At 36.5% G+C, this 72,089-nt stretch overlaps 1 protein-coding gene across 3 annotated transcripts; it reads left to right on the top strand.

Annotated features, from left to right (window-relative positions):
• The first annotated feature begins 30,712 nt into the window (after positions 1-30,712).
• Positions 30,713-70,395, top strand: LOC131151733 (ATPase family AAA domain-containing protein At1g05910). Of its 3 annotated transcripts, none has more exons than XM_058103128.1 (11): positions 30,713-30,907; positions 40,317-40,600; positions 47,537-47,638; positions 47,763-49,586; positions 49,674-49,862; positions 49,987-50,129; positions 50,497-50,742; positions 53,804-53,990; positions 55,258-55,323; positions 55,501-55,750; positions 69,895-70,395. In XM_058103128.1, exons 2-11 carry the CDS (start codon positions 40,376-40,378, stop codon positions 70,296-70,298), a joined length of 3,636 nt encoding a protein of 1,211 aa, XP_057959111.1. In that variant the 5' UTR covers positions 30,713-30,907; positions 40,317-40,375; the 3' UTR covers positions 70,299-70,395. The 3 variants fall into 3 exon arrangements, with proteins under 3 accessions (XP_057959111.1, XP_057959112.1, XP_057959113.1); XM_058103129.1 differs by having other exon boundaries at positions 30,726-30,907; positions 40,321-40,600; XM_058103130.1 differs by having other exon boundaries at positions 30,736-30,907; positions 69,907-70,395.
• The last annotated feature ends 1,694 nt before the right edge of the window (positions 70,396-72,089 follow it).

Here is a 72,089-nt window from a genome sequence, read left to right as displayed (position 1 = left end):
CCTCAACCTTAACCAGGTCAAATTAACACAAGGCTGACCTCAACCTTAACCAGGTCAATTAGCGGGGCTGACCTCAACCTACACGCCTTAACAGGACGACGCACCTAGCTTTCCTAACCGGGTCTAAGCCAATCCGGGACTATTCCAGGGCTAGTCTCCCTCTTCAGGCCCGTGCCTGGAAATACAATCAAAGTGTATTACAATGAACTGGTACAGTGATTGTGCTTTTAAGTAAAGCAGATATGTACCCAAATTCGCACAATAATATACACCACAAATATGAAATAATTTGTAAGCTCAATGTGGTCAATATGGTTCAACTCTCAAAGTATATTCTATCAGTGTAATGTGTACGTGAGAGTGTCGAACTAACAGTCTTTGTATCACAAGATATGTTCAATAAATAGGTTCACACAAAGATGTCAAGTCTTGTATATTTCGATCATTTAGATATTTCAAGCATGTAAGTATTAAACGATGTATATGCTTGATTTGCAAAAGACGTGTAATCTTTGTATTCAGCAAATGATATATGAGTGAAAGAATGTTGCAACAAAGATCACAATCACACAAGCAAATATCTCTTCAAAGTATTTTGCAACATAAAAGTACAATAGATATTTGAAAGTGTTTTGAAAAGTTTTTGCAGACAAAAGCAAATACACTCTTCTCAGGATCTTGCAATGAAGGTGCAAGCTTAGAAGATCTAACAAGGTCTTCTTAGGAAATGCTTTATTAGCAAAAGCCTCCTAAGAATCCTAAGGTTTGGCTCTCAAGAAAATCAAACGAGTAACACAAGGAGAGCAAACCTATTAAGCAAAACACTCAATCAACTTACAAAATATGTAGGCAATGCTAGAAGGCAAGTATGAGTGGTTTGAGTAATAAAATGAGTATTATAGGGTTTTGGTTTTTCAAAGAATTTTTCCCTAATCAAGGTGGCTAATCCCTTTAATCTTTTGTAAATGAAGACATATATATAGGCAAGGGAGAAAATATGACCGTTGGGGACCTATAGGGTATTATTAGAAAAGTTTAATGGAGTTTAATGCATTTTAACCCTGTTTAGAAAAATATTAACCACGGTAAAAATGGGAACAACCTGAGAGGTCCGGTCGACCAAAAGTGGTTCGGTCGACCAAGACTCAAGTAGCTCGGTCGACCAGGAGCATTTTGAACTGAGTGGTCGGTCGACCGGAAAAAGGCGATTTTCAAAAATACCGCGGTTCGGTCGACCGAGGCCTTTTTGAACTGCTCGGCTCGGTCGACCGGGTTGTTGGGAATTTTCCCAAGACCCTTCGGTCGACCAAGTAGTTGGAGTACAATTTTGGTCGGTCGACCGGGAGGTCAAAATGTTGACTCTCAGGGTGTTCGGTCGACCGAGGTCAAATGACCTATAAGGGGTCGGTTGACCGGGACCGGGTCAAATAGTTGACCCGGACCGGTTTTGGTCGACCGGGCCAATTTGAACTGAGTTGGCCGGTCGACCGAAGGTGCACCAAGTGTGCATTTCGGTCCCTTCTTGCAACATAAAAACCTTATTCAAGTGCCTATTACATACAAGTGCAAAGGTGAGTGTCCTAAGGTCACTTGGGGTCCAATTTTGAAGACACCGAAGAAGTCCGGTGTCTGTCGACCGAAGGTCGACCGAAGGTACACCCTAAGGTCTTTCTATGGTTCGGTTTGAACTTACAAAGTAAATCATTCATGTGATGTGTGTGAGCTTATTACAAACCGAAAAACCCTAATTACTATTACAGACAATTTCACTGGAAAATATTATAATTAAGAGTTTATGAAATTGTCTTCAAGCCTTTCTTGCTTTGTGCACATCTTGATCTTATCATTCTTGATTCCTGCACAAAAACTCAACTACTCATTAGATACAATGAGTATTTGTCATAATCAAAACCGGGCGTGACCAATAAGGTCAACAATTTGTTTCGATAAACTTGGAGAGAACTTCGTCAGAAGCGTCGTGGTGGCCTCAGATAATCGATTTGGCGACTAACGAGGCTGAAATCGAAGAGAGATGGAGGAGCGGTTGTAGGATAGAGAGAGCGAGAGAGAGAGAGAGAGAGAGAGAGAGAGAGAGAGAGAGAGAGAGAGAAAGAGCAAGTTGCATTGAATTTTTTGTGATTAAACTGAGTTTAGGGCTATTTATACTGTGAGATTCATCGATGAACCACATTACCTCTTCGACGAGTCCTGTAGAAAGTTCGTCGACGAATCTGCACCCTCGTCAATGAATTTCAGACTTCCCAAAAATCCTCTCTCAGTATCTTCTCATTGACGAGACGAGACCTCGTCGACGAAATCCCTGTGTTCGTCGACGAGACCTCGTCGACGAAATCCCTGTGTTCGTCGACGAGGCCTAGAAAAATATCTCGGGTTATTATATCCCAAAATGCGATGTCGTCGATGAATGCTCTTTCTGTTCCTATTCCCATTTCCCTTTCTCTTTATTATTTTAAATAATGTCATTGTTCGGGTCGTTACATTCTCCCCTCCTTATAAAATTTCGTCCTAAAAATTTATTATTCATATGATTCCTCCTTCTTAGAAGGCAAAACTGTGATAACCCAAAAATATATATACGATTAAAGCACAATAATAATAAAATAATAAAAATGGTCATTAAGTCAATATCAATACAAAAGTGTTTTTCTGTAGGATCCTTGATTCCATGTTTGATGCTTAAGAAAAACCTTGTCTAAGTGAGTGCTTAGAGACCATTGCGGCTCAGTCGCTCCCTAGAGGTCGGTCTGGTCAAAATGGAATTTCATAAGATAAAACAGGGTAGACACTGTTTATATACATAAATAAGTACATAAAATAATGTTTTGACTGACATAATTTGTTGAAATATATGATAAAATAATAATAATATAGGTATCCTATGCGGAGCACACAAGACTGTGTGGGGCCCACATGAGTCCCAAAGCTGTATGGAGGTTTACACGAGTCTCGAAACTGTGTAGGGCTCATAAAATCATATGAGGATTATTGGAGTTACGTAGGATCCATTTGGGTCTCGAAGTTGTGTGGGGCCCACAAGACCATGTGGACATAAGTTTTCAAAATTTAAAATTCAAAATTAATTCTTGTTCAAAAATAAATAATAAAATAAATAAATACTAAAAATAGTTTAAAAGTAATAACAATGATAATAATGATTAAGAAAAATAATAAAATAATAAAATAATAAAATAATTAATTAATAATTAGGTAAGTAAATAATTAAAAATTTATTCAATGGGAGTAATCGCAAGCATTCCCACTTGGCCTCCATCCCCATCTCATACTCAACCCATACCTTACCCATCCCTTACCCATTCTTTAATTTAAAAAAAAAAAATTATAATTTCACCCATCTCCCCACACTTTTATAAATTCCATTTCTTCCCCAAAATTTTCCTATAAATAGGAAGCTCTCAACCTTCATTTTTCACAACAATTTTTCCAAGGAAGAGAAGGATTAGTGAGTGAAAGAATTTGTAGTGGAGAGAGAATTTTTAAGTAAGTTATTACTCACTCACTCTTTCCGATCTCATTTCTTAAAGATAGTTATTGTGTTCGTGGCACAAGGTAAAAAAAGAAGGTAAGTAAATTTGATTATGTAAGTTTTATTTTATTTAAAATTCATGTTCGAGTTATTTTGTAAGTAAATTTCAATTATGTTAGTTAGTTCCATAAAATTTTCATGAGTTTATTTTTATGCATATTTAATTATACCAGTTTTAATTTTTGGGTTAAGAAATGTTCTAATCCACTCGAGTAATTTTCAACATTTCTTTCTATTCAAAAATAAATAAATAAATATTTTTAACACAAAAATTGTGTGACATGAGTTTATTTTTACGTTGCATGTTTTATGAAAATATAAGTAAAGATGATATTTTCACGCTATTATTTTTAAATTGCATAAATTATAATAAGATGATTTTAAAACCCCTTATGGTAACGAAAGTTCAAAGTTAGAGATGCTCGGTACTGCAACTTAAAGTTTATACGGATTAGAGTGCACTCACACTGTTTACAGAGTGATTATTTATGTTTGTGGATTTCTCCTGAGTGCACACCTGGTTTTGGACCAGGACTTAATAAGAAAAATCTCACTTAATGTTTACATACGTTGATTTAGTTTGGTTGGCCAGCCAGCTAAGTCCAATTTTCAGACCGCACAACCCAGTCATGGGGGTAAACATTACTTACGACAAATAGGCCTAAGGGTGGTTTTTTTACTATATATGTTTATACATATTTAATTACGTGTACAAAGTTATTGATGATATGAAGGAAAAGCGTAAGTTTACATGAAAATGATCATTCTTGTACTTAAATGACGATTTAAAGAAAACGTATAAGGAAAAGTATATGTATGTCTATTATTAAATATCTTTACAGTTTTAAAATTAAAAGTTTAAATTAACAGTTATTGTATATGATTATAAAATTTTACTGATGTAATTGATGATAAAAGTTTTATGCAGAAATTTTTAAATTTATATTTATTCTAGAAGCAGTTTTGAAGTTATAGTATTAAATATTGTTTTACGAAATTTTTAAAAAGCTCATTTTAGCCACACACTAATAATAATCTTATTTACTTACTGAGTGTCATCTCACTCCAATCATATTTTTATTTCAGATAACTCTGAAGGGCATGTTAGAAATCAAGCTTAGCAAGCATGTGGGTGGGAATAGAAAAATAAAGATTGATTAAAAATATTAGTATGATGCCAGATATTTATGCTTGTGTAATTTTTTTATTTTTTGAAATAAATGATTGTAATATGGATAATTAGCACTCTGGTTTAATAATAATTAAGTTTATTTACTTCCGGTGTAAATCAATAGTAAAAAGTAAATATATTAGACCCTTTGGGGTTGGGGTGTTACAAAAATAGTCTACTTGTTTTATTACTTGCCCTTTCTTATGACGGAGGAATATCGTGATTACATGGGTAGTTTTGGGAGATTACAACTATAAAAAGAAAATTCTCCCAAAACCAAAACACTACCTATCCTATACTCCATAATACAATTACATTGTACAAGCAAAAATAAAATTACAACTACTCGAACCTATACATCACCGCTGAGTTCACTAAATAAGTGGGGATATTTTTGTGTGATCTCATCTTCAAGCTCCCACGAGGCTTCTTCTACCGCATGATTCATCCACAAGACTTTTACCAATGGTATCCTCTTGCTACGCAATACCTATTCTTTTCTATCTAGGATTCGCACCGGAGCTTCTTCATACACTAGCTCACCACTGAGTTCCAATTCTGCATAGCTAATGATATGGGAAGGATCTGAGATGTATTTCCTTAACATAGAGACATGAAACACGTTGTGAACCCTAAATAAAGATGGTGGTAGAGCTAGCTGGTAAGTCACTGACCCAATCCTCTCCAATATCTCAAATGGGCCAATGAACCTAGGGCTCAACTTATCCTTCTTCCCAAATCTCATGATTACCTTCAATGGTGCGATTTTCAGAAATACATAATCACCTACTCCAAATTCTAGTTCCCGGCAGCAAGTATCTGAGTAGCTTTTCTGCTGACTTTGTGCTGCACTGATCTTATCTCGAATAAGTCGGACTTTATCACACACTTGCTAAATTATCTCTGGTCCTAAAACTCGTCTTTCACCTACTTCATCCTAGAAAAGAGGAGATCGGCATCTCCTACCATATAATGCCTCGTAGGGTACAATGCCGATGCTAGTCTGATAACTGTTATTATAAGAAAATTCAACTAGCGGCAAGAACTGAATCCAGCTACCTCCAAAGTCTAGCACACAGGCACGAAGCATATCTTCTAATACCTAGATTGTTCTCTCAGTCTGACCATTGATCTGAGGGTGGAAAGCGGTGCTAAATGGTAGCTAAGTCCCCAATGCCTCCTATAAACTCCTCCAGAACCGTGATGTGAAACGTGGATCACGATCCGAGACTATGGATACCGGCACTCCATGGGGTCGAACAATCTCCTGTGCGTAAATCTCTGCTAACCTATTCATAGGGTAGCTAACCTTAATAGGCAGAAAGTGCGCTATCTTCGTCAATCTATCAACTATTACCCAGATGGCATTCTGACCATGCGACGCCGGCAGTAGCCCCGTAACAAAATTCATGGATACGTGGTCCCACTTCCATTCAGGAATGAAAAGTGGCTGTAACTGACCAGCCGAACTCTGGTACTCAGCCTTAACCTGCTGGCATGTCAAACACTACTGCACAAATTCTGCTATTTCCCTCTTCATGCCACTGCACCAGAAATACTCCCGCAGATCCCTATACATCTTCGTACTTCCAGGATGAACAGTGTATAGAGATCTGTGTGCCTCTTCTAAAATCGTCCTCCTGATACTGTCATCTGTAGGCACACATAATCTGGTACGAAATCTCAGAGCTCCATCATCAGAAATGCTGAATTCTTCTCCCTGACTATCTTGAACTCTGGCTAGCACCTCCACTAATTCGGGATCATTTCTTTGAGCAACTTTAATTCTTTCATAAAGTGTAGGTTGTACAACTAAACTGGCCATGAACGCCTGAGGATCATCTACTACTAACTCCACACCGAGTCTTTCCAAATCCATCTGAATCAGGTGCTGAACTGTTACTGCTAACTGCGTTCTATCCTCTGACTTACGGCTCAAAGCATAAGCTACCATATTTGCTTTACCTGGGTAGTAACTGATAGTACAGTCATAATCCTTGATGAGTTCTAACCATCTCCTCCGGCACATATTCAACTCTTTCTGTGTAAGGAAGTACTTTAGGCTCTTGTGATCCGAAAATATTTTACATTTCTCATCATATAAGTAATGTCTCCGGATCTTCAGTGCATGTACAACTGTAGCCAATTCCATATCGTGAGTAGGGTAATTCTTTTCATATTCTTTCAGCTGTCTAGATGCACACATCACCACCCTACCATGCTGCATCAGTACACAACCAAGCCCTTTCAAAGACGCATCACTGTAAATAACATAACCATCACCTCCCAATGGAATCGTCAGTACTGATGCAGTAACGAGTCACTTCTTTAATTCCTAGAAGCTTTGCTCACATTCTTCATCTTACACAAATCTAGCATTCTTCTTGGTCAATCGTATGAGAGGTCCTGACAAAGCTGAAAGCCCCTCAACAAACCGACGGTAATAACCAGCCAATCCCAAAAAACTTCTAACTTCCTCTACATTCCTCAACTTGGCCTAATTCACTACCTAGAATCCACTGATACAGTATCTCCTGAGATCACATGGCCTAGAAATGCAACCTTCTCAAGCCATAACTCACACTTGCTAAACTTGGCGAAAACTTCTCCTCCCTGAGTGTTTGTAGCACTTGCCTCAAATGCACCTCATGATCCTCAAAACTCCTAAATTACACCAGTATATCATCAAGGAAAACTACTACAAACTGATCTAGATACTAGTGAAAAACTCTATTCATCAAATCCATGAACACGGCTGGGGCATTCGTCAAACCAAATGGCATAACGAGGAATTCGTAATGCCCATACCTGGTCCTAAAAGCTATCTTTGCAACATCCTCTACTTTTACTTTCACTTGATGATACCCAGATCTGAGGTCGATCTTGGAATATACCCGTATACCTTGGAGCTTATCAAACAAATCGTTAATATGGGGTAGAGGATATTTATTCTTAATAGTAACCTTGTTGATTTCTCTGTAATCAATACACATCCTCAGAGACCCATCTTTCTTCTTTACAAACAATACTGGAGCTCCCCATGGCGATACACTGGGTTATATAAATCCCCTATTCAACAGGTCTTGCAACTGATTCTTCAATTCTTCCAACTCAGCTGGAGCCATACGATAAGGAACCTTAGAAATCGGCACTGTCCCTGGGGGCAAATCTATTGAAAAATCCACCTCTCGTTCGGGAGGTAATCCTGGTAGTTCTTAAGGAAAAACATTTGGAAATTCCTGCACAACTAGGGTACTATCAAGCTTCAATTCATTTTCTAAGGCTTCCTTTATAAAATCCATGAATCTCTGACTTCCGTACCAGAGTAATATGCTTGCCTATATAGCTGACACCAGCTGCGGTGGAGTACGTACCCGTGAACTAACGAATCTAAATTCCTGCTCTCTAGGAGGTCTGAAAATTACTTCTTTTTGACAACAATCAATGCTGGCGTGATTAGTAGCCAACCAGTCCATACCCAGTATTACATCAAACCCACACATATCAAATACAATCAGATCTGCTGGTAGCACTCTCCCCTAAATTTCTATTGGATGACTTCTAAGTACCTTTTGACATCTCATCGCTTACCATGATGGTGTAGCTACTGACAATGCTATATCTAACAATTGGGTCTCACTTTCAAATAATTTGATGTAAGATGCAGAGACAAAAGAATGAGTGACACCTGAGTCAAATAGAACAATAACCGGATATGATAAAATAGTAAATGTACCTATCACCACATCTATAGCAGCCTCAGCATCACCCGGCGTTAGAGAGTAAACTCGCGCTGGGGCTGCATTCCTTTGCTGGCCTCCACGAGGCGTGTAATAACCTGAATAATAATGGGATTTAAATAATAAAGAGGAAAGGAAATGGAGACAGTGGCGGAAGGAGGAAGTCGAAGTGTTCTTCGACGACATTGCACTTTAGAAGGAATAACCAAGGGGATCATCAGGGCTTCATCGACGAATACAGAGGATTTGTCAAAGAAGGTATAAGAAAATTCGTTGACGAATACAGGGGAAACGTCGACGAAGAAATACCGAGAGAGGTTTGAGCCGACTGAATTTCGTCGACAAGGACTTAATTTTTTCGACGAATTTATTAAAGGATTCGTCGACGAATAACGTGGCTCGTCGACGAATCCCCTGCTCTATAAATATCAAAATCCAGATTTTTAACTTACTAATGAAGCTAACTCTCTCCTCTCTCTCTCTCTCTCTCTCTCTCTCTCTCTCTCTCTCTCCCCTTCGGTTTTCTCTCTCTCTCCCTCTCTCTTCGATTTTGGGCTAAATTTACGCCGGATCGACAGTTTGAAGCCACGACGACGCTCCTAGGGAAGTTCTCTCCAAATCTGCCGGAGCGGATCATTGGTGAAAGCAAGTTGGAAATCATCCCTGAGTTGAGGTAAGGCTTTATAAACCAAATTTGGTCTTGCGATAGTTATAGGAAATGATATACACGTGGAAATACTGAAATTTAATACTGAGAGTTTTCATTTTCAGGGTATTGGTCAGGAAATCCTACGAGTGTTAGACTAGAATATTTTGGGGGCTTTTTCAGGAATCAAGTAAGGGGATAAACTAAGCTAGTTCTTTTTGGAGAAATTATATGTACATACATATATGTATAGCATTTGATTTCAGGAAAATAAATATATTTATATATGATTTATATTTGGGAAACTACTGTTAAAATGATGGTACATTGAATATGTGAAAAGTCTGTTCAGTGTGGCATGAGTATAAAATGTTATGAAATACTATTTTCTGGAATGAGATTATGATATGATTTGCAAACATATAGGCTGTGCTATGATATGTTTGTCGGCGTACAAGCCGTGCTATGATGTGATTTGCCAGCGTACGGGCTGGGCTATGATGTGATTTGCCAGCGTACGGACTGTGCTATAGTATGATTTGCCAGCATACGGGCTGTGCTATGATATGTTTTCCGGCGTACGGGCCGTGCTATGGATGTGATTTGCTAACGTACGGGTTGTGCTATGATTTTCCAGCGTACGGGCCGAGCTATGATAAAATGTGTAATACCGGCGTACGGGCCGATGATTTTCATGATATACATATATATGCAAAATGATATGATTGATCTAATAATTAATGATATGAGATATTCATGTATCACAATTTTAGTATATTTTATATGATATCAGAACCTGGTTTGCTTGGTCTAGGCTAGTACTTGCACGGTACCGTTGCTATGTGACCATGGTCTTCATGATCATGATATCTATGTCAACGCCGCTGTACGAAGTGGTGTGAGATTGGATGGTCGATGTGGTTATTAAGAGGTGTTTGATCGCCCTTAGTGTATGGACCAGGTCAGGCAGACCCATCAGACTTACAGACTGTATGTTTGACTTGGCAGTGGTCAGCCAACCATTGTCAGGTCCCACCTTCGAGCCACACAACCCAATCATATGGGGGTAATACATGACAACAGCCAGCTAACCTACCAGGACTGTTTTGTATTATCTTTATATAAGATGAAATATGTTTATGAAAATGCAGTATGTTCTGCCATGATGATATGATATATATGTTTTTCCCAGATACATAACAGTTACTGAATATGTTTTATATGATTTATGTATGACACAGAATCCTCATGTTGCCACACACTGGTATTAGTTTATTTCTCTTACTGAGAGGTGTCTTACCCCTAAATTTTATAAACTTTTCAGGAGCCCAGATAGAAGAGTGGGAAAAGCCCCGCTGATCTAGTGCTGTTTATCTATCCTTTTTGAAGGGTAAGTTTTGTAGGGACAGTTAGATTTTGTGGGAAATGTCCCTATATCTTATTTTTTGGATGTATATATGGAAATACTGTGGATATAGTGACTCTGGTATTTATGTAATGAGAAGGATGTTTTGTGTTTATAATACTGTGATTATATGTTTCCTGCTACTTAGGCTTCCGTTTGGTGTTCTGATGTATTCCTTGTAACACCCCGACCCCGAGGGGCTTGGGATGTTAACTTTTTACTACTAATTTACAGCGGAAGCAAATAAACTCAATTTTTATTAAACCAGAGTGCTAATTATCCATATTACAATCACTTATTTTAAAAGAAGAAAATTACATAAGCATAAATATCTGGCATCATATTAATATTTCTAATAAATCTTTATTTTTCTAATCCCCACCCGCATGCCTGTTAAGCTTGATTTCCGACATGCCCTTCAAAGTTATCTAGAAATAGAAATATGATTAGAGTGAGACGACGCTCAGTAAGTAAATAAGATTATTATTAGTATGTGGCCAAAATGAGTTTTTTAAAAAATTTCGTAAAACATATTTAATACTATAACTTCAAATTTTCTTTTACAATAAATATAAATTTAAAAATTTCTGCACAAAACTTTTGTCATTAATTACAACAATAAAATTTTATAATTATATACTATAACTGTTAAATTAAACTTTTAACTTTAAAACTGTAAAAATATTTAATGATAAATATACATATACTTTTCCTTATACATTTTCCTTAGATCGTCATTTAAACACTAAAATGATTCTTTTCACGTAAACTTACATTTTTCCTTCAAATCATCAGTAACTTTGTACACGTAATTAAATATGTATAAACATATATTATAAAAACCACCCTTAGGCCTGTTTGCCGTAAGTTATGTTTACCCCCATGACTGGATTGTGCGGTCCGAAGACTGGACTTAGCTGGCTGGCCGACCAAACTAAATCAACGTACGTAAACTTTAAGTGAGATTTTCCTTATTAAGTCCTAGTCCGGAACCAGGTGTGCACTCAAGAGAAATCCACTAACATAAATAACCACTCTGTAAACAGTGTGGGTGCACTCTGATCCATATAAACTTTAAGCTGCGGTACCGAGCATCTGTAACTTTGAACTTTCGTTGCCATAAGGGGTTTTAAAATCATCTTATTATAATTTATGCAATTTAAAATAATATCGTGAAAATCTCATCTTTACTCATATTTTCATAAAAATGTAACGTAGAAATAAACTCATGCCACACAATTTTTGTGTTAAAAATATATATAATTTTATTTTTGAATAGAAATAAATGCTGAAAATTTACCCAAGTGGATTAGAACATTTCTTAACCCAAAAATAGATGCAAGTATATTAAAGATAGAACTGGTATAATTAAATACGCGTAAAAATAAACTCATGAAAATTTTGTGGAACTAATTAACATAATTGAAATTTACTTATAAAATAAACTCGGGTATAAATTTTAAATAAAAAAAAAACTAACATAATCAAAATTTACTTGCCTTCTTCTTTTATCGTGTGCTACGAACACAATAACTATCTTTAAGAAATGAGATCGGAAAGAGTGGGTAATTGAGAATTTACTCAAAAATTCTCTCTCCACTACAATTTCTTTCACTCACTAATCCTTCTCTTCCTTAAAAAATTGTTGTGAAAAATGAAGGTTGAGAGCTCCCTATTTATAGGAAAATTTTGGAGAAGAAATAAAATTTATAAAAGTGTGGGGAAATAGGTGAAATTATAATTTTTAAAAATTAAAGAATGGGTAAGGTATGGGTTGAGTATGGGATAGGGATGGAGGCCATGTGGGAGTGCTTGCCACCATTCCCACTAAATAATTTTTTAATTAATTACTTACCTAATTAATTAATCAATTACTTAATTAATTATTTTATTATTTTATTATTACTTTTTTCTAATCATTATTATCATTGTTATAAATTTTAAACTACTTTTAGTATTTATTTATTTTATTATTTATTTTTGAACAAGAATTAAATTTAAATTTTGAAAACTCATGTGGGCCCCACGTAGTCTTGTGGCCCCCACACAACTTCGAGACCCAAATGGATCATACGTAACTCCAATAATCCTCATACGATTTTATGAGCCCTACATAGTTTCGAAACTCGTGTAAACCTCCATACGGCTTCGGGACTCATATGGGGCCCACATAGTCTTGTGGGCCCCGCATAGGATACCTATATTATTTTTATTTTATCATATATTTCTGCAAATTATGTTAGTCAAAACATGATTTTATGTACTTATTTACGTGTACAAATAGTGTCTATCCTATTTATCCTATGAAATTCCATTTTGACCAGGCTGACCTCAAGGGAGCGACTGAGCTGCAATGGTCTTTGAGCACTCGCTTAGACAAGGTCTTTCTTAGGCATCAACATGAAATCAAGGATCCTACAGAAAAACACTTCTGTATTGATATTAACTCAATGACCATTTTTATTATTTTATTATTATTGTGTTTTAATCATATATATATTTTTGGGTCATCACATTCCTGGTACCCACGGGTTCAAGTGGATTGTGATCTGCTGAGCTAAGATTGGTGATATTGATTTTATTATTATATTATATAAAAAAAATGTGGAAATTAAGTAGGTCATCACAAGGCGCCTGATATCCTCCTTGAGCTACTTGATGTCCTCCCCGATACGGCCTAGGAGCTGGAACCTGGTCCTGCGGTTCTGGACATGCACGTGCCATATAGCCGGGTCTCCCACATCGGTAACATGCACCTCTCCCTGCCAGGCACTCCCCCGAGTGTCACCTCCCCCATGTTTGGCATACTAGAAAGGTCTATATACCCTGGTACTCCCGAGGTCCTGCCGCCTGACTCTGATCTTCTCTATCATGGCCTCCTCTCCATAGACCCCTACTGGAGCCAGCTTGGTAACCCTGAGGCGCCAACCTCTTCCTCTGACTCTGCACTGCTAAAGCCCTCTAAATACCACTCTCAATAATCGCAACTTTGTCTACAACCTCTATAAATGTCTGAGCTCTGAAGCCAATCACCTGCTCAAACAAGTTCTGCCATAATCCCTCTTCAAACTTCTAGACCTTTTTCTCTTCATCAGGTGCTAGATGTGGAGCAAAACGTGACAACTCGATAAACCGAGCTGCATACTGGGATACAGTCATCTGCCCCTGTACCAAATGCAGAAACTCTGCTACCTTCACACTCCGAACGATAGAAGGAAAATATCGCTCGAAGAACAGCTCCATGAATCGATCCCAAGTCACTGGCACCGGAGCCGGTCTCTACTCCTCTATCGATCGCGCTGATCTCCACCAGCGCTTTGCCTCCCTTGTCAGTTTAAACTCCACAAATACCACTTTCTGTTAATCCGTACAAGGAAGCACAGCCAGCGTCTCTTCGATATCCTAGACCCAATTCTCAGCTACAATCAGGTCGTCTCCTTCGGCAAAGGATAGGGGCTTCATCCGTGTAAACTACTCGATCGAACAGCCATGCTCCCCAGAGCTCCTAGCCATCTCAGCCATCACCTGCTGAGTGACACTGCGCAGCACAGCATCTGTATCTCCTCCACCTATGCTGGAAGGTCCTAGCCTATCCTCCCCAGCATTCGTGCCACTACTTCCTAGGTCCATCCTAAAAACAAGAAACACACTTAAGCACCTTATTTCCTATACGGACCTATCCTATACCAATTCAAAATTCATTGCCTTCCCTGACCTTAACTCAATATCTAGTTTTGTCACCTCGACACACGACCCAACAATAGTTTACCACGGTTTTCTTGAAATCGTCACATCAGGAAAAACACAGAAACCACTACGAAAATCATGTACCCAGGCAACCGAACAACCTCAAATCCTTTCCTATACTCTGGTATTGCTTCCGCTGTACTCTAAAGTCTATAGAACCTAGCAACCTAGGCTCTGATACCAAATTATAACGACCTACTATTTAACTGGATTTTTTATTTTATTTTATTTTTTACCACAACATTTATAATACTCTGATACTACACTGGATTAAACTCAACCATCAACCTAAGCAGCGAGAAGCAGAAATCAAATAAACATATCCATATATAACTATATACAATACTAGAGTGCTAACATGTTTCCCAAAATATACATATATGACTATTCCTCAAATATCCTCAACTGGTGAGGGCTATACAAAAATACTTCCAAGAATATACTCACTCACTGACAGGGCAGTACTGTGACCCCTCTATCTGCGAGTCTGGTCTGCTCGACTAGCTGGTTCACCTGAAAAACAATTCAACACTAGGATGAGTCGACGCTCAGTAAAAAAAAACATGCTATTACTAGTGTGTGACCACTAAGCTATAGTTGGTAAAAATAATTTGATTTAGGAATAACATGAATAATTGAATTTGAAAATGCTGATATTACATAACGTATAATAAAACCATTAACTATATTATATAGCATGCTAATCCATATGAAACTACCTTTCATATTAATACTATTATTTCTGAAAAATCTACTTATACTTATAATATCTGAGAAAATTTCCCCAGATGGTTGTATGTCATGATTTAACTCCTCATAACAAGGTTGTGCGCCCAAAGGCGGGACCTATCCTGGCTGACCGACCAGGGTAAGTGAACTAAACTCCGACAGTCTGATCGGCGCCCCTCAATCCATATCTTATGGAGAGCCTGTCCCGACGTGAGCACAATCGACCTCATACCACTTACTATCTGAGTAAAGTGGTTGCACTCTGAACTGAATATTTATAGCTACGGTACCATGCTCGGCTGTCTGATCCATCAGGGTCTGATACTATATACGTAATTGATATCTGTAATATACTGTTTTTACTGTAGTTTCTAAAACAACCGTAACCCCATTAAATTTAACTGAAATTCTAAACAAGTTGACTGAAAATCAGTTTTCTGTATAACTGAACTGTTGTCTGAATATCTGTATATTGGGGCGTTATGGTACTGATAAACATGTTATTCTATAATTACTAGAAAAAAAAATATTTCTGAGTATATTGTTCACTGAAAAATTCGTCATTCTATATCATGCAAATATCATAGTATTTATGTTAATGACTATAAACATGGTATTCACAAATTCTATAATTATAGTATTGTTTATGTTATCGACTCAAGCCACACAAATACATACTAATATTATCAAGTCCTAGAAACTATAATATATATACATATATATATATATATATATAACCTGAATAGTAATTTGATAAAAATATATAATTCATGCTGAAATCATAAAAGAGTTTCCTAGCATAGCATGTTTCCCTTACCTGACTACTAGAAAGCCCCTGTGGTATACTGATCTAACACCCGCAGGGCTTCCTACTCAACATCTTGAAAACAACATTCGCCAAAATAGAATATCAATATTTCTTGGCCTACATCATTTCCTATAACTGCCAGAAGGTCAAATTTTGGCTAAAAAGTCTTACTCTGATTTTGGGAAGAAATTTAACTCGATTCCACTGACGATCTACTCCGGTAAACTTGGAGAGAACTTCATAAGGAGTGTCGTGGTGGCCTCAGATAATCGATCCGGCGACTGATGGGACCGAAATTGAAGAGAGATGGAGGAGAGGCCGTAGGAGAGAGAGAGGGAGAGAGAAAGTTACGTTGAATTTTTTGTAATTAAACTGAATTTAGGGCTATTTATATTGTGGGATTCATCGACGTGCCACGTCACCTCGTCGACGAGTCCTATAGAAAGTTCGTTGACGAATCTGCACCCTCGTCGACGAATTTCAGACTTCCCAAAAATCCTCTCTCGGTATCTTCTCGTCGACGAGGTCCTGAAGAACTCTCGTCGACGAAACCCTTGTGTTCGTTGACGAGGCCTGGAAAAATATCTCGGGTTATTATATCCCAAAATGCGATTCACGTTCATCGACGAAGTCTGCTGCCTCCTTCTGTTCCTGTTTTCATTTCCCTTTCTCTTTATTATTTAAATAACATTATTGTTCGGGTCGTTACAATTTCGACCCCGATTTTCCCCGTTTCGACGATCAGAAGTTACCAAGATGATCCTAGAGAAATTCTCTACAACTTAGCTAGAGCATAATTTTGATTTGAGAAGTTCAGGCACCACTCGAAAATCAGGGTAAGTAGATTATTTTAGGATTTATATAGTTAGTAGGCTTTTCTAAACCTAGATCTTGTGTTAGATGAAATAATACTGAAGTTGAGTTGATTAAACTAGGATGTTGTGATTTTAGGGTTTGGGTTTTCAAACACTACATGCATGAGTTGAGGATTCCAGCGGATGTTTTCTCAAGAACCCAGGTAAAGATAATAAATAATTTTTAGTTTAGGAAAGTAAGAATATGTGTGTTCGGGAAAAATGTGAATATGATAATTATTCTGGATATTCAGTTGATTGACAAAGATATATACATATGTGTATAATTTCAAGGTCTTGGAATCACGAACGCCGCATGCGTAAGTTGGAAAAATAGTAAACAAATTTCAAATAGTCAGGTAAGGGAAATATGCTATGCCAGTTAAATCATAAATTTTACTAGTAAAGTGTAGTATATGTTTATGGGTTTCCAGAGTAAGAAATTATACAGTTTTATAGATTATAGTTAATGAGTTTTATTTATTTGTGTGGCATAAGAAATATTGATATAGTACAAAATTCTACACTGCTTTTACAAAATTACGATTATCTAGTTTTATAGAATTATGATACACAAATTATACAATTTTATTTTCAAAGCTATGGCTATTCAGTATTTTATAGAACTATGATTTATACAGTTTATTCAGATATTACAATTTATTCAGACATACAGTTTTCATAGTACCATGATATACAGATTACAGAATCATAGCATTCAGATATATAGTTTATACAGATCAGTTTATTACAGCGTTATGGTTAACACAGTTTTACAGAATCATGGTTATTACAGTTAAACAAAATCATGGTAAACCAGTAAGATATATAACAGTATTATATAGTATCAGACCTTGATGTACCATATCAGATTATAGAGCACGATACCGTGGCTATTAAGTATATAGTGCAACCACATATCTCAGATAGTGTGTGGATTTTACGAGTAGTCGATCGTGCCTTGGGAGAGATTGCAGGCTCCCTAATAGTCCGGGTCAAGGTGGTCGATCTGACCACAAAAGTTTCAGTTGACTTAACCTGGTAAGCCAATTAGTGTTAAGTCCCGCCAACGAGCCACATAACCCTATCATGAGTGTGATGCCCCAAACCTGCCAAGTGGGGCCCGGGTGCCACGTGTTCCAATCAGCTGTATCTGATACCATAATTAACATGCACACAGCGAAATATAAATAAATAACCTCAAATAAATACCAGAGTTCTATATAACAACACAAAAACGAACACTACAACATCTAGATATCTGTATCCACAACCATCATTTAAAACATAACCCAGTATAAATATATCTATATAGATACCAGTATCTCACAATAACCCAAAAAGAAACCACCAAAAATAGTCCCAGCCTAGGCCTTCAAGCCCAATCTCCAGAAGAACCTGAAAAGTTGTTAATCCACTAGGGTGAGACACTTCTTAGTGAGGGTGTAATAAATTATAACAGTGTGTGACAAATAAGTTTTAATATTTATATATCAAAATAAACTGCTTCTTATATAACATCAATAACAACTGAGAAAACGTATGATTAATAACATCACTGACATCTAATATCATACACGCATCTAATATGCACAAGTACATAATTTTTATGTAGGCAAAAGTCCCCAAGGATAGGGAAGATTACCCGCCCATACAAGTAGCTTCTCTACTCTAGTACCTAAAAGATACCTACCAGAGCACTCACCTTACTCAGTAAGCCCTCAGGTGGAGAATTACCTCGCCGCCAGTATACACATCTTTATTATTTTAAAGGTGAAGGTTTCCGAGGATCAAGATGTCTACCCGCCCATACAAGTAGCATTCCTTTGCACTGATACCCAGAAACTACCTATTAGAGTACTCACCTTTCTCAGCAAGCCCTCGGCGGTATGTTTACCTCGCTGCATGCACACACATGCATTCACAATATGTTATATCATTATTATTATGCTATAACTAAATTCATATGTGCACAACACATACACACAGGAATCATGCATCTCATACTTCGTATTCCAATGTCCTCAGTACGTGGCCCACACAGAGCAACTACGTGCATGTCAGTATATGGCCCACACAGGCACCTACGTACTTCTTATCTACACGTGGCCCACATAGGCACCACTACCCACACAGGGTACATAACATGGCCCACACAGGCGCCACCATCCACACAGGATACATAACATGACCTACATAGGCGCCATTATCCACACAGGATACATAACATGGCCCACTCAAGCACCATTATTCACACATGATATAACGTGGCCCACACAGGCACCACTATTCACCAGTATCCAATCCCCATAACCTACGCATAGTACATCAGTAGAACAAACTCCTCGACCTGCCAATGTCCTACCCCATATAAATGACAATATGATGAGCTTCTCGACTTGCCAACATCATATCATGATTTATATTTAAGCAATATAACAACCTCCTCATGCCAACGTTTTATTGAGATGCATACGAATAACAACACCAATTAGTTCACATAGACGCTTCAATGCATTACCACACAAGTATCTAACAGATCAATACATTCCTACACAGTAATCCGACATATCAATACATTTCCACACATAAGTCAAACAAAACAATTCATTCATTATGTCATAATCATTCTAAACATCCTCACGTGCAAACCCAAATACCACAGTAATCCATATTCACTTTATTAGGAAAAATTGTTCCCATGTCACACGAATTTAATATCATATGCAATTATCCCAAAAATAAATCTTAAACAAAATCATCATTTTCCAGTACTCAAGCTGTTCAAAAAAAAAATCATACAGATAAATAATAAATTTTATACACTCGTAAATAACTAGTTCACCTTAATAAAATACTGATATAATTTTATTCCCCCTTACCTGATTTCTCGAACCACGCCTGCAGGGTTCCCAAAATTATACCCGCGACGCTCACCCGAACCCTGATTCAATCAAATCAACCCCAATAAAATATTATTTTAACCTTTTATAATTTACAATAATTAAATAACAATTAATTTCTAAATAACTCATTTATCCTAGTTTTGGGTTTATGCCAACAATGACCCCACGAGAAATCCGCTCCGCTAGACTTGTAGAGAATCATCTCCAGATTCTCATGGTAATGTCTGATCGTCAATTTGACTTAAAATTTAAGCAAAATTGAGGTAAGAGTGAGAATTTGCCTTACTCCAGAAGGTATGCCTACGTTGCTCTTGCGACAAATCCACTTCGATAGAAATGTCGGTGGCGGAGAATGGAGTCCAGTGGTATTTTCAGATTTTCAATTGGGCGAGAATTCATCTCGAAATCGTAGAGAGAGAGAAGTGGAGAGTGTAAGAGGTTTTTTTTTTTTTCCCTTCCTTCCTTTCTATTCCTTTCATAGTTATGTATATTTATATAGATTTATTGAAAACAATAAATATACCTATAGATACTAAAAGTATGATTAAATAAAAAGTTCAGAAACAGTTGTATTTTAAGCCACATAGGTGTGAGTTATACTATATTTTATTTTATATATTATCTCAGTTTCAGTTTATTGAAAGTATATTGTTCATGTAAATTCAGTTGTCATACACTAGTAATAGCATATTTCATCTTAGTGAGAGTTGTCTCATCCTAATAAATTAAATATTTCAGGTGATCCAGTTAGATGAGCAGATCACACTCGAAGATAGAGGAGACTTTGTGTTGCCCTGACTGTAAGGCAAGTGAATGCTGGGAGATGTATTTTTGTGTAGATCCTAAATGATCTAGTGGGGAATATTGGAGATATGTATATATATATATATATATATATATATATATATATATGTTTTGGGAAAATACTGAATTCTGGTATTGTAATTAACGTTATATGATTTTATATTTTCCGCTGCATAGGTGTATTATCTTATGAACAGGGATTCCTCGGTGCCCACTTTGGGACTGAGATGTTATAGTAGATTTTCAGAGTAATAAGATTTTACAGTATTTAATTATTTATTTTTTTAAAAAAATGGTATGAAATTTTGGGTCGTTACAATACCTATTCCTATCCTTATCCTACTCTGACACCTATTGTCATACCCTGTGGAAGAAAGACTTAAAAAGATTAGATGTTACTACCCATATCAATAAGGTGCACCTTTATTTTTGAGAGTCTTCCCATAAGAACTTCATGGTTAAGTGTGCTTGGCTTGGTGTAATCTTGGGATGGGTGATATTCTAGGAAGTTTTCTCAGGAAGTGTGTGAGTAAGGACAAAACACACTGAAAATGACACATGTTGGTTTGTGGGGCCAGTCATTAGTCCGACAAGGCCTGCCCCCAGTTGTATGGTCCAGGTGGAGGAGGAGCGACGCAGTGCTCCCTAGCAGACCCAAGTTGGGGCGTTACACCTATACTCTGGTAAGATCTCTTAACCTCGTCTAACTAAGTCTACAAGACCTAACAACCTGGTTAGCTCTGATACCAACTGAAACACTCCGACCCTCTAGGCGGGCCTGAAGTGCTACTAACATACATAACATACATCTCTCTGATACCATAATATACAACCTGCCCAAACAAGGGAAAAACGGGTGTTCCATACTGATCTGAATAAACATGCACAGCGAAAATACATACATCATCTAACACTTACTAGAGTTTCCAACTGTTCCCATAAACATCCATACATACATAAATTGTAATCTGCTATTACAGTCCCCAAAAGAGACAGATGCTGACTAAAATCTCACCAGCTCTGGTAAGGAATGTCTACTATCTAACTTTGCCCGGCAACACACTAGGCTCGATCCCTCGGAGGACTTGAAACAACATTTGTATGCTAAGGTGAGACACCTCCCAGTAAGATGGATTATATTATCATCAGTGTGTGGCTAGCATAAGATTTTATGTGTATATATTCTTCCAACATTAATCATTTAACTAGCATTTTAAAACTGTACTCGAATGTATATATGAAAAATACATACTTTCATACTAACATACTAATACAACCTTCTCTATAGTAAATATGCCCATATAAGCCTAGAAGATACAACTTGGTCTGTAGAACTAGCGTTGTCACGCGTGTTAACATACTCTACTCTGACATGCTTGCCCTATGATAGGTTGTGCGGCCCGAAGGCGGGGCCTAGCATATAGCCAGCCGACTATATCTTAGTCAATCTCTGAAGTAGTACAATGGTGCCTACCCTTACCCGGAGATGCTACCCGGATAGAGTCACCTAGAATTACTGCATCGGATGGAGCCCCAAAATTACTACATCGAGGAGTACTTTACCCAAGTCACCAATCGCCTTTCCATATCCATACTCTAACTAAGACGTGTGGTTGCACCTCTCTCCACATAATGGCCCCGATACCGTGCTCATAACATATCTCTGCTATATACTGGGCTCTAAAAGCATATATGACAATTTACATCATAATAAAACTGAAACATAATTCATTTCATAAAACTGTATACAACATAATCTATACATATCTCTGTAAAATATATCTGTCAGATACTGCCTCGGTAAAAATCGGGGTATCATAAACTCGGCATGTAGCCGTCATATCTCATCTCTCGGCATATAGCCATCATATCTCATATCTCGGCATATAGCCGTTACATTTCTGTATTACACAAAACTTGTTCCTTTAATGCTAATTAAAACCTATACTCATGCCATACAATTTTTCATCTGGTAACTTATAAATAAGTCATCTTCTTGAGAATATAAATACTGCTGCTAAACTGGGGTATGAATATCTGCAGGTTGTTATTTTACTAAATATAGATATGTAACTAATTATAGGAAAAATGGAAACAATCAACCCTACTGTCTTTGGTTGGTTTAAAAATTGGCCTATAGTTTGAAATAACAATTTTCCAACCGGTGAAAACGTTCAGAAAGTCCAATACTATACTTTAAAAATATCATATTTAAATTTAAACAATTGGTTTTGAAAATAAAGTCAGTTAACTGAACCCTAGGCCCAAAAACCCTAGAAAAGTCGTAGCTATTTATCTAAAAGCCGTTTTAACATTTCTTTTCATTAAAACTCATAAACATAGCTAACATAATATAATCCCTTTACCTTTTTTCTTGAAAAATGACCCGAGATGCTCGAAAACCAAACCCTAACTTTTTCCTGAGATCAATAATCCACTCCGCTAGACTTGTAGATATTCGCTCCCTGATCCTCGTGGTAACCTTCAATCGTCGAAACGGGCAACGATCGGTGAAAGATCGAAGAGAGAGATAGTGTGGGCTCTGGTTAGAGAGAGAGAGAGAGAGAGAGAGATTCCCATTTCTTAATTAAGAAGCAATTGAAAATCTATTTATAGACCCTTGACCAGGTCAGCTTCGTCGACGAAATGGCGTTTTCATCGGTGAACTACAAAAGGTTGTTCATCGATGAAAGAAGGGCTTCGTCAACGAACCCTTAGCCTGATAATTTCAGTCATTTTGAATCTCTTCGTCGACGATGCTCTGAATTTCGGCGACGAACCATATAAAGGCCTTTGTTGACGAATTTTGTCGATAAGAACATGGACTTCGTCGATGAAGCCTGCTGCTCCCTTTTTCCTTTTCTTATTTAATTTCCTTATTTTCCTAGTTCGAGTCTCTACACATGGTCATCCACTAAAGAACTAGAAGATTCTTTTGTCAAGTGATTTCATGTGTACTATCTGCTCTCAAAGGAAATTAATTGTTAAACCGTCTATTTCAAAAGTAAGTCTTGAATCTTCATGTTTCTTACAAAGAATTCATTGTGATATATGCGAACCAATATATCCACCATCTGGACCATTTAGATATTTCATGGTTTTAATTGATGCATCTACTAGATGGTCACATGTTTCTTTGCTTTCTACTCATAATATTGCTTTTGCTAGACTTTTATCTCAACTCATGACATTACGAGCTTATTTTCCTGACTATCCAGTTAAATCAATTCGTTTGGATAATGCTGGTGAATTTACATTCCAAACATTTGATAACTATTGCATGTCACTTGGAATAGATGTTGAACATCAACGTAAGCTCAGTATCTATGCTAGTTTTGATTCTTCTTCTATTATTAGATATCTTGAACCTTTAACAAGTGATTTGTTTAAAGCACGGTTTCAAGTTTGTCATTTTGATGAAACAATGTTCACTACATTAGGGCGAGCAAAATCAGTGCCTGAAGCACGGCATGAAATCACGTGGAATACCATGAGTTTATCTTATTTAGACACCCACACAAATCAAAGTGAACTTGAAGTTCAGAAGATTGTACATTTATAAGGGATTGTAAATCAGTTACCAAATTCTTTTGCAGATACCAAGGCAATACTAAAACTCATATACCTGTTGCAAATATTCCAGCATGTATTGATGTCCCTGAAGGATAACATTTGACTAATAAATCTAAGATGCAAGTTAAACGTGGAAGGCTTGTTGGCGCAAAAGGTAAAACTCTCAGAAGTAGAAAATTGAAATTTGTAAACACTCTAGAAGAGGTTACAGAGGTAAATAATCCAATCGACATTCACAAACCCATTTCTCCTGAAAATAAAATTCCTATTATAAAATCTCCTGAAGAGAAATCTCCTCCTGAAGAGGAATCTTCTAAAGAGAGAACTCTTGAAGAGACATCCCTTGAAAAGGGATAAGTACCTGGAAGTAATAATGAGATCTCAATACATTGTATAAGAGAAATGTGGGATAGAAATAAAGTTGTTGTTAGCAACACATTTGCATATGTAGTAGCTACTAATATTACCAGAAGTAATGGGGGATCCTAAACCTAAATTTGTTAATGAATGTCGATATAAAAGTGATTGGCCAAAATGGAAAGAGGCTCTCACAACTAAAATAAACTCTCTATTAAAAAGAGAAGTTTTTGGACCTGTAATTTAAACACCAGAAGATGTCCAAACCGTTGGATACAAATGAGTATTTGTGCGCAAGTGAAATGAAAATAATAAAATTACTCGATATAGAGCAAGGCTTGTGGCACATGGTTTCTCGCAGAAACTTGGAATTGATTATGAGGATACATATTCTCCAGTAATGGATGGAATCATTTTCAGATTCTTAATTGGTCTAACAGCCGCTGAACTACTGAGCATGCATCTTATGGACGTAGTAACAGTATACCTATATGACTCGTTGGATAGTGAAATTTATATGAAAATTCCTGAATTGAATTGCCTGAAGCAAAACCTATAAATTTATATTCAATCAAACTCCAACGTTCCTTATATTGATTAAAGCAATCCGGACGCATATCGTGTAATCGATTAAGTGAGTACCTTGTGAAAGAAGGATTCATAAACGATCCAATTTGTTCATGTGTCTTTATTAAAAGATCAGAATCTGAATTTGCTATAATTTCTATTTATGTTGATGATTTGAATTTAGTCAGGACTTCTGAAGAGCTCACTAAAGCTGCTAATTATTTAATGGCAAAATTTGAGATGAAAGATTTAGGAAAGACAAAATATTGTCTTGGCCTACAGCTTGAACATGTAAATGGTAAAATTCTTGTTCATCAATCTAAATATACTGAAAAGGTATTAAGGCAATTCTATATGGATAAAGTTCATCATTTGGGATTTCCAATGATGGTACGATCACTTTATATTAAGAAAGATCCATTTTGACCTCATGATGAGGGGGAGGAATTACTTGGTTCTGAAGTACCATATTTAAGTGCTATCGGATCTTTGATGTATCTGACCAATTGTATAAGATCCGACATTGCATTTGCTGTGAATCTACTAGTAAGATATAACTCTTCTCCTACTCGACGACATTGGAATGGAATTAAATACATTCAACGCTATTTGAGAGGTACATATGATTTTAGTCTATTTTACTCGTTTGATTCCAAATCTCAACTAGTAGGATATGTAAATGTTGGATATCGATCTGATCCTCACAATACTAAATCTCAAACTAGGTATGTATTTCTTTATGGAAAAACTGTTATATCTTGGAAATCAGTGAAGCAGAAAATTACAACAACATTCTCCAATTATTCTAAATACTAGCTATCCATGAAGCTAGTAGAGAATGTGTGTGGTTCAGATTAATGATTTCTCATATCCAAGAAAATTGTGGTCTTTAATCAATCAAGGATATTCCAACAGTTTTGTATGAAGACAATGCTACATGTATAGTACAACTGGGAGGAGGATACATAAAGGGTGACAGAGTTAAACATATCTTTCCAAAATTCTTCTATTCACATGAACTCCAAAAGAATGGTGATATAGATGTACAACATATCTGATCAAGTGATAATCTAGTAGATTTGTTCACCAAAGTTTTGCCTACTACAACATTCAAGAAATTAGTTCATCTTGTCGGAATGAGACATCTTAAAGATCTTAGCAGTATAAGTTAATATATGAGTGACATCCAAGGGGGAGTGTTGTAAAATAAATTGTGGATGTCACCATCCCCATAAATGCCTCCAACCACTCCTATCACTTTTGCTCCCTCAAAGCATCTATATCTTCCATGGTCGTTGAATAATGAAGAAAAGACAAAATAAATATAATTCTCACATGCTCCTTCTACGGCTATAAAAGGAAGTGCTGATGAGGAGAGTGGTGTGCGCAGAAATCAAAAGAGAATTACACTGAGAAGAAAGTAAACTTAGATAGAAAGAGGAGAAGCAGAAGAGAAAAGAAAAGTGAGATATTTTGTATAAGGTAAGGAAGTGAGATACTTATACAAAGCCAGATACATGTTGTAATTCCTTTGATATAGTGGAGTTTGATCCCATCCGCCCGTGGAGTAAGTATATCTGAACCGCGTAAAAATCAGGTCTCGTCTCCATTTATTTTATTGTTAATTATCTGCATCTTTTTATAACAGTTTAAAATTTTTGAGGAATTTTTTTAGAGTTATGAATTTAGAGATTTTAAAAGTTAAAATTTGTTTTTTCTATAGACCGTTCTATTAGTGCTCTTAGTTTTTTTTTTTTTTTTTTAAATATTACAAAATTATTCATGCTTTGCTCTTAAAAACTTGTTTTGCCAAATGCTCAGGATTAACTTTTTCTTTCTAACATCTTGAATCATCTCTATTTCACTAGTTTTAGATAAATGGTTAAAAGGGACCGTCCGGCGTACAAAACCATTGCGTATGTAAAGTTTGGGGAAGGGGCTACTACAATGGCGCAGACTATGCTCACATTTTTAACCATATCAATACATAATGAGCAACTAAGAAGACAATGGAGAGTTAAAAATATTTCTTTCAATTTTTTTCATATTTTTAAATTTATATTTTTAGTGCATAATGCGAGTTAAAGAAGATAACCGAAATTTACAAAAAAAAAAATTGTTTAAATCTTAAAATAAATAATAATTTTTTGAAATTGCTTACATACACATTGTTTTAAATATTATAATTATAAAATAACTTGTAAATTGGGTACTTTTAAGAAAGATGTTTGAATGAAAAAGGATGACTAAAAATCGCACAGGCTTCTCTTAATTAATAGTAGAGATTAGAGAAAAAATGGAAATTATTAATGTAAACTTAAAACACACAGAATATAGGTCATGAAATTAATATCGATTCACAATAAATCTTTTTCATTGAGTAGAAAATGACTCCGAAGATAGAATGTCCAAATTTCTAAAATATTTACATGGAACATTTGCAAACTAAATAAGTTGCAACTGTATCTTTAATACACATGCTTACCGGGTATAATATTTCTTTGAGTAATGGTCACTCGAGCCATTTTTCTTTCACATATGCGTGCAACAAATACACACGTGAATAGGGAAGTGTTATAGTAATACTTAGTTGTCAATAAAGACAGTTTATATATATATATATATATATATATATATATATATTTAAAGCGAATTGAAGTTTATCCCACTTCTAATTTGTTGATTTGGTCATTTGAGAAGTACAAAATTATTACTTTATCAAACCTAAATTCAATTACTATCTTAGGTTGAGACTTCTGTAATATTATATAATACCCACAAAAACTAGTGTAGTGAAATATTATTTTGTACGTGTGTATAGTCATGAAATTTAGGTTATAGTTTTTTCTCTAACCTCAGCTTATTAATTAATCAGCTTCGCATCATAAAGATGTGTTGGGAGAGATATCAATAAACAACCACAGCGAAATAATTCTTCTTCCTATATGTAAACAAATAAAGTGTATCTCTACTTTCATACGTGCTTGAAATAATAAGAGAAATAATCAATCACACCAAGCCACAAGAACACAAACAGTTTTTTACGTGGAAAACTTCCCCGGTGTGAGGAAGAAAAACCACGGGACCTAGTCCAGTTAAAATCTCCACTATCAATCAAATAATGGATACACAAAGTCTTCTCTAATCGTAATTAGAGGATACAAAAATCTCTCATCAAGATATCTACAATCTTGGCAAATACAAAGAGAATTGGAGAGAATATACCAAATTTGCAGTTACTGTTCACGGGGAAAAACCCCAACCCCCGAGCTCCAAATCCGATCTCCACCGTTCAAATTATAACTCCTTGAGTCGTGAACCTCTCCTCCAAATTTCAGCTTGATCGGACCACATACGAAATGGGATCGGAGTCTTAATAAAATATGGGCAGCATGAGAAAAAACCACGTTTTTCTCTCTTTCTTTTGAGAAGTGACAGCTTCTCTCTTTTCTGCTCTCTTTTTACAACTTCCTTTAGGTTCCACACTAAAAGGGCTGGACTTTGGTCTTTTAATAAAGCCCACTTGGGCTTTCCTCCACATGGAAGGAAATAACCCAACAAATCTCCCCCTTTCCAACTATGTGGAGGGAATCGCCATCCCGGCAATCGAATAACAAACTTCAAGCTTCTCCCTTGGTAGTGTCTTTGTCAACATATCAGAACCATTATCATCAGTGCGAACCTTCTCAAGTTCCAATAATTTATCGTTCAACGCATCTCTGATCCAATGGTATCGTACATCAATGTGCTTCGATCTTGCATGGAAACTAAAATTCTTAGCAAGATGAATAGCACTCTGGCTATCACAAAACAGCACATACCTCTGCTGCTCGAAACCAAGTTCTCTCAAGAACTTCTTTGCCCATAACAACTCTTTAGTCGCTTCCGTTGCTGCAATGAACTCTGCCTCTGTCGTAGAAAGAGCAATGCACTTCTGAAGTCTCGATTGCCAAGCTAAAGCCCCACTTGCAAAAGTTATCAAATAGCCCGAAGTAGACTTACGAGTGTCCACATCCTCAGCCATATCTGCATCTGTGTAGCCAACTAACAATGGTTGTCTATTTCCCAAACCAAGTCTCAAATTGGAAGTGCCTCAAAGATACCTCATGATCCACTTCACTGCATACTAGTGCTCTCTTCTCGGATTTGACAAGAATTGGCTAACTACACCAACTGCATAGGCTATATTTGGTATTGTGCAAACCATTGCATACATCAAACTCCCTACTGCTGAGGTGTAAGGAACTCTTTCCATGTCTTCCTTTTCCTTATCTGTAGAAGGACATTCCTTTGTATTTAGTTTGAAGTGGGTAGCAAGAGGAGAGCTAACCACTTTAGCTTTGTCCATATTGAACCTCTGAAGCACTTTCTCAATGTACTCCTCCTGTGACAAATATAATTTCTTGGCACTCCTGTCACGACTGATTCTTATGCCAAGAATTTTCTTTGCTGGCCCCAAGTTCTTCATAGCAAATGACTTACTCAATTGCTTCTTCAACTGGTCAATCCTTGAAGCATTCCTGCCAACAATTAGCATGTCATCCACATAAAGCAGTAAGAAAATAAAATCATCATCATAGAATTTCTAAACAAATACACAGTGATCTGAAGTTGTCTTCTTGTAGCCTTGCTCCCCCATAACAGACTCAAACTTCTTATACCACTGTCTCGGTGCTTGTTTCAAACCATATAGGCTTTTCTTCAGCTTGCACACATAATTCTCTTCCCCCTTCACTTTGAAATCCTCTGGTTGCTTCATATAAATCTCTTCCTCCAAATCACCATGAAGGAAGACAGTTTTCACATCTATCTGCTCAACTTCGAAGTTAAGACTAGCTGCTAAGCCGAGTACTGTACGGATCGATGACATCTTTAGGTTATTGTTTTTTCACTAATTTCAACTTATTAATTAATCAGCTTCGCATCATAAAGATGATCACACTATATTTTTTTGTTGTGAAGTATATGTTCTTTATCCGGTGTTTACTCGTCTCGTCTTTTATTGTTCTTTTCAATTATTTGGGGCATATCATTACATCACTTTTATCAAACTATTTGGATTTGAATAGAATAAAAGACAATCTCTTTTCTCAATATATCTTCTTTCATTTTGCCGTGCCTTTTGGTTTGTATATTTTTTTTATACTCTCTTAAGGATTCGTTTCGATCAAAGATTTTCCTTTAATAAACGAGAAAGAAAGGAAAATAAATTGGAAACTCATTTTCTATTATATGACAAAAATTTAAAAAAGTCAAATATAAAAAAATGTGTAAAATAAAAATTTGTTTATTTTCTTTCTTTCTTTTTTCTGATAACAAACATTCAAATGTAAATTTCTCAAATGTTTTTCAAAATTGAAATGCCTAAGTGAAATCACTTAAATGATAAGCTTATTTTTTGCTAAAATTATTTGCATAAATTAAATTGGAGGGGTGAAGCTTTTTTATTTTAACTTTTTAAGAACTCTTAAAAATATATATATTTTTTAAACTTGTAAATTTTGAACTTATTTCTTAAAGAAATAAATATTTATCAAACCAAGATAAATTAATTTTATATGCACAAACCCAAGAAATTCTTTGTTTCGATATTTTAATTTATTTAGTTTTGCTATTTATAGTCCGTCCATTTTATGTTATTTTTATGTTAAATAATTTTCTAAATAATTAATGGATTTCGAGCCACGTCAGCACCCTTGCTTTTTACACGTGGCGTGGCACGCTGGTGCAGTGGTCCGACCCCACCGCGAGCACACGTGGTTCGGTCCTTTCTTTTTTCTCTCCACCTGAATTTTATTTTTTATTTTTTATTTTTTATATTATATTTTCATTTTATAATGCTTTATTTTTTGTATATGTTTTTTGTTAATATTTGGGAGCCAACTCTTCTCTCCAGGGTTTATGCCCTTCTCCCGTGCTTTCCGTCTTAACTCTCTCTCCGAGGACTCTGTTCGCCGGAGCCGACTCGAGCGGTTCTCTACACGTCGATGCCCTCCGGCGCGCACCGGCTACAGTCCGGCGAGATCTCAGACCAGGTAGAACTTCAATGACGAATCTGATTTCTTTCACATTCTTCCTTTTCGTATTCGCCTCTGCAAGTGTCATTTATTCTGGAAACATCGATGTCCCGTTAAATTTATGTTTAATTTCAACTTTTTAACTGCTTCTATGGTTCAATCGACTTCAATGAAAAATCTGATTTCTTTCACATTTTATTTTTTGTGCATTCGTCTTTGCAAATGTCAGCAAATGTGGAAACATCGCTGTCCTGTTAAATTTCTGTTCCATTTAGAGTTTTTAGCTGCTTATGTGGTTCATTCCGGCGCATGTGTGATTTTGATATTGTATCGTGGATTTAGAAACCTCCGTTCTTGTTGTTTATTTATATATTCAGAAGGAACTCAACGATATGGAACTTAGGAAAGAGCATTGGTTGGTAGATTTGATTGGTAGCTCTCTAAAGGCTCAGTGCTTAGGATGTGTCTCAGAAGAGATGACACACTGTGCCCTTTTTTGTTAGAAAAAGTTTTTATGAGAAGGTTCTTCAGTTTATTTTATGAACCATTAAGTAAGGATAAGGAAAGTAATTCATGATATACCTTATGTCATTTGCAACGAGACAGCAGAGCTTTGAAACAAGTACCTCTTCTTTCTTTCCATTCATGTTGATCAAGTTTCAATTATGCGGAAAACTATTTGATCATTTTTATGTTTGATTTAGTGATGGAAATTCTACTAAATTTGGTTGAATTGTGAGAGGAACCAAGAGCCCTTTATATAGTGCAATAATTGTCTCAATCCATCAAAGAGCCATAAATGTACACTCATGACCTTTCCCTTCCTCCAAGGTAATCGTTCATTGATCTAATGTGACACATTCCTTAGTGATACATTCTTTAATGAGATCCATGACTTTGATCAATGTATTTGTACTACTCCATTGTATCTTGGGAGACTTTTCATCAATTGTTAAGGATACAAGACTTTGGTCTTTGTATCATGCATACCAATAAATATGGTACTTGACTTTGGTTAATGTATCTATTTTTTTTATTAATTAATATATAATTTAATTATTAATTAAATATTTATATGTAAACACACACTCCCCATGTGATCATGAAGATCACACACATATTTTCTCATGAGTTCTTCTCACCTATAGATTGATATCTGGGGCAGTCCTTTGTGTCAAATTACTCTTTTTTGGATAAGTAGTTAAAAACCATTGAAGTATGGTATAAGGGTTGATTTGGCCTCCTGTTTTTTTAATCGGGTCAACTTGGAAAGTGGTTAATGCCCAATGCATCATAGTGCAGCCATATTTGGGTACTTTTGATCAATCCCTAGTAGGCTCCACAGGTATTGTAGCCTCATTTACCCAATTAAAAGGTTAGTGGTCAAATTGACACCCTTTAGTTGTTTATAGTTACTTAACCCCCCTTCCCCATGGCACACACACACACGAACACACGCCAAATTTTCAATTGACAAATGGCTTCTTGGACATTTCTTGACTGGATATACATGTTCCTATTTGTGTCCAACAATAGTTGGAGCACTCTGAAATCTGTTAAAGAACAAGTGTAAGATACTATGATGTTATAAAACTTGTTATTTCATTAAGATTTAGCACACTTCCTAATTGAAAAGCACAAAGACATGCACATATTCCATGTAGTAAATTCCTAAACAAGCATATATACAAGTGGATTCTTGTCTTGCATTTAGATTTTAGATGGTAGCCACATTGGTACCTTTTATATTGGTGTACATTGATCATGGCATTCATGTAATTTGGATTGGGTGGTGGTAGGTGGAATTGCATTTCACCATTCTAGTTCCATATAGGTTATATTCAGGGAGAAATATATTTGGTGACAAATAAATATCCGTATTAGGTATATGTCAGACCCATGATTACCTTGAGATTACCAAGGCACATGGTGTTGTCAACTGATGTTTCAAAGTAATAGCACAAGATGACCTATCTTGGTTTATCTTGACATTCAGTGAATTGACAATCAATGTTGCTAAGGGGGGAGCACATAGATGTTAAGTTACCTACTCGACATGGTTGAAGCCATGGTCTTTGACAAGGTTGTTATCGTGATTGGTTTCGATTGGCATGGTTGGATGGTTAATTGGGTATATGTCTAGTGCCTATATGATTTATGGCGTGTGCTTGTGTGTGGGATAAGTCATGATTAGGAGAAACCATGTATGACACTAGGTGTTGATCCGCAGGCTGTGTGCAGTGTCAATGTCAAAGGCTGCAATGCATGATCAAGCAGAGCGGGTACTTGATAGTCGTCCTTGTAAGGGCTAACATGCGGTCTTGTCTGAAGGTATAACTCATGCGTTGACATATGGCAATGTTTCTAGCCACATAAATTGTAGACATAGTTGGTTATGCATTGTTGGTAAATGCTGATTGTGTCTCGCACAACCTAGACCTAGGCAATTGGGGTTGTCAACTGTAGACCTTAGACAGCTGGGTAATATGATGTGGGTGGCAAGGGATGCTAGAGGAAAGTTGTTCATGGTGTTCTTGCACATGTAATGAGTGTATAATTTTTGCCTTTGAATAAGAATAAGGTTGGGAGGTGTTGTTCCTGTAATTTGTTGCCTTGTGTACGGCATTTGGTGCCTGTGTATGTCATACTTCTTTACACAAAGTCACATACTAGCAGGCCAACAAATTCAGATTTTGTGTCATTGTCTAAACTAAGGGAAACTTGATCATCACAGTGTCAAGGTGTGCTGTGAGAACTTAAACCCTGTGACAGTATCTTAGGTTGTGTCTTTATCAATGCACAATGCCTTCCTTTTTGCAAATGACTTAATAGGACTATTCTTGCTTGACAAATCATTTTTTTTATAAGTAGATAAAATCAAGGGTATGCCTCCCAAGTACAGCAAACATAAAAAGATCACCCACACCTAGGGTGTCACAAAAATCAATAAATACAAAAGGATCAATCAAAGACAGTCTATTGTGCCAGCTTGTAGCAGTAGCCATCCACTGGTTTTACTAATTTGAAAGGGTGTAGCTGCTCATTCAAAGGCTCTCCTATTTCTTTCCTTCCAAACTCACAAAAATATGGCAAGGGGGATGAGGGCCAAAACTTCCCTATTCTCTTTAGTGGCTCGGGTACCTTTCCAAGCCCATTACTTCTCTTTCATAGAGCTGGTAGTGGCCCACTGTTGCCTGTTCAAGGAAAAGTCCATGCTCCAAGTCCAAGTTTCCTAGTCCAGGCAGTGTTGGAGGATGTGGTCAACAAATTCAGCATTATTCATATATAAAAATAAACCTGTTGACAAGAGGCAGCCCCATTTTCTACAGGCTATCAAGGGTTAAAGTATTCCCATGTGTTGCCTCCCAAGCTAAAAACACGGCCTTGGGGCCGCTGTTTTCCACATTTTTCCATGGGAAGCTGCTGCTGTTTGCTCCTGGTGGTGAAATTTTCCTGTAAAAGGATTCAACAGCATTTCTAATCAAGGGAATCTTCCAAAAGGTCCTTTGATCTGAAATCTGTAGATGATGCCTGAGGGCTTCCTTATTGTAAGCCAAGGTGAAGATGCTAGGAAAAATTTAGCACTGAGGGGCATTTGACCATCACAACAAACATTGTTCTTGTTAAAGCTTGACGTACATTGTTGGCCTGACCAACAACTTAACAGCTTAAGCTTTTAGGTAAAGTGGTTGTCTAACATGGTGTCAAGGCTGGTTAGTAGGAGGTCCTGGGTTCTAGTCTTGCTGCCCAAGTTTCTTGTGTGGTGTTTAGCAAAATATTATATTTTCTGTAATTTTCTCTTCATGTGCTGTTGGGGGAGTTTTAAAGCTTAATATACATTGTTAACCCACAATCTAACAGCTTAAGATTTTAGGTAAAATGGTTGTCTAACAGTTCCAAAAGAACACATCATCCCTATTCTCCACTTGTAAGCTAATGAAGTGGAAAAAATAATCCCAACCTTTTCTGATGTATTCCAAACCCCAATTGCATGGGATCCTCTCCAACATTTCTAGTCATTGTGCTGGAGTCCGTATTAGAAGCAATGATTCCTCACCAAAGGTGATCTTTTTCCTTTATGAATCTCCATAGCCATTTCCTTAATAGTGTTTTGTTTAAAGTAGAAAGGAATTTTAGCCCTAAGCTTCCCAAACAGATGGGTTGTTTAACTACCCCCCACTTAGCAAGGTGTTATTTGAATTCCTCCCTTCAGCTCCCCCAAAGGAGATTGAATTCTTTCAAGTCTTTTTGTTATTAAAACAAGTAAAGGAAAAAAGGACATATAATAGATCAAGAGGTTAGTCAAGGTGTTCTTGATCAATGTGAATCTCCCACCTTTTGACTGTGTTTCTTATCCAACCCACCAACCTTTTCTCAATCTTTTCTTATGGGATCCCAAACTCCTTTCTCTTTGAATTTGTCTACAAGTAGGAGTCTGAGATACTTAACGGGGAAGTTCCCCAGCTTGCAGCCTAGAAGTCCTGCTAAGAGCAGGCCTCCTAGTGCTGCCCCCCTGCCAGAATAATCTTACTTTTCCCCAGATTCACCTTCATAACTGAGACTACCTCAAGCCCAACCAAAATGCATTGAAGATAGAGGATTTGGTGATGGGCTTCTTCACAGAAAATGATGGTCTTTTCCCTAAGAGAGGATGCGAGACTTCCATAAGTTTCCTATTATTATTTAAGCTGAGGCTTTTGAGGAGTCTTCCTTTGGTAGCTTTTTTCGACATGAGGCTAAACACTTCCATTTCCAAGATAAACAAAAAACGGGTTAGGGGATCACCTTGCCTCAAACCTCTGGAGGAGCGAAAGAAATCAGATGGGCAGCCATTGATGAGCATTGAGATGCTTGGGGTATTAATGCATTGTATGATCCATCAGCACCACAACACTCTAAAGCCCACTCTCCTAAGAATATAAAGAAGGAAGTTCTAGTTAACATGATCGAGAGCTTTCTCCATAATGAGTTTGCACACCATCACCCCTTTGCAAGCTGAATGCGTGGAATCGTTTTCATGCTAGCGGAGATGACACGAGCATGATCAGTCTATATAGAAATGGTACACGGCCATCATCTTCATCTTCCTTGGATAGGCTGGTTTAGAATAGTTGTAGAGCTGCTTAATCCTCATTGAGGGAATTTTATTCAAGAAAAGATTGTTCTTTATTGTTTTTGTGGAGATTTTTCTAATATGATTCAATATGCTACCCAAGGTGGCCAAGATCTTGGAGATATATTTATGACCCTTTCCATTTTAACTATTATGTTTTGGACTTTGATGGGTGGTTTCTCTTAAATCTCTCATCTAGCAAACTCTGTTATGCATTTTTAAGCAAGTGGAAATCATTATATCCCATTCTTACCATTCAATGTCAGCTTTGTTTTCAATTTTTTGGTAGTTTCTTGCGATCTATTTGCTCATTATGTTTTCATTTTTGTTGTTTCATTTTGAGCACTCTCTTTCTAATATTTTCCTTCTGGGATCTTCTCCATACATAATTTCTATTTTTTTTTTTTTTTCCAATCAGAAAAAAGAAAATACATTAACAAGGCATCAAGGGGATGCCAACCCGTGCTACAGAACATCAGCCACTCTGAAGAGTGTCACAAACATCAAGGATTGTAAAATGATCATTAACAAATTTCCCATTGTGCGAGCTGGAGACAGCAGTAATCCATTGCCTTTGCAGGTCTGAAGCGAAGTAGATGAATCTTTGAAGGCTCTCTTATTTCTTACTTTCCAAGCACACTAAAATATGGCGAGAGGGATGAGGTTAAAAGTCTTTCGCTTCTCCTTTGTGGCTCTGATGTCTTTCCAAGCCCAAATCTCCCCTCCAACTGAATTTTCCATAACCGACTGTTGCCCAGCCAAGGAAAGAGCCAAATTCCACAAGGTTCTTGTCCAGGGGCAGTGGAGAAGAATGTGGTTGACTGATTCTGCTTCAGTCATACATAGAAAACACTGGTTTGTGAATGTAAGCCCTCTTTTCTGTAGATTGTCGAGGGTTAAAATATTTCCATGTACGGACTCCCCAAGCAAAAAAGGAAGAGGCTGCTGTCCTCCAAATGTGAATCCAAGGGAGTTATTGCAATTTGTTTCCAACGGTGTGGGGTTCTCATATAAAGATTTAACAATGAAAACACCATTTTTTTCCCGAAGCCCATTTTGGCTTGTTAGGGATGTTTTGGTGACAGAATTTGTATAGAATCCTGTAGAAGTCAAAGAGTGTGTGAAGTTCCCTGTCTGCCATGTTTCTTGTAAAAGGAATGTCCCATAAAATTCCCTGGTCAGTGATTTGGACATAATGACTAATGAGGGCATTTTTGTCCCTAGACAAGTTGTAGATGGAGGGAAATGCAGCTCTAAGATTACGATTCTCATGCCATACATCATGCCAAAAGTAAACATTGGCTCCATTTCCACTTGAAATGTCACAAAATTGGAAAAACTCATCCCATCCTATCCTGATGAATTTCCATGCTTCTATTCCATAGGAACCTCTTCCATTGTGAGTTTTCCAATCATTGTGCTCAAGCCCTAATTTACAAACAATAATATTCCACCAAAGGTGGTCTTTCCCTTTCATGAACTACTTCTCGAGGAGGGCTTTATTGAAAGTGAGGAGGGATTTCAATCCTACACCTCCCAAATAAATGGGTTGTTTGATCACTCCACAAGGTGATATTTAAACTCCTCCCCTACGCTTCCCCAAAGAAATCTTCTTTGAATTCCCTCCAATCTCCTACCTACTAAGGCTGATAAGGGAAGGAGAGACATAAAGTAAATTGGAAGATTCATCAGAGTGCTCGTGATAAGAGTGACTCTGCCTCCTTTTGATAAGAAGTTTCTTTTCCATCTTGCCAATCTCCTTTCAAACTTTTCAATAACAGGGCCTCAAACTCCTTTATCTTTGAATTTGGCTCCAAGGGGGAAACTAGGGTAATTGATGGGAAAGGTTCTCATCTTGCAACCCAAAGACCAGCAAGGAAAGCCCTCCATGTGTTCTTTTGATTGGAATAACCTCACTTTTCCAAGGTTCACTCTTAGGCCTAAAACGGCCTCAAACCCTAACCAAATGCATCGGAGGTTGAGGATATGGAGGGGATCATCTTCACTAAAAATAAAAGGATCATCTGCGAAAAGAAGATTTGAAACTTTTGTAAGCCTTCCATTTCTACCCACCTTTCGTCCTTTAAAGATCCCTCCTTCAGTAGCTTTCTTTTGCATGAGACTAAGCACTTGCATGACCAAAATAGACATGAAAGGAGACAATGGATCTCCTTGTCTCAAGCCTTTCAAGGAGTGAAGGAAATAAAATAGACAACCATTTATGAGCACTGAGAAGCTTGGGGTTTTGATGATTGTGCAATCCAACAAGACCATAGCTCCCCAAAGTCCATTTTATTAAGGAGATAACAAAGGAATTTCTAGTTGACATGATCAAATGCTCTCTACATATCCAGTTTACACACTATTCTGGTTTTTCCCTCCTTCAGGTAGGTATCCACTAGTTCATGAGCAATAAGGGCAGCATCCATAATTGTCTTTCGGCCACCAAAGCATTTTGATACTAACCAATGACTTTCAGTGTTGCTTTTTCGAACCTCCGAGCAAGTACTTTCGCAAAGATTTTATAAATGCTTCCCAAAAAGCTAATGGGGCGAAAATTCTTGATGTTAGTAGCCCCAACTTTCTTTGGAACAAGAGTGACAAAGGTGGTATTTATGCAATTGATGAATTTTCTTGATCCATGGAACTCCTCGAATATGCTTAACAAGTCATGTTTGAGGAGGCTTCAGTTAGCCTAAAAGAAAGCCAAGGAGAAACCATCCGGTCCAGGCGCTTTATCCCATTGCAATTTTGAATAGCTTGGAGGACTTCTGCTTCTTCAAAAGGTCTATTAATCTACCTTGCAGTGGAAGAATTGAGAGATTTGAAATTGATGCTATCCATTGTAGATCTCCATGCCTCGGGTTCAATATAAAGGACTTTATAAAAATCACAAATGCCTTTCCTAAAATCCTCTTCCCTATTTAAGGTGATTTCTCCAATTTCAATGTTGGATAAGGTGTTACTTCTATGGTGAATGTTTGCTGTCAGATGAAAGAACTTTGTATTGAGCCATAGAGCTCTGGATTTCTGCCTCCAAGATATCTCTTCTTGATTAATAACCTCGTTCAATTCCTTCTTAAGCATAGCTCTTTTTGCTATCTATTCATCATTAAGACCCTAGATTAATTCTTGCTCATCAATCTCTTTGATGCCATTAAGTATAACGATCTTCTTCTCTTGGACATTCCCAAAGGTGTTTCTGTTCCATTTCTTTAACTTTTCTTTTATTCCTTTCAACTTTCAGACAAGCACAAAATTAGCCTTCTCGGTGGCTAGAATAGAAGATCACCAAGTTTTCACTAACTCCTCGGAAACATCATGTTTTAGCCACATATTCTCGAAGTAAAATGGGGTTGGCCCCCATTTAACTCCTCCTGTGTCAAATGAGACGGGAAATGATTTGAGATGGGCCTAGGAAGTAGACTCTGAATCATGTGAGGAAAATGATGTTCCAATTCAACCAAAATTGGGAACCTATCGATCCTTGGAAAGGAAAGCAACTCTTGGAGTTGGACCAAGTGAAGTTGCCACCAATGAGAGCGAGATCAATAAGGGCATTCACATTGATAAAGTCAAGGAATTATCTTATGCAACTGGTCTCAAGGCTACCCCCACCTTCTTTCATGCGGATAAGGAATTTCTCCTTATTTTTTAATAGTTCTGTTTTTTGTTTTTGTTTTTTTTTTTTAAATGTCAGCACCAATCAAAGATTCAAAGTGAAATTGTAGCCTATAAAACTTTTGTTGTAACAAGTGGAAAGATAAATAGGGAATATAAGTGCTTTCCAACAAAAGAATGCATGCTTTCTCTTTCTCATGCACGTATTGAATATTGCTCTTTCCAGATGCTTGTAGTGCCACTTTCAATATGTGTCAATTGTTGTTATCTTGCTAGTGTTTTCAAGTGACATGAAAGATTTAGCACAGTATAATAGCAGATGTTGAATGGCTAGAGTGTAGGAGTGATTGTCACTTGTTTTCTAATGACAAGAAGTGTGGGTTATGGCAAGTGATGCAAGTCCCTAGTGCAGATATGTAGGAAGGGCTTTGTATGTGCATGTGTTTGCCAAATTAATATATAAACACATTTGATTTGATTGTGGTGATTGCCAGTCATTTTTTCATGAGTGTCAGAACCCAGTTGGTGCAGCCATATTCACGTAGAGATATTGACAGCCAAGCTCCCATTATTTCCTCTCTCAATCTTTTTGCTACTTTGAAACCATTTATGTTTATTCTAAACCTAATTTAAATTATCTCCATGGCTTGAATTGGGGACTTTTCGTTGTTTCTGAGGGGTTTATTTCTGTAGCTAGGTGAGATGTTCAATGCATATGGGAGGACATAATCTGCAGAAGTAACAAATTGCTGATGTATTCAAAACGATCGGGTAAAGGGGATGGGCCTGTTTCAGGGCCAGTACGAACAAGTGACAGGCTCCGGAGAAGGCCTAATGTCTATGGTCGCCCTTACATGTATTTTCCACCAACAATTATTCGCACCAAAAAGAGCAAGACAAAGACAAGGACAGCAGCTTCTCAGATTGCCAAGATGTTGCGCCCAGGGAATCGGCCAGTGCGGACCCCAAACTCTAATGTATGTGTTCTTCGTTGTCTATTTCTCTGTATATGTGTTCTGATGACCTTGAGCCATTCAAGTTGATAACTCTTTCATTCATATGATAAATTTCTGTGTTTTTTTTTTCTTCTTTTTAATTTTTTGATAGTTAACATTGTGGGAATTGTAATATTAATTTTCTTTTTTTAACATCTTGATAACAATTAACTTCATATTATCTGATAAGGAATTTGTGTTTTGCTCTTAATAAGCACTGGGGGTTTTGATGCCAGTCAAAACAAATAGTAAGCCACAAAACAAAGTGCATGCAATTAGCGTTTTTGAGTCATGGTTCTGTGGTATAATGGTAGATTTATTTGGTCGAGTTACCTGTACAAGAGCCTTTGGTTTTATTGGAGTTCCATACTATTGGAAGATGGTCTTATGTCTGCACAATTTCAGATCTCATGCCTAAAGGGATAGTCTATCATATCTAGCTATTGATTATGGTCTTAATTTTCTTTGTTGGGAGAGGGTTGACTCTGTCCTCTTTCTTTGGAGGTTTTTTTGTTGATTGATTTTGGAGGTTTTAGGAGGCAAAATAATGTGAGGATATTGTGACTGCATTTTTTGCTGTTATATGGGTTCTTTGGTCAGAGAAAAATGCCTAGATATTTTGAGATCTTATTTCATCCAATTGATTTGACATGGGACATGACTTTTTTTGTTTGGTTTTTCTGCTTCCGTGGGGATTTTCTATAGAGGTGTTTTGGTTGTATGGTTTTAGTTTTTTGGATATCCAGCATGATTGTTATTAGCTGAATTTTGTTTTTTCTTATTGTATTAGTTTCCTTTTGTTTTATTCTTTTCCTTTAATTTTTTTTTTTTTAGGATTTCTCACCCTCCTTGTTCATTCTTCTATCTTAATAAATTTTTTTTTCTATATCAAACAAAGAAAGAATGGATAAATTTCGAGTCTTTCCTGTTGCGCAGAGACCATAATTTTTCTCCCTAGCTGTCATTCTAAACTGTTTAAGTGTTGCTTTTGAGCATGCAAGTAATTTTTGTGTGTGTGTGTCTGTGCATTGATAAGAATATGCCAGATGTTATTGCCACCTGAAATGTGAGAATTCAGTAAACAATACAACACAACACATTTAATGAAATTGTTGAATGAGGGGCTCTGCTTCATGGTTCCTACTTTTTATATATTTGCAATTGTTTCGCAGTTTCCACGAACTTTTGTCTGCAGTTGCACAAACTGTTTGAGCAATTAATTTTTCTTTAATTGGCATAACCTGGATGCTCAAATTGAGTTAGTTCATGTTCATGCTTGAGAAATAATGTATTGAAATTTTTATATATTCTTCAAATTCTTGAAACTTTTTGTTTTTTTCCCTATAGGATTGGCATTGCTGGCTTAGTTGTAAAGTCCTACTCTGATATAGTTTGGAGAATGATACAGGAAAATATTATAGCCTGTGAGACTATCACAGTTTTTGAAAGAGGACAGTTTTTTCAAGTACATTGTTCAAATTATAATGGTTTTGTGAAAGCATACTACCATGATTACTGTAAACTTTTGGATTTTGTCGTGAAAAAATATCTTTTAGCAATTGAGGGCACCAACATCTTGGTGGCTGGTTCTCTTTTTTTACTTTGCCACTTCTATTAATGTTGCTGATGTGAGTTTCTTTTGGCTTTGATTGATACTTATTAGGGATTCTATGCTGATTTCTTCAAACTCTAGTGATTCGTTACCCTAGCAAGCTTATCCACAAGACTGTAAAGATAGAGAATAGTTTTGAAGTTATCGAAGTGGGCATGTCATCTGTAGTTTCTTATTGTTTAATCTCTTATAATTCACATTCTTGTCTTTGGCATTTGAGGACAAGGTCTGAAACATCCAGTTGATTCTTTGTATTTTGAGCTCTGTTATGGTGACAAAATTTTCTAAAGATCATGGTCAAGCATGTTGACTTTTGTAGCAATAAATTATTTGGCTGCCATATTGCTTTGTTCCGCATACATTGGCTTCTCATGCTTTTGCATCTCCCATTATATGGTCCAATTGTAAATAATTATATGTAGACTGTTACTGTGAGCACTTGGAAGTTGTAGAGACAGGAATCTTCTCCTGGGTGCAACACACAACGTTAAAAATAATTCCCTACTCACTTCTATTAATAATAAGAATTATCTAATACAAAGGACAATGCAGTAGTACATTTCCATATCACGCATTGCATGCCTGTTGATTGAATTTTTACAAACAAATGGTTTGCAGACGAGCTACTTAGCTTTTTCTCATGTGATATTCCTTGTTTATTAGAAATATATGCAAATTTAAAAAATTTTCAAATTTTCTGATGGGAACCAGCGGTATATGATATTTGATTGGGTCAGGAAGATACAGTGAGAAATTTTTGAGAGCTTAGCAAATGTTTAGGCATTGAGAAAAAAACTTATATTTCTTTGTTTGTTGGGGCAGTGGGTGGATCACCTTTATTGTCTGTCTTTGCTGGTGTCCATTCTGCCTTCTAAGCGGAACATGAGTAAAGATCACTTTATCAGATATTGTTCCAGATTACATTCAGTCTTATTAAGCGTGATAGATAGATGATCAGGCATGAATCTGAATAGGGATCGTGCTAATTAGTCTCCTTAAAAGCAGTTTCTCCTCACCTTGAAAAACTGTTCAATCAAGCCCCTCTCTTGTTGCAAGGAACATTGGTAGATTTTGGCCCCCTACATCTGGTAGCACACCTCTGTTTGGTTCCCTTGATCTCGAGGTTTTATTGTTGTAGGTTTTTACATTCCACCTTCGAATCTTGCTTGATTAACTTCTATTTGGGCTATGAGACAATAATGCATGAAAAAATAAGTGCTGAACTGAGAATGTTAAAATGAATGAGTGGGACAACTTTAAAGGATAAAGAATTAGCACATTTGCAGAATAGTGCTTGTGGAAGGTGACAGAGGAGTATTTTAGAGCCCATTTATGTTCGTTTTTTCGAACTTTTTGTCTGCTAAAAGTTTGATGCTTGCATTTGAGAACTGAGCAGCTTCAGATGATCTGAGAAAATCCAAACTCCAAATTAAAGTGCAAAAATGAATCTTCTGAGAAATCCAAATGCAGAAAACATTGATTTTTTTTTCCTTTGCCTTTAGTGGAACTTTCAGTTTTCAAAATTGCTTTTTAACAAATCTCAGAACAGCTCTCATTTTTGTCAAATGTAGTAGCTATATAGTGTATCATTGTATAATGGTCCAAATAAAAAAAAAAAACCAGCTATACCCAGCCTTTTCTTCCGACTGCCGGACGGATGTGTTGCCCTCTCTCTCTCTCAAAATAAATTAAATAAAAAATTCAGCTCTCTTTAATTATACTATCATGCGCTCATAAGAGTGCAAATTTGATTACCAGGACATTACTTAAAACAGGTGATACCCTAATGTCATAGTGAACATAATAGAGAAAAGAAGAAGTTTGATCATTCACTCACGGTAATATATTAATAGCCCAGTTAAAATATAATAGGAAGATTATATAAAAAAGAAATTCAAATCCCATGTAGCTGTGGGAAAGGGTAATTGAATGAAGAATAGGAATAGAAAACAAGTGTCTTGGAGAATCAATTTGGTTTTATGCCTGGGAGATCGACAACAAAAGCTATCTTTTAAGAAGGTCAATAGAAAAGTTTAGGGAAAAAAGAGGGACTTACATATGGTTTTTATTGCCTTAGAGAAAACTTCTGATAGAGTACCTAGAGAAGTGTTTTCGTGGGTCATAGAAAAGAAGGGAGTATGCAGTAGGTATACTAATGTTATTAAGGATTTGTATGATAGACTAATGACTAGCATTTGGATTACATGCAGAGAGTCTAGATAATTTCCAACCACAATGGGGGTACACCAAGGTTCCACTTTGAGCCCTTATCTTTTAAGCTTAAGTGATTGATGCCATTAAGGTTCCACTTTGAGCCCTTATCTTTTTTGCTTAAGTGATTGATGCCATTAAGGTTCCACTATAAGATCCCATGGTGTATGTTGTTTGCAGATGATATTGTTCTGATTGATGAAAGTGAGGTGGGGTAATATCCAAGCTAGAACTTTGGAGCTTAACCTTGAGTGTAGAGGTTTTAGGATGAGTAGAAACAAGACTGGATATGCAAAATGTAATTTCATCTAGAAGAATATTGAAGGTAACATTAAACTTGATAATCAAGAAATCAATGGCACTAGTAGATTTCGATATCTGGGATCTATTATGCAAGTGGAAGGAGAAATTGAGGAGGATGTAGTTCATAGAGTTAAAGCAGGTTGGGTAAAATGGAGGAGTGCATCGGGCATGTTATGTGTTTGTAGGACATTATTAAAATTAAAAGGAAAGTTCTATGAGACAGCTATAAGACTAGCCGTGTTATATGGATCAAAATGTTGGCAACTAAGAAACAACTTATTCAGAAAGTAGAATAGAAGTTCTCGGAATGCAAATGCTAAGTTGGATGAGTGGTAGAACATTAAAGGATAAAGCCTTAGTGAGACTCGAGTCTTGTTGTTGTTGTAGTACTTGTATATGCCCTTTGTTGTTATTCTATTGCAAGGAAAGCTGCTTTTTAGTTTGATTTGCAAAATACTCTTTTCCCAGTTCATCCCTTACTGGAATTCACGTTACTGGATGCTCTTTGTGGTTAAAACACTAGAGTTCCAAATGGGACCTATGATTGTTTGAGCACTTGCAACATACACTAAATTGTGAACTGGTGAAAAAGAGTGTTTTGATTGGTGTTGAAGCAATAGCAAAAGGGTGGGATGGACCTACAGAAAACTTGGATTGAGGGAGTAAACAAGGATTTGAGATTTGATAGCCATCAAAACTGTCAAAAGTTGTTGCATTGGATCAAGCAGAAAGCTGGAAAACAATTCACATAATTGACCTCACTTGGGCTTTTTCGTTGGTGTGATAATCCAACTGATTCTAAAATGGAAGAATTCAACCACCAACTTGCCATTCAAAAAGAAAAAAATTAAAAAAATTTAAACAAAACCCCATGTTGCTTTGCCCTTTTTTTCATTTTTTATAAAAAAATTATATATTGTTTCTTCTTAAGAAAGTACAGTGTCAAAGATGTGCAAGACGCTTCATATACTGTTGCCAGCACTTCTAAACCTAAAAACACTAATTGTTCGGAAGTGCATGAATTAACATATCAGTCTTCTTACATTTGTCTATTTTTTCTCTCATTACCTCTTTTGGAGTATTGGAAGTCCTGAACCTGAGACCTAACTAAAAACCCATGCCACCCTACCACCAGACCAAGCCCTTGGCGACCTTCTTTCAGTTTCTCTTGGCTAAGTTTACTAGTTCATTCATAATTCTTCCCACAGTCTAGATGTGCTGGACATTTTTTGAAGTCAGCTTGTGAACATTTTTATTGACAAGTGCTAAAGTAAAGCCTGATATACATTGTTGGCCCACAACCTAATGGCTTAAGCTTTTAGGTAAAGTGGTAATCTAACATGGTATTAGAGCTAGCTACTAGGAGGTCTTGGGTTCTAGTCTTGTTGCCCTCATTTATTGTTTGGTGTTTAAAAATTATTGCATTCCCTGTAATGGGTGTTATTTATCAATTATTTATCTCTCCACATGCTGTTGAGCTACATGTGCAGGGCTGTGTTAAAGCCTGATATACATTGTGGGCCCACAATCTAATAGCTTAAGCTTTTAGGTAAAGTGGTAATCTGACAACAAGATTGAATAAGCCTATCTCTCTTTGTTTAAATGTTGTGTGAAAAGTTAGTAGAGAATATTGATTACTTGTTCTTCCATTGTTAGCTGATGTCAGATTTCTTCTTTGGTTTTGGCATGAATAAGGCAGTCCATCTGTGAGCTGTTTCGATATTTTTTCCTTTTTGTTCTTATATATTCTAGTGAGGATTTCTTATGCTGCTTTTTGTACTTCGTTTTCTCCTCAATAAAATCTCTTCTTTTTCTACCCAAAAACATGCAGTCCATGTGAGATTCATTTACTTTCTTTGCATGACCCTTAAGGTAACTTCTTTTCACATTAGATAATTATTCTTAGTTCTCTGAGTTCTCTCTGATCATGAGCTTTTCTCTGTTTTTTGCCTTTTGCTTTTTCTAATTCTCTGTTTCCCTAGGGTATATGTGTCCAAAACATGATTTGTCCAATTGCATCCTAGAAGATGAGATTAGGGGTCAGAACTTATTTGTATAGTCTTGCATAGGGCATATTTCTGGACCTTATGTAAGTATTATATGGAGGTTTTGCAATTTGCTGTATCTTTTGTTGACAACACAACCATGCATTATCTGTCCTGGAATATTCTATTTGTCTGTTTGGTTGTGGAATATACTGCTCTGATAATAGAAGCACCTGGGTACCTATGAGAGACTATAGCTTTTCCACACATTTGTATTTTTTTATTTTTTATTTTTATTATTAATCTACATGTTTTTCACTACAGTTAGACATTGGTAAAGCTTAGGCTTTAGGTACAGGAGTGTGTCCTTGCATGGGCCTCGTCTACATTTTTTTTTTTCCTTTTAAGAAAAATATTTTTCTCCATTTTGAACTGTTATCATGTTCCAAATCTAAGCGACAGACTTGGGTACTTGATGTTGTATTACAGCTTTGGAGTGGAGCGATTTTGGGTATTTTTTTTATGTGCTTAAAAAAATATTTGTCCAACCTTCTGCTTTTCTTCTTTTAATGTCTCTCCATTTCTTTGCTTACTATTTGTTGGCATCTCTGATGTGCTGTCTTGGTGTACATACTATATAATATTAATATAATTATCTGCTGTGGGGTTCGTGATATTGCATGCAAGCATGTGTGCATATGCACGTACACATAAAATAATTATGATTAAACTGAAGCACTGGCCACTTCTTGCAGCTATTTCATGCACTTAAATTCTAATAATTTCTGTTCTTACTTTTGTTTGCAGTCAATTGCAACCAATCTTCGGCGTTCTACCAGAAAGAAAAGGCTTTCTGTGACACTGGAAGATTACACTGACAGCTCTGGAACAGAGGATGCTGACTTAATGGTGAGATTTTATACCCTCTCAAGCATGCAATATTGTGGAGGTCAGCTATTAGCTTTGCTTCTACAGTTAAGAAGCATTGTAATTCTTCATGAAAACTAACGTTCTTGGTGAATTTGTTTCCCAGTTACCCACGTATAAGCACTCTAGGAACCAGGTTGATAATAGTGCAAGTCAAGATGAATTATCACCTCCTAAGCGTAAAAGAATCCTTAAAACTAAGTTGTTGCCTCGCCGTGAAGGTTTGCGACCTCGCCGTTCAAAAGCAATTGCAAGAGAACCATTAAATCTTGACTCTGATGATGAACAAGGTACTTCTGAAGATAAGATGGGCCAAGATGAAGCAGAAAATGGGAATGAGGCTGAGGATAATGATGAGGATGATGGTGAAGGTGAGGATGATGGAGAGGGCGAGGGTGAGGGCGAGGGTGAAGATGAAGAAGATGAGGATGGAGATGATGAAGAAGGTGAAGAAGAACAGGAAGGTAGGAGGCGCTATGACCTTCGTAATCGTGCAGATGTACGCAGGCTGTCTCTTGATGAAGGTAAGCGAAAAGTAAGATCTCCTCGAAGAGTACTACAACAAGGAATGGGGACCAAGGTAAGCAGAGACGTGAGGAAAGGGGGATCTCGAGTTCATAGGCGTCATCGCCTAACAAGAGTGGAAGATTCAGATGACTCCCTTCTGGTGGATGAGCTGGACCAAGGGCCCGCTATTCCCTGGGGCCGAGGTGGGAACAGATCTGGGCCGCCCTGGCTTTTCGGTGGTCTAGATATGCATGGAACAGCAGCATGGGGATTGAATGTTGCAGCATCTGGTTGGGGCCATCAGAGTGATGCTTTTGCTGCATTGAATTCTGGAATCCAAACTGCTGGGCCAAGCTCTAAGGGAGGGGCTGATATTCAACCTTTACAGGTTGATGAGAGTGTAAGTTTTGAGGACATAGGAGGGCTTTCTGAATATATTGACGCTTTGAAAGAAATGGTTTTTTTTCCCTTACTCTACCCAGATTTTTTCGCTAGTTACCACATAACTCCTCCAAGGGGGGTCCTGTTATGTGGCCCCCCTGGCACTGGGAAAACACTGATTGCAAGAGCTTTAGCTTGTGCTGCTTCAAAGGCTGGACAGAAGGTCAGTTTTTACATGCGTAAAGGAGCTGATGTGCTCAGCAAATGGGTTGGTGAGGCTGAACGACAATTGAAACTACTTTTTGAAGAAGCCCAACGGAATCAGCCTTCCATTATCTTCTTTGATGAAATAGATGGACTGGCTCCTGTTAGGTCTAGCAAACAAGAGCAAATCCACAATTCTATTGTGTCAACTTTGCTTGCGTTGATGGATGGGCTTGATTCCCGTGGACAAGTTGTTTTAATTGGAGCAACAAATAGAATTGATGCCATTGATGGAGCCCTGCGACGTCCTGGCCGATTTGATCGTGAATTTAACTTTCCTTTGCCTGGTTATGAGGCACGTGCTGAAATATTAGACATTCACACTCGCAAATGGAAGCAGCCTCCTTCGAAGGATCTGAAGTTGGAGCTTGCAGCTAGTTGTGTCGGTTATTGTGGTGCTGATTTGAAGGCTCTATGCACTGAAGCTGCTATTCGTGCTTTTCGCGAAAAATATCCTCAAGTTTACACTAGTGATGACAAATTTCTTATAGATGTTGATTCAGTTAAAGTTGAGAAGTATCATTTTGTAGAAGCCATGTCGACAATTACCCCTGCTGCTCACAGAGGCTCCATTGTGCATTCTAGACCGTTATCGCTAGTTGTTGCACCTTGTCTGCAAAGACATCTCCATAAAGCTATGCATAGTATACTGGACATTTTCCCTGCTCTTTCAGTTTCATCAGAATTGACTAAGCTTTCCATGCTTTCCTATGGTTCAGCAATTCCACTCGTGTATAGGCCTCGGATTTTGCTGTGTGGTGGTGAAGGTGTTGGGCTGGTAATTATCTTGGAAACTTTGATATTTATTAACTAGTGGGAACTACTAACTAAATGTACTCACTGATTTAGTTCAACACTTCAACAGGATCATCTTGGTCCTGCCATATTACATGAGCTGGAGAAATTTCCTGTTCATTCTCTTGGGCTTCCATCTCTTCTTTCAGATCCTAGTGCAAAGACACCAGAGGAGGCTTTGGTGCATACATTTGGTGAAGCTAGGAGAACGACACCGTCAATTATCTATTTACCTCAGTTTCATATTTGGTGGGATAATGTGAGTTCCTATTTACATGCTCAAATCTTACTTGTTTTGTCTGGTTCCAATTGAGTACCTTAGAGATTCTACAAAACTTGTGCTTTTTTGCATCCTTTTTGATTTGATAGATTTGATGTTGCAGGCACATGATCAGCTTAGGGCTGTTTTGTTGACTCTGTTGGAAGAATTGCCATCTGACCTTCCCATACTATTACTTGGAACATCCTCTACTCCGCTTTCATTACTTGATGAGCAGGCTTCTTCAGTATTTCCTCACCGTAGTGTGTATGTTTTTTAAGTCAAAATGCCATCATTTTCTTTTTTTGAAAAATTTCTGCTGTGCCAATCTTGATCTTCATTCATTTTGGACCATGGGCAGTGGCAATTATTGTTGGTTAAAATTGTTACTGTCATTAACTAAATGTTAATCTTTTGCATCTCAACTCTGTATGGGTCTCTTCCCAATTGAGTGTGGGTGATTTGAGTATTTTGACTTGAGAATGATAAAACATCTAGAGTTTCAAAGCGTGGAAAGATACAGTATTGTTTCTTATGGCTACTCGTATTTTATAAATGAATGATTTGGTTTTCATTTTCTAGTTGATTTTAGCTCTCATGCCTAATATTTTGTTATCATACTCTTTCTTGACAGTTATCAAGTGGACAAACCTTCAGCTGAAGACCGGTTATTGTTTTCTGAGCATTTGATTGAAGCTGCCCTGTCGCTCCTTGGTGAGAGTGTGATTAAAAAGTCCAAGGAACCAGTATCCCATTTGGAACTTCCCAAAGCACCAAAAGTTGCAAGTGGCCCGAAGGCATCTGAATTAAAAGCCAAGGTAGAAGCTGAGCAGCATGCACTTCGCCGATTGCGAATGTGCTTTCGAGATGTTTGCAACCGGTGGGATAGTCTTTAACACTAGGTCTTTCCAGGAAGATTCATATTTTGATATTTTTTGACAGAATTCTTGCACTTCTAGCTGCTCCATTTTTTTTTTTTTTGCATTTTGCCTTGTTGTGCTGTGGCGAACATTGATCTGCAAACCATAGCTCTGCTTAGTCCTGAGATTGAAATGGTGGCAAGTTGGTCCATCCTGTGTGATGTATGACAGCCTATTGCTATTGTTGTTTCACATGACTCAAAAACTGAGGCACTTATTTAATAGTCTAGGAAATTAATGATAAATGTAAACTGCTTTAAGTTTTTGGCAGCTAGGTAAACTAGTTTTAATGCTACGTGAAATGACATTTTTTCCAAAAATCAAAGTAAAATTCTACCATTATGTGGTAATTAGTTCCTATTTCATACTTGAGAGGATGGATACCAAAATTTTTGGGGGGGTGGGGGCACTGGGGGGTAGTAGCCTTCAAGGTCGTGTTAGCTGAATTTAAAGCTACACGAAATTTAGGATAAGGCTTAACAAAATTTGCATCATGCATTTGGGCTTGAGAAAGAGAAATTGCATTCATAAAGCAACTGTTTGTTCCCTGAGATCAAGTTGTGTTTTGTGCAGAAATGAAGATGGCTTTTCATGTATACTGGTGTGTAATACATGTTTTCCATCAAATTTAGAAAGTAATAATACGATGTTTCACTGATTTTAGTTTGGACAATGATACTTTTATTCTTTAGCCTGAGTAAGACTCCAAAATTCAGTACTCTTTTCCTTGAAACAAATTGGCGATTACAACTGTCTTCATAAGCTTAGTCAATTCTCCATTACATCTTAAGGAGTTTATGTTACTGGTTAAGTTATTTATTTATTTATTTCTTTGGGTCAATTACTTTTGGCATTTTGCTACAGTTGGATAGTTTTACAGTGCTTCAACAGTTTGCGAGTCTGCTTAAATCAATCTTGGTGTTGAGCTTCGCTTATCAGGCACTAAACTTGGTCTAGAGCTTGGCTTGGTTGGGCCAGTTTGGTGAGTGGGTTGGATGAATTGACTTGTGAGCTAGACTCAATTGGTTTACTAGCAGCATGCTCATTTATTGGTGCCGAATCTATTTCCTTTACAGGTGTAGAACAACTGGTCCAAAAGATAAATTAAGCTGGGTTTGTAGTGTTTCCAGCTTTACTTGTAAGCGATTGAGTGTATAGGATCTTTTTCAAGCTTTTCTGATTGGTATCAATGACCAAACCCTAATTAGTCTCTGGAGAGCTTTGGGTAAGCCATTTTGTGAATATTTCAGTTTGTTTAACAGCTGAACTCATGCAAAGTTTGAATATTGAAAAAGCCAAGTTTGATTTACACCATGTTCAGCTGTCATCCATTTCTTCTTGATGGTTTCATTTGGGAGCTTAAGGTCCTTTTTATGGTTCAAACTGTTGCATGGTTAATGATTATCAAATGGATGAACACTAATGATTGTTCGTAGGTGAGGAGACTGAATATGGTTTTATCTCCCTAATATTTGCGTGGCACAGGCAAAATAGTAAGGCTAATATTCGTCACTTTTTGCACTTCTGTGTCACTTGGAGTTTATGGAACTCATTTTGATATCATTGAGCAGTCTTGGGTTTGCCTTGGCATAGTTGATGACTTATTTCTTATTAAATTTTGAGCTATTGTTGTTGGTAAAGATGCGAAGGGCCTGTTTAGTTGTGGAAAACATTTTCTATTTTCTATTTTTCATTTTTTAGTTTTTAAAAATTGACTTTTTTTTTTCAAGATTCATATTTAATAGGTTGAAAAAAATAAAGAGTTTGTTTAAATGTGCAAAATAATTTTTCATTTTTTATTCCTAGATTTCAAAATAATTACAAAAAAGGCAGCTTGTTTTTCAATTTTCCAAAAATTATATTAGGTAGTATTTGAAATATGGATTTTGAGGCTTGAATTTGGATTTGTGTGGATTTGGAAGAAACTCAATACATAATCTACACAAATCAAAGTCCAAGATCCAAATTCCATGTTCCCATACACAAAGTAAGAGTTAGAAATCTAATAATATAATAAAAAGATATTCTATAACTTTTCTATATAAATTTGGAAAATTGGAAAGTGGGGTTTTTTGTAATTATTTAAAAAATAGAATGGAAAATAAAACTATTCCACAAGCAAATAGTGTCAAAACATTTTATTATTATTCATTTATTTCATACAACTGTTGTAAAAATAAAAATTTAGATAACTATTTTGTAAATTTTTAAATAACTAAAATGGAAATGAAAACTGTTTTTACTGCTAAACAGAGGCCCTAATCTTCTCCAGGGAAGTTTTACGTTGGTGAGTTGGGGCATTTGGATGGAAGGAAATACCATAATTTTCAGAAATTCACACTTATCTATTCAATCATAATTGGAGAGAGTTGTGTTTTAGGCTTTGCTTAGTCTTCTGCTTCCAGAGCTTTTAGAGGGTTGCCAAGTTTTATAACTGATCCAATAAATTGGAATATTTTCTTGGTTAATATTTTTCTTTCTTGGTTGTTTCTTAGTTTCATGTCCTTTGTAAGTGGACTTATTGTCCTCCATTCTTTTGTATGCTTTCTCCTTTCCCCAATAAATTTGGTGCGTACTGTGTTTGAAACTGTGAATAGATAATGTAAGTAATTGCTATTGCAATATTTTCGTTAGAGAGAATCTAGAAGACTATGTGGTGTGATTCCAGAGAGAGATGGAGTTGTTTGTGCCCCTAAATGATGATTCATGGGATTTGTAGGAAAAGATGTCAAAAGGGAACCATGAATTTGGATTTGTATTACATGAATTGTGGCTTCTCATTTCATTGCTCTTTTGTAAGTTGCATTTCTTTAAATTTCTTTTTAGAGAGAAGATATTGATTTTTTGTTAACATCAAACTTAATGAAAGTTTTATTAGGTTCCTGGTGCCTAAACAGAATTAGAAGTTTTGCGGCTTGGCATATTTACCTTCAATCAGAGAATAGGGTGTTTTCATTACGAGGTCAAAAATCTCATTAGCCCTTTCACCTTATATGTATTTGTTCTGTTATTGTCATGCAGGATTTTGTATGATAAACGGTTCAGTGTATTCCATTTCCCTGTTATGGATGAGGATGCACCAAACTATCGCTCAATCATCCAGAATCCCATGGACGTGGCTACCCTGTTGCAGCGTGTAGACAGTGGACATTATATTACGAGCACAGCATTCCTGCAAGATGTTGATCTCATTGTGAATAATGCAAAGGTGTGTTACTCTTTAACAGATGCAACGCAAGTTAATGAGCTTTAACTTTATTTTCTATTTGTTTATTTCATTTTATAGACTCCTATAGAAACAATATGGAAGCATTTCTTGGATAAAGTGTTGATATTCAGAATCTTAGTAATTTTCTTGTAATAGAAACCTTACAGAGCAAAATAAGCCATAAATGAAACTGGTGGATACATGCTCTGAGCATGTTTGAAATCAGAAGACAGCTGCTGCACTTGCTATAATTTATTGCAAGAATAATGTCTTTAATTCGTGTGAACATTAATTTTAAAAAAAGAAAAAAACTGATCAGGTTATTGTGTGCTTTCAAAATGAAAGGCCATGCCTGTAAAGCCTGTTTATCTGTTAAATAATATAAAAATAAGTACAGCTGTAATGTTTTGGGGTGGCAGTGCAATGCACATGCAAAACCATTGCAAAATTTCAAAATTTGTCAACTATTTTGCTTTGTGCTGTGCTCTGCTTGGGTTTAAGTGACTTTATTGTGCCCGTGCCTTTTCTTTTCTATTTTTATCATAGGTGCGATTGTTTCTTAGCACTTGCAAAGAGCCGGGGTTCTATGATTTTCTATATGACACTACAGAAGTTTTTTGTTTTTTTGTTGGATGGTTCCTTTTATTTTACTGTTGTGTCTGTATCATAGTGTGCAACAGCTATTTAATGTGATGAATTGTTTCAATTTTCATCTGATGCCTAAAAAGATCTTCGTTTGAGGAGACAAATTATCTTTCTAATCCTGTCATTTTTTCAGAAAATTTTGGAAGTTTTGAATCAACTCCTCCCTAATAGTAGTTCGAAAAATGGAGAAGACCTGGCTTGAAAAAGTAAATTTCTTTTGGCAGTGGCATTTTGGGAGGTCCATAAATTTTTTGTTTGAAAAGGCTGATAATGTGAATTTAGTGCCACGTGAGAGTTAGTTTCAAGTTTATGTGAATGAAGGTGCCCCATGGATCTTCTGATGACAGTGCTTTTTTTTTTTTTTTGCATTATATTCACTTTTAGTTACCTTGACTCATATAATTTTTAGTTACCTTGACCCATAGAATTGAGTTAATTATCTGAATTTTGCTGATCAGATTTGCCCTTTGAACATGTCTATTAGTTGTTCCAAGATTCATATTATTGTGTCAAAGAATTATTTAAAGTTTTAAACAACTAGTGCAAAACTTGGCCATTTTGTTTGATTGTCTTATAATTTTATGATGCATTGTTGTGGTGTGTTTGGTTGTTTTTGTTTCAGGCTTATAATGGAGATGATTATAATGGTGCTAGGATTGTTAGTAGATCTTGTGAGCTTCGAGATGCAGTATGTATTTTTTTTTTTTACTTTATTTTCTTTTTTATATAAATATTTTTTCCATTTTGAGGCCATGCAGGGGGTGGGTGGGAGGTTGAGCTGTTTATGGTGCAGTTTATTTTTGAAAAATATCTCTGTAATTTTTTTTGGGGTGTGGTTGGGTGGGGTGGGAAATATTTCTTTTAGGTGCATGGAATGCTGTCACAAATGGACCCTGCACTGGTCACATTCTGTGATAAGATTGCTGCCGAAGGAGGTCCAATGCCAGTGCCAGATGATTTAAGGAACGCCTCTATCCCATCAGCTCCAGTTGTTCAGTTGGCAACTGTTACAAGGGCAAGTGCGCGACTTCGTAATGTCCAGCCGGAGGTTAATCTGGACCAAAGCTATGAAGCTTTGAAACGACAAAAGAAGAATTTTGATGCTGCACATGCAGGTATAATTCCTTTTGGACCAGCGGATTCTTCTCTTTTAATTGTCAAATGAAAATCTAAAGTCTTTAATATGATAATAATTTAGTGTCCAGAAGGCAGCTGCTGTTTTCTTCTTTTGGCATTCCTGCAGTCATGGTGGTTGTTTACCATGTCTAGATCATGGAATCTTAGGGGCTGTTTTTGCTATAACATGAAGAGACATGTTATGGTAATTGGTAATGCATTTTTTAATATTGCTAGTTTTCTGTTTCTATTGTCATTTTTCACAAAAACTGAACCAGCTTTAATGATTTTTAGTTGTTGTGGCAATGCGTTGCTTAACGTACTTTAATATCGATAATTAACTTCTGTGGATTTAAATCATTCATTGTTGTTGAAGTATTGGGTAAAATTGAACACCTTCCCTCAATGATAGGCCTCTCCTTGTATTTATAATATATATCAAATACATTCTCATGACTATAATACCATGTCAGATAACCATTCTACCTGAAAGCTTAAGCTGTTAGGTTATGGGCCAACAGTGCATATCAATCTTTAACAATCCCTCACATGTGCAGCGCGATATCACGTGGAGAGATAAACAAATGATAAAGACACCAATTTAAAATCGCTTAGCCCCTCTATTGCGGAGTGGCTTAAGAGACCCTTTGAAGAAGCTGGAATCCTCCAAGACATCAGAGACTGTAATGGTGACGAAGTACCTGGCCTCGATGGTTTCTCCTTATCCTTTTTTCTGTCTAATTGGGACACACTCAAATAAGACCTCATTGACACTTTTGAGGACTTCATTAGATCAGGTTGGTTCGTGTGCAAGATTAACACCACGTTTCTTACCCTGAATCTGAAGAAATCTGGGGCTTTTGACATCAAGGACTTTCGTCCAATTAGCATGGTGGAGAGTTTGTTTAAGATTATTGGTAAAGTCCTTGCTAAAGGGATCAAAAGAGCCATCCCAGAAGTTATTGGGCAGCACCAACCTGCCTTTGTTGCCGGAAGCAGGTCATGGATGCAGCCCTCATTGCTAAGGAGGTAGTGGATTCCTATCAGTGAGGAAAGAGAGGCGGCTTGGTGTGTAAACGTGATATGGAGAAAGCCTTCGATCATGTCAATTGAAACTTTCTTCTTTATCTTCTTAGAAGACGGGTTTTGGGGAGCGATGGTGTAGTTGGATCACCTACTGCATATATACTCCATGCTTATTAATGCTCATCAATTGGTACCCCTTTAACTTCTTTGGCACCTCCAGAGGTCTAAGATAAGGGGATCCTTTGTCTCCCTTCCTTTTCATTGTGGTGATGGAGGTGCTGAGTCTCATTATGGAAAAAGCCACTGACAGAGGACACCTTAGGGCCTCAGAGTCGCAGTAATTGAAGATCTCTGGAGGTCTCTAACCTTTTATTCACAGATGACACCATCATTTTTTGTGAGGATGATGACCCTCTTTATATTCTTAACTCGCGTTGTATATTAGTAGCATTCAAGGCCGCCTCAGGTTTGAAAGTCAATCTTGGAAAAAGTGAAATCATTCCAGTCGGTGACGGTTCAAGAAGACCTATCCTTGCAGATCTCTTAGGATGCAAATTAGGATCCTTCCCTTTCAGCTACCTCGGGCTACCTCTTGGAGTTCGATTTAAAAACAAAAGAGCTTGGAACCCCATAATCGAGAAGCTTGAGAAAGTTCTAGCGAGATGGAAAAGGAACTTCTTGACAAAAGGAGGGAGACTTATTTTTATTAAAAGCACCTTGACAACCCTTCTGGTTTACTTCTTGTCTCTTCTCCCCATCCTGATTTCTATTGTCGAAAGGCTGGAAGGGATTCAAAGGAACTTCCTTTTGGGGAACTTGGGAGCAAAATTCAGATTCCACCTAGTGAAAAAATGGGGCCTGGTCAAACAATTAATCAGTGCAGGAGGCTTGGGTTTAAAGTTCCTTCGCATCTTCATTAAAGCCCTTCTTGGAAAATGGCTTTGGAGATTCATGACTGAGAAGGATCACCCATGGCGGAAAATTGTGGCTATAAAAAATATGGGCTTGAGCACAATGGGTGGACCTCCCGAGCTAGCAGAGGACCTTATGGTTTAAGGGTGTGGAAATACATTAGGAAAGGTTGGAGTCGTTGGACCATTGGAATGACTTCTCCATTATCAGATTTCAGGTGGGGAATGGAGACAATTTTACTTTTGGCATGATGTGTGGATCTATAAGGTGGCTGATGTAGGACGGCTCTAAGTAGCTCTAGTCCTACGGTTTACCCTCTTTGTAGCACACACAATATCACAATATATGGGAAGAATTGAATCAACCAAGCATGAACATCACAAACATATTCTAATGATCACGAGTTGTTGAGATTTTGAAAACGTATATGATTTGGTTAGAAACCCTTAGTTGATCATTTCATTCAAGTAATCAAGTTCACTTTAAAAGATGTTATTTTAGAAGTCTTAGATCACAAGTCCTAGTGTACAAATCAAATATCCCTAAGCATGGTACTGGCAAGCATGTTCATGTTGAAAATCTAGGAAGATTCAAAGAGAATGAACAAGGTTTTTTTTCAATCAAGGGTTTGGTAGAGTTTCAAGGCTTACAAGGTACCTTTAGGGGCTGTCTTAGATGGTCACAAACAAGGAATTGAAACGAGCTTACCAAAAGATTCGGAATGACAAACACCAAGACGCATGAGTACTCGATTCACACCACAAACAAGCTTGTTGATTCTTCTGAATATTGAGACAAGAATGAAGCTTGAGGAAGGTTGTGGCTGTGGGCTATGAAAGAGTAGTGGGCGTGTAGTGTTGATGATGACGTTATGTTGTCCTGGTCTCTCACCACCCAATCTTCGGGGACACGTCGTGTAATTTCACACTACTCACTCACAAGGAGAATAACAAGATTCACAAGTCTAAGCAAAGGTTTCTTTTTAATTGACAATGCAATGCCTTTTTACAATACAAGTGATGACATATTTATAGCCTTACATGAGCATGCACATGACTTCTTAAGAGATTAAATAAAATACAAAAGTAAAATAAAGAAGACAAGACACTTTGACTTGCAAGTTGTCATCCTTTTAGCTTCCAAAAGAAGCTTCAATTGCTGCAACTAAAGTTCTTTGACTTGCAAGTTTCCAAGCTAGCTTCCAAGAGAAGCTTCAATTGCTGTAAATAAAGTTTTCAATTGCTGCAACTAAAGTCTTCAATTGCTGCAAATAAAGTTTACATCTAATGGTGGACTTCGGGCGGTCGTCCACATGTCACAATATTTGTGAAAGATACTCGAGGTGCATGTTAATCCCCATTAGTGGCTCTCAGTGATAGAGATGCTCACATTAGCCAGCACCTTCAATAATCTCTTCAGGGTTTTTTTTTGGATGATCTCTTTTCCTAGAAATGTGGAAGATTGGGAACTTCACCCGCTCATTGATTTTTACAGTCATCTTTACAAAATCCAGTCTCAAACTATTGACCTTCCTGTTTGGTCCTTGGACAAGAAGGGGGTCTTCATTATTAGATCCTTTTACAAGAAACTTTTTATCTGAGAGTCGATCAACATTCAATCCCCTTGGACTCAATTATGGAAGACAGCTGCCCCAAAAATGGTTGCTTTTTTTACCTAGGAAGTAGCTCATGATAAGATCTTGACACTGGACAACTTGCAGAGAAGGGCGTTCTCCATTGCCAATAGATGTGCTCTCTGCATGGTTGAGGCTGAATAATTTACCATACCCTTCTCCACTGCCCCTATACTAGAAATCTTTAGAATGTGGCTTTCTCTCGTATTGAACAAAGGTGGGTTGCCACTAGATTTGTGGGAGGGGAACTCTGGGCCTAGAGAAGGATCCAAGCAACAAAGGAAAAGAAAAAGGATTTGTCTCTATTCCTTGCAATTTTTTCTGGTGTGCTTGGAAAGAGAGGAACATGAGGGTTTCCAAAATCCAATCTTGAAGCTTCAGTTTAGCAAAGAGCAGTGGTTTACGGCAGCTACTAGTTGACATAGTGGACTTGTGGCAAATGAGTTTAATGTAATTTTTGATTTCTGTGACACAATATAGGGTGATTGACTTCTTGTACTTTGGCAACGCTGACAACAAGACTAGAACCTAGGACCTCTTGATAACTAGATTTGATATAATGTTGGAGTATTGAGTAATACGGAAGACCTTCCTCAGTGATAGGTATCTCCCTCTATTTGTGGCCTTTTCCACATAAAAAGGGAATCTTTTGATACAATAGAAGCAAAAGTGATATTATTCAAGAATCAAAGTGAATTTGCTTTATAAAAGAATATATCAATGAACTTTTATGAAATGGTTTCACGGGATTCATCCATTTTTCTTGATCATGGGATATCTTTGAGAAATAAGAATTCTGTGTTATCAAAGGATTTCTTGCGAAATAAAGTACATTCTTATGAAGTTTGTGTTATAGTTGCTAACTTGCTATGCTAATAGGAAGAGAAGATTTCAAAATAATAGTAAGATGATGTTTTTTCCTTTTGATATTTTGTGTTTCACTTTACGAGGAACATTCAATGATCAATTAATCACTCTTTTGGTTCCCAAATAGCCTTGAAAACTACTATTCAAACAATGATATGCATCACCACAATATTAAACTCTAAGCTAATATTTGTTAGCTATCATTTGTCTGGCTGGAAAGATTTGGGATCTAAATGCTTGTTTTTATCTCTCTCTCTCTCTCTCTCTCTCTCTCTCTTTTACACATACACACACACACATTAAATATTAGCTTCTTTGCCTCAAAATATGAGCTTCCAAAAAAATATAAACATGCTATGATTTATCAACCTTTTAGTTTGTAGGATTCTAGGGCTCTTTGATAGCCATTTTATTTTGCGTTTGCCTTTAGTCTTTGGTAATGCTATTTCTTAAAATTGTTCTTAGAAAATATTCTTGAAAGTTGCGTAGAAAAAAAAAAAAAAAAAAATTCTTAAATGCATCCTATTTTCAGAAAAATGAACTATCACTGAATTAAACTTACGACTTATATGATGAAACTATGGCAAAGGGTAATTGAATAAAGAATAAGAATGGAAACAAAGGTCAATGAGAATTAGTTTGGTTTTATGCTTGGGAGATTGACAATAGAAGTTGTTTACCTTCTAAGAAGATTAATAGAAGAAAAAAAAAAAGGGACTTGCATATGGTCTTATCGACTTAGAGAAAATGCATCCTATTTTCAGAAAAATGAACTATCACTGAATTAAACTTACGACTCATATGATGAAACTATGGCAAAGGGTAATTGAATAAAGAATAAGAATGGCAACGAAGGTCAATGAGAATTAGTTTGGTTTTATGCTTGGGAGATTGACAATAGAAGTTGTTTACCTTCTAAGAAGATTAATAGAAGAAAAAAAAAGGGGACTTGCATGTGGTTTTACTGACTTAGAGAAAGCATATGCTAGAGTACTAGAAAAATTATATTGGGGGGTTTTTAGAAAGAATGGAGTATGTAGTGGATATATTGATATTATTAAGGATATGTATGATAGAGTAATGGCTAGCGTTAGGACTGCAGGAGGTGAGGCAAGAGAATCTCCAATCTCAATAGGTGTTCATCAAGGTTTTATGCTGAGCCCCTATTTGTTTGCTTTAGTGATTAATGCATTTTCTAGGAATATCCAAAACGAGGTCCATGGTTTATGCTATTTGCAGATGATATTATTTTGATTGATGGAAATAGGAGTGGGGTAGAATCTAAGTTAGAACTTTGGGGAACTTAAAGTCTAGAGGTTTTAGGATAAGTAAGGATAATACATAATATATGAAATGTAATTTTAACCATGCAAGGAGTATTGAAGATAAGATTAGACTTGATAATCAAGAAATCTATAGCACTAGTAGTTTTTGGTATCGTGGATCTACTATGCTAGCGGAAGGAGAAATTGAAGATTTAGTTCATAGGCTTAAAGTAGGATGGATAAAATGGAGGAGTGCTTCAGGTGTATTGTGCTATTGTAGAATACCATTAAGACTAAATGGAAAGTTCTATAGAACGATCATAAGACCGGCCATGCTATATGGATTGGAATGTTGGGTAACTAAGAAACAACATATTCTAAAAGTAAAAGTTGTTGAAATTTGAATACTGAGGTAGATGAATGGTGTTACATTAAAGGATAAAATAAGAAATGATCGAATTCTCTTAAATTGTGCATAGCACTGATAGAAGATAAGATAAAAGAAGGGCGGTTTAGAGAGTTTGGAAATTTGAAATGCAAGCCAAGTAGTGCACTAGTCAATAGGAGTGAACTGGTCAACTGGTTATTGTTAATGGTACTAGAAGAGATAGGGGTATATTTTAAAATTGCTTGGAGTGAGTTAGTGTTGAGGCCTTTTACAGCTCTTAAATTAATCGAGGAAAATGCCCTCGATCGTGTGAATTAGTGAAAAAGGATTTCATATAGCCAACCCCACATAGTGGAACTTAAGGCTTGTATGAAAAATTGAATTTTCTAAAATGAGATGTGCTAACAATTGAAAATGATCCAAGAATTCTATGTTTCCTTTATTTTTAAAATATTTTTTTAGAAACAGTGATGTTCCATATAATTTTATATGCAATGGCAACGTCAAAATGCTATTCAATAGGAGGAAGAAGGAGAAGGAGAAGGAGAAGGAGAAGAAGGAGAGGAAAGACTGGAGCAAGACCTTGATGTTTTTGGTTCCGACAGAGAGATTGGGATTGATGAGAATATGTTCAGGCAGTTGGCGGATCAGACCTCGTTTAGTTATTACAAAGCTTCGTCTTGCACAAATATTTCTTCGGGTTCTTTAGCCCAAAGAGGTAATTTTTTGCAAGCCTTGAATATAACCTCTAAATCCAAAACTCCATGGATTATTGATTTTGGTGCTTATGACCACATGACTGATGCCTATCATCTTTTCTCATCATATTCACCCTGTCCTAGAAATTTGAAAGTTAAAATTGCAGATGGATCACTCTCTTCTGTCACAGGCCAAGGGAATATCCGACTCTTTGACTCCATCACATTAGAGTCTGTTCTTCATGTTCCTAATTTTTCCTGCAACTTACTATCCATTAGCCAGTTAACTAAAAAATCCAATTGTTCTGCTAAATTTCTTCCCTCTCATTGTGTTTTTGAGGACCTATCATCGGGGAAGACAATTGGCAATGCTAAGGAGTATGAGGGACTCTACTACTTTGAGGAGGCTAATGTGAGTGAACAATGTAAAACTATTATTTGTGATTCTGCATTTGTTTTTAGGGATAGTGAAATTTTGTTATGGCATTCTAGGATGGGTCATCCAAAATTTGAATATCTAAGACGTTTATTTCCTTCCATTTGTTCAAATAAAACGTCTTTTGAATTTTAGTGTGAGATTTGTGAACTTGCAAAACACCAACGTAATTCCTTTCCAAAATCCTCATACAAACCATCCGGACCCTTTACTATGATTCACAGTGATTTATGGGGGCCCTCGCTCTCTTAGTCACACTCACACGAGATGGTTTGTTACTTTTATTGATGATCATACTCGTCTTTGTTGGGTTTACTTGTTGAAAGATAAAACCGAAGTCCGTTCTATTTTTATCAGTTTCCACTCCATGATTCAAACACAAATCCAAACTCACATTCAAATTTTATGTACTGATAATGGTAAGGAATATTTCAATGATATCTTGGGATATTATCTTCAAGAAAATGGAATTGTTCATCAGAGTTTCTGTGTAGATACCCCTCAACAAAATGGGATTGCTGAACGGAAAAATAGGCATATTCTTGAAGTAGCTCAGGCATTAATGTTTACTACAAATATGAAAAAAAACTTTTGGGGCGATGTCATTTTAACAGCTACATATCTCATTGAAACCTAAGGTGTAGTCCCTAGAGGGGGGGAGGGGGTGAATTGGGTTTATAAAATTCTTTTTAAGTCTTTTTAACAAATTCACAACCTTTTGTATACTTAGCAAACACATAAGAATGTTTTGATTTTAAATGCTCAATTAAACCAGCCAAAGATTTTGATAACACAAACCAATGATTCAAAATATAATACTCTCAGCTTTTGAATAATTCAATCAATCAATCAAAACACAAGATACTTAACCACTTGCAAAAGCTGCAACACTTCTTTGATTTAGCGTTTGCAAAAACTTAGCTTATAGTTTTAAATAAAGCCCTGTATGAATGAATATTGGTGTGCTTCTTTTAACCAAGATTTCCGCAAACGATTAATTAACGTACTCCCTTTAAGGTTTCCACAAAAGATTAATCAATGTACTTTCTTAAATTAAAAGTTTTTCTCAAATCTCAATTTCAGCTAACTGCACTTAGAAACACAATTTATAGATGCTGAAAATTTAAAGAGTAAAGGTTAAGAGTGAGACCGATTTTTTTACAAGGTTCGGCTTATACCCAGTTGACGTCCTCGTCTTAGGCAAGACCACCTAAGGATTCCACTAAACCGTTCCTTTGCGGGCGGAACAAGCCGTTTCCAATCCCTCCTTTAGGGTGAAGCCCCCTCTCCAAGCGATACCCCGCGCTCGGTACAACGATCCAATGACCTAAACTGTCAAAGAAACAAGGAAACAAGAAGGATTTCTTTTGTACAAGAGATGCTCTCAGATAGAGCTGATTAGTACAAATAAAGCTCAACTAATATACTTCAAAACAAATATCAAAAGAAATTGAATTAAAGCACAAGAATTATTTCACCGGAATTTTTCTCTTGATGTGAATCAGTAAAGCAGAGGGTTGAGCTCAGAGAAGATTGATCAACAACTCAGAATATCTCAGCAATTCTCAGTATGAAAGTGTGAGTAAGAGAGCTTTGAGAGAGAAAGAGCAATATGGCTTGAAAACAGATTTTCAATTCTTGATGCTGATTTGATTTAAGAAATCATGTATTTATTAGGCTCAAAAAGTGTTTAATTCGTGTTGCCCGAGTTACTTTGAGTGTTTCCCAAGTTTATACGAAGTTTGGGGCACAAGTAATATAAATTTGAATTTTAAACTTTAAAAAATATAGCCGTTAACAGTGGTTAGGCGCTTGTGGTCTCGGGGTCAGTCGCCTGAAGTTTCTAAACACAGTGTATATTTTCAACTTAAAATAGGGTCAGGCGCCTGAGGTTACAAGGGTCAAGCACCTGGGCCTACACTGCCTGTTCAGAATTTCTTCGGAAAAATCTTCAAGCTCTTGAGGTTTAAAGTTCAGTCGCTTGAACAGTTATAAATGCTGTTTTTTCAGTTTAGTTTCAAAAACTCTTAGCCATCTTGTTTTGTTACTTTAAAAAAAATTTTTCCGAGGTTTTCAAAATAAGGTTTCTAAGTCCATATCAACCCCTAATGAGTTTTAAAGCATTTCAAAGTTATATTTAGAATGAAGTACTTACATAAGTCATCCTAAATACTTAAACACTCTAAGCTTGAAGTCTTCATATGTGTCTTTGCTTTGAATCCTCTTAGACTTGAGCTTGAGTCTTCTTTAAGCTTCCACTTGCTTTGAACATTATGGTCCTCTTGAGCTTTCTTTTGATCACTTTGTTGATGGAATATGGCTTTATGGTACTTGTGATCTTGAACTTTCATTTCTTTGATCCTTTTGACCTTTGTCATACAAGGTGTCCTAAAATATCATCACTTAAACGACAACTTGTTAAATTATCCTTTATTTGTTATCGTCAAAACAAGATTTGAAAGCCATGTTAGGCCAACACTCATTAATCGAATGCCTAGTCGAGTTCTCTCTTTTGTCACTCCTCTCCAAAAATTCCAAGAATGTTTTCCCAACTCTCGGCTCCACTCCAATCTCTCTCCGAAAATCTTTGGATGTACTGCATTTGTTCATGTTCATGCTCACAATCGGGATAAATTGGAACCTTGTGCCATTAAGTGGGTTTTTATTGGTTACTCTCCTATTCAGAAAGGTTACAAATGTTATGATCCTGTCACAAAAAAAATATTTGTTAGCGTTGATGTCACATTCTTTGAAATCACTCCTTACTTCCCAAAGCCTTCTCTTCAGGGGGAGAAAGGGAGTGAAGATCGGTTCTTTGATTTCTCTGTTGATAAATCCGTGCCATACACTGAGTCTACCATTGCATCATTTCCTGACTTGTCGTGTACAAAAGACCACTTAAACTCAGGGAGAGATGCAGAAAAACAAAACAACACAGAAATACTTGTTTACTCAAGAAAGCCAAACACAAAGAATAGGGAGAATCTCATACCTGAGGCACCAAGAGAGTTGGAACCAGTGATAGCTCCAAACAATCATGAGTCCACGTCCAATCCCGATCAGGTAATGGATGGCCATGTGCTCCCTTCTGATAAGCTATACCTGATGACATTAATTTACTTATTGCAGTTATAAAACAAATTAGGTCATGTACTCAATATCTCTGGTCAAAATACATGTCTTATAAAAGCCTGTCTACAAAATATCATGACAGGATAAAAATTCGAAAGAATATCAAGGAAGCCTTAAAAATTCCTGAATGGAGGGAAGCTGTAATGGAGGAAATATGGGTTCTGGAAAAGAATGGAACTTGGAACATTTTGAATTTGCCGAGAGGGAAGAAGCCAATTGGATGTAAATGGATCTTCTCAGTGAAATATAGAGCTGATGGGACAGTTGAACGGTATTAAGCCCGACTTGTTGCAAAAGGGTTTACACAGACCTATGGTAAGAGACAATTCTGATTGTGTATGTTGATGATATAATCCTAACTGGAGATGTTACAATGGAGATGGAAAGATTGAAGAAAGTCCTAGCTGCTGAGTTTGAAGTTAAAGACCTGGGACAAATGCGATACTTCTTAGGAATGGAAGTTGCCAGATCAGAAAAAGGATATCAGTATCTCTCAGCGAAAGTATATCCGTGATCTCCTAACTGAAACTGGCATGCTTGGATACAAACCTATTGAAACCGCCATTGAAGCAGTAAAGAGAGTTGAAGACTGCGAAATATAAGTTGAAAGGAGAGGTATTAGAGATTGGTTGGTAAACTCATTTATCTATCACATACGAGACCCGACATTGCATTTGCAGTTAGTGTGGTAAGCCAACACATGCATTCACCCAAAAAGACTCACCTAGATGCCGTGTACAAGATCCTTAGGTATCTCAAGGGCTCTTCGGGCAAAGGACTCTTCTTCAAGAAGTGTGAAAGCAAGGAAGTAGAAGTTTTCACAGATGCAGATTGGGCAGGATCAACAGAAGATTGAAGGTCTACCATCGGATACTGCACCTTTGTATGGGGAAATTTGGTGACTTGGAGGAGTAAAAAATAGAATGTAGTGGCTTGAAGTAGTGCTGAGGTTGAATTCAGGGCAGTTGCACAAGGGATATGTGAAGGACTGTGATTACGGAAACTCTTGGAAGAATTACAGATCCTGGTGAAATTCCCTATCAAACTCTACTATGACAACAAAGCAGTCATTAGTATCTCTCTCAATCCAGTTCAACATGACATGACTAAGTATGTAGAAGTTGACCGAGACACTTTATCAAAGAAAAGGTTGAAGAAGGAACCATTTGTATGACGTATGTACCTACCAAGGAACAAACCGCAGATATTTTTACCAAAGGGTTAGCCCAACAGAGTTTCGATGATTTCATCCGCAAGTTGGACATGATCAATATCTATGATCCAACTTGAGGGGGAGTGTAGAAATCCCATGCGTATTGGAGAGATTTAGGGGGTATTTATTGTATATTATTGAGTGAGATTCTTTTAGGAGATTGTTTCCATATTTAGAGTAGAGATTGTATTATAAGTAGTTTGTATTGGCTTGTGCAAATTAATTAAAGAAATACAGAAATTCCATTCTGTTTTCAGCAACATTTGTGTGTCCAACAGTTCCTTGTCTATTTCTGCGTTCCGCTTTTGCTTTGAGAATTTGGAATAAGCTTTTTGGGTTATTTGCATTGGGTTTGTCCGGAGTTGGCTGAGGATTTGGTAGGAGTAAGGACTGCACTGTGGAGATGTGTGGTTATTAGCAAACATTGTTAATCTTATTCTCCTTATTATATATTCTTTATTTTCTAATGAATTCATCCTTAAAAAAAATGAAAATGAAAAAAAAAGAATCCACATGGTATTGGGGTTGGCAATTCACCACTTTGACTTGTCCTTGTAAACCTACTTTTATGGATTTATATTGGCTTTTTATTGTCCTGTGCAATGCAAACGTGCACTAGGAATCTACCAAAATTTGTATTGTTGCTCCCCTACATCATATATCTAATGGTAAACTTTGAAGGCCATTGGTACACTGGAACATAAAATTGTAAAACTATATGAAAGATCTCAAGCAGTATTCCATTTTAAAACTGAGCAACAGTGAAGCTGTTAACTTTTTAATGTTGGATATGGTTTGTTTTCATTTATTTATTGTTGCATGGTCTGGATATATTTGTTTATTATTTTCCCATTGAAGGGGATTAATCATTTAGGATATTGTACATTGTTGTTTCTATCCAATCCCTTGTCTGGTGTCAAAATCCTCGAATGACAGCTCCCTCACCCCCAAAAAATAAAATAAAATAAAATATCACTGCAGTTTTTTTCTTCATTATGAAAAAATATTTGATTATCCACTCTGTTGCTGTTAGCTTTTAATATTCTTAATGAGCTCTATTGGCATTACTTTATGTGTTAAAATGAGTGCCAGTTTTTTTTATCCAGCTTGCCCAGCCAGAGCAACTTTTTTCAGCATGATCTGTATCTGGTTTGGACCAACGCTTGTGGCATGCCAACTTCAAAACTAGACCAGTTTTAGAGCAATGACAGGGAAGAAACTTGCCTACGAGGCTGGTGGAATAGCAGCAGGATTTGCCACTACAAGTTCTTGATTAATGATTCAACTAGGGGCGTATTTGAGTTGGGTCAAGTTGACAGAGTGGGATACTCAAACTCAACTTGGCAAACTCGACCCCACTCAAAAAATTTGGGGCAAAATACGCTGACCTCCTCTGTCAATTCAGAAAGTAATGCTGGCCTCCTTTGACATTTAACAACCCTTATACCCCCTCTGGTAGTTGAACATCTCCTAGAAAAACATAAGTGAGTCAAGGAACTACTATTGTGAGTGTTTGAAGTAATGGGATAGAGAGCAAATGCCCAATACATCTATCCACTAAGTGCATTTTCTGACAAGGAACCACTGCAGCAACCAACACCATGGTTATTCTTAAAACTCATCCAAGAAGTGTATGAGTACTTTTTTTTTGGCATTAAAGCTTTTCCACTCCCAATTTAGGGGCTTAAATTTGTTATTTTGACAAATATATCAAGCTATCATTGAATGTCAACAAAGGGGTGTGTAAGAGTCATTCTATTTAATGTTGCAGGAGGTCAGTGTCTTTTTAAAGTCAAAGGAGATTTGCGTCTTGTAAACAAATTTTGTTGTGCGGGTTTTTTTTTTTTTGGGCCGGGGGGGGGGGGGGGGGGGGGGTTGTCTTTTGTGCTATATTTTTAGCTTGAAACTTGTCTCAAATTCAATTGATCTTGTAGATTTTGAACTTGAGATTGATTCAATTGCTGGTTGTAAACTGAGCTAGACTCGATTAAGTTATGATATATTCCTTGTGCAATAATCACAGTTCCCAAAACTCGAAAGTCAATTAGTCAAGCTATTCTAATTGGTCAAGCTTGAATTGAGTTAGGAACAAGGAGTAGCTTGTGAGTTGCCTTGACTCACACCCATAGACTCAACCAGAACTTTAGACTCAGGCAGGGCCCATGAATAATCTTTGTTGCTTCATGTGCCTTCCTATTATCTGAGCTTGTTGGGTTTGAAATCATGGATGAGGTGTGTGCACATGTGTTACCTTACGCTGATAATTAAATGAATGGAGTACAAGATTCCAACTCTAGATCTTTAGGTTAAGGAAGCTTTTATATGTTTTTGAAGAACCACTCATTTTAATTATTAAGCTATTATTTGAGGGATTGAGATTAAGTTTTATTTAGTAATACAAGTGTAGCAGAATATCTTGTTGTGAGAGGAACACAAATTTTCCCAGTGATATTTGTTTCTGCTCTGTATCTGAGAAACTGATGGAATACCATTTTCAAAATTTACTTGATTTGTTGAGAGAAAAATAGAATTAGAACTTGCAATTTCTTGATGCTTGGACTCGTAACTTTCAGCTTCTACAGCAGATGATCGGCCACGGGCTCAAGAATCAATACCATTACAGTCTTCTCATGAAGTAGCAGATGCAAACGATAGAAGCCCAGGAAGGCCAGAAGCCTGCCCAGCTGATGGCAATAGACTTGAAACTTCAAGAGAAGCATCTGGGCGTGCTGGTGGAAGTCGATCGCCTGAAGATGTTACAATGTTGGATGAAGAGATTTCAGGACAAGCGGAGTCCGAGTCCGTGAAGCGCCGGTTTGTGGAGCGTACCGAAGGCTATGGCATTCCACAGCTTGAGAGACTCTACACTCGTGCTATGAAAGGTGTATTTGAAACTAAAGATACAGGAGTGGGATTTACCAAGCCTTCAATTTTAAGGTTTCTGTCGTGGTTTGCTGAGGATGAGGCAAATTTCTGAGTTTGGAACTTTTCTCCCTGAAATTCTTTTTTACTGTTTTGATTTACACTTGAATAAGTTAATGTATAAAGTCCGGATTTTTTTCCCCCCGATGCAATATTGAGTTATAATCTCTCTCCAGCGTGTGATTAAACCAACCACATAAAACTACTATGGAAATGCATTCTTATGTTATCGTTTATATTAAAAAACTATAGAAAGAGAAAAGAAAAAAAAAAATAGAATTAAGGTACAATATATAGAATAGAGAACAGCTCCCCAAGCCCACTCTTTTTCAGAAAAAGAAATGTTTCAAGAGAAACCATTAGCACGGAATGGTAAGGCCCCTACTCTTACCCAATATACCTGAACTGAAATAATTGCGAACATTGCATCCCATATTTTATTTGTTTTCTAGAGCTAGAAAATAAATTCACATTTAGAGTATTGCGGTTCCTTTCTTTGTAGAAATGGAAGGAAAATAAGAAAGAAATTTATTTTTTATTATGTATTTTGTTAGTATCAAATTTACGAATGTTTATTGTAATATAATTATTTTTTTAAAAGAAATTTAATGCTGATGATGTGTAAAACTTCTATTTAGTTCATTAATTTGTTATATATTCTATTTTTTTTTTAATTTTTCTTGATAATTAAATATAAAAGATTAATTGTTTTATTTTTTTTTCTTTTTCTGATGTTTTATAAGTTCCAAATGATACATTAGGGATTGTTAATCTCCGTGGAAAGGTGTATCATTGGGTAGCTGTATTTGTTCATGGTCGCGCAAAATGTCCAGTTGGGGAGCAAACTACATAGTTATTGTGCTTGTTTAGGATAACTGATTAATAATTTTCAATCATTTTGGCTCATTTGGAACTTGAAAAATAAGAAAAGAGAGAAAATGTGAAAGACTTTCATATTTAATTATCAAGAAAAGTAAGAAAGAAAAAAAAAAAGAGAAATTAAATAAATAAATAAAATTTAATTTTACACGCCATTAATATTTCATTTTTTAAAATTTTTAATTAAATGCGAATATATTTTTATTTTTTAATAGTTTTTGATATAAGGAGAAAACATAATGAAAAATAAATTTTTTTTACTATTTTCCTTTCCTCTCCCCAAACAAGTTTTTAACTAATAGGAAACACCTATATGTTTGGATGAAAAAAACTTATCTGGAGAAAGAAACAAAAAGGGAAAGAATAAAAAACAACTTTTCATGGTATTTTCTCGCTATATCAAATTTTATTAGCAATAAAAATTAGTTCAAATGTGATTATAAATCTAAAAAAGTTAAACCTAGTAATGTGTAAGATAAAATTTATGTTCTTTCATCTATTATATATTTTATTTTATTTTTTTACTCTATCGAGAACATGAAAAAGCGATTTCTTTATATTTATTATCATTTTTTTTATTTTCTTGATATCTTTTAAATTCTCAACATGAGACCTAGTGTTGTGAAAAATAATTTTTATTTTTTTCAAATAATTATAAAACATGCAGCCATATTTTTTAGGTTTCTAGCATTTTATAGAAAAATAAGATAAAATGATTTAAAAAAAAAAATAATTTCTAGCGTTCTTAAGTAAATATTGAGAAAACTTAAAAGTAAGGTGTCTTTTTTCTAATTATTTGTAAAACTAAAAGTTAAAAAATAAAAATTAATTTGCACAACTAAATAAGCCTTTAGATTTTTCAAATACCGGCCATGAGTGTTCTATTGCTCCATACCCGTAAATTAATTATTTTTAGGAATGATGAAAAAAAATATATTCAATGAAAACTACCTACTCTTTCATTAAT

The sequence above is a fragment of the Malania oleifera genome, chromosome 3 (assembly GCF_029873635.1).
Source record: "Malania oleifera isolate guangnan ecotype guangnan chromosome 3, ASM2987363v1, whole genome shotgun sequence".
Classification (NCBI taxonomy): domain Eukaryota; kingdom Viridiplantae; phylum Streptophyta; class Magnoliopsida; order Santalales; family Ximeniaceae; genus Malania; species Malania oleifera.
This window is presented reverse-complemented; position numbering and strand designations above follow the sequence as displayed.

Coding starts and splice junctions, on each gene's coding strand:
- LOC131151733 (XM_058103128.1), top strand. CDS start 40,376: ATGTATTCAAAACGATCGGGTAAAGGGGATGGGCCTGTTTCAGGGCCA. Junction 53,991..55,257: donor TCATTGTGAATAATGCAAAG/GTGTGTTACTCT, acceptor TTTTTGTTTCAG/GCTTATAATGGAGATGATTA. Junction 55,751..69,894: donor TTTTGATGCTGCACATGCAG/GTATAATTCCTT, acceptor CGTAACTTTCAG/CTTCTACAGCAGATGATCGG.